The sequence below is a fragment of the Papaver somniferum genome, chromosome 1, assembly GCF_003573695.1.
Source record: "Papaver somniferum cultivar HN1 chromosome 1, ASM357369v1, whole genome shotgun sequence".
Lineage (NCBI taxonomy): Eukaryota > Viridiplantae > Streptophyta > Magnoliopsida > Ranunculales > Papaveraceae > Papaver > Papaver somniferum.
Window position 1 is genome coordinate 205,559,503 of NC_039358.1, and position 64,318 is coordinate 205,623,820.

A 64,318-nucleotide genomic window follows, 5' to 3' on the forward strand; every position below is an offset into this window, starting at 1 on the left:
TGGCATTTGAGCCAGAAACGCTGGCGTTTGTCCTATAATCGCCCGTCATTCCATCACACGCCAGCGTTTCTGGTTAAAGCGCCAACGGTTACTTTCATCCAACGACTATTGCTCCTTCTTGTTTACCTATAAATTCAGTTCATCTCCAAACTTAAAACTCACACCTTCTTCATCTCTACCTCAAAATTTCACACTTTCATACCATCTCTAATTTTTCTTTTATTTCAAACAAAACTATTCATATCAACTCAATCTACCAGAAAAAATCTCATCTCTATAAATTTCATTTCTAACAAATATGGCATCCTCATCGCATTGATCACAACAACAATCACAACAAGAAACACAAACAAAATACATAACAAAATACACCACAATCACAACCAAGAAACACAAGATTTCGTGGTGTCAAGTCAATTTGTAGAAATTATGTATTATATACATTAGATGAAATCAGGTATTTATCAAGAAGGAAAAAAACTTTTTATGACAAGATTTTACAAAATTTTTGTGAAGAAGCCGGTAACATCAATAGACGTGATGTCGATGGGTTGTCTCATCGTTTTCACACAATTTCAGCATCCATTAATGAATAGTAGCTTTGATCACTCAAATGTGGATAAACAAAAAAGTGGTGATGGCGAAGCGGATGTGGAACGAAGATGTCGGGAAGAGTGGCAAAGATCCCACAAATCGAGCTTCCAACATGAAACTTGTTTCACCATTTTGAGGGTGCTTAACAAGTTTAATCCATACTTGATGGAAGGTAATCAAGTGCCTGCAAGATCACCACATGGTCCAATCTCGCAGGATTTTCATAATGGTGGGCCTGCTTCCTCACCTGAGGGAACTAGATCTCCATATACCAGGTCACCAAGTAGTCCGGAACAACAAAACACTAATCTAGACGTTAATAGAAGAAGAGGAGGGGGTCAGAAAGCTGCAAAAGCAACGAGAGATGCAGCCCAACGAGTATTAAAAGGAGGTTCGAACGAGTTCAACTATGCTGAGCACGAGGAATTCGAGTTGAAGATAGAAGTAGATAGAGCCAGGGACCGTGGCATTGCAATAAACCAATCCTGAAAAAGTCGTCTTTCGCGAAAACAATACTACATGGATTGTAAGCTAAACAAGCTACTCGTCTTGAACACTTCAACAATAAATGAACGACAACTTGCTGTATGGAATAAGGAAATGGATGCGACCGAACAACAACAAGTCCCTCAACCAACTTGCCAGTTTGAGAATATGGAAGAAGACGAAGATGATGCCTCAGAAGAAAACAAAGATGAATACAGTCTTGATAACTGATTTTAAGTCTTGTTTAGTCAAGTTTAATTTAATTGTACTCGTTTATTTAAAATTACTTTTAATATAATTGCCTTAATTTTAATTTTAAACAAACAACCTTAAACTAAAAAAATATATTAATTAAAATAAACAACACTAAATTGAAAATAACATTTATATGCCTCTCCCTCTGCCTCTGCCTCGCATCGTCTCTTGCTCCTTTTAAATCCCAAAGGTGCTTAGTTGAATGTTGTTTTAGTTTTCCATAGATTTCACGGTTTTTGAGTCTGTCAGTGGCAAGTCTATATTCTCTTGCCGGACGCCCATGCTCCACCACAAGATTCGGCCTCGAATCTTCATCTGGAAAACTAGTCCAGATTGGGTCACCTCTGGTTTCTTTAATGACCATGTTATGTAGAATGATACAAGTCAGCATAATTTTGTTCATTTCGTGAAGATCAAAAAAGCGTGCCGGCCCAGGTATGATGACAAACTTCCTTTTTAGTATGTCAAAGGCGCGTTCAACATCCTTTCTGCATTTCATTTGTTGGATGTTAAAGTACTCCATATCCTTCAAAGTCGGCCAAAACATTTATGCTAACTGAAAGTAATTAACCTTTGGATACTCCATAAAATCACAATCTTTTATATGGAAGGAAAAGCTCACCTGATTATCTCCTTCTAGGCCTGCCTGCTTAGTAAAGCATCCCATTTCTCAGCAATATTTCGAGCTGGCCACTTGACAAGTGGAACAGCGCCTCCCCATTCGCCACAATTAGTGACTGGACAAGATCAGTTTCACTTTCTTTTGCATCTGTTGAAAAATTAAACGTCCCACTTTTCAGATTCTGTTAAAACGTATAACTTCTGAACTTAGTATTTGCGGGTCTTAGCTCAGTAGGTACAGCTTATGGCTTTTTGCCATAAGGTTTTCCGTTCGGTTCCGGAATACAAGTCATAGAAGGGCGTATCTTCCTTCGACTATATTTCTTACTGCCCAGTAGACAACATAACTCTTACTAATTTATGGCAGAAATCAGATTTCATGAAGAAAAAAAATCGCTAAGATTTGATATTTATTGATATTCTAAAGCTTATTTGCCAACATCATGCGTGCGCCTTTGGGCCTTTTTTTAGTTCTGCATAAGTTGAATACGCGATCAATGCCATATAGGAAGGAACGTGCGCACGTTGCACTCCCATTCCAAAGATATTTTGAATATTTTGTCCAGTTTGGAGTTTACAAAAAACAGTTGTCGCTATTCCAGCTGAAGCAAGGGAAATTGATATAAACAGGACACTAAGTTGAATCTGATTATCACATCAAAATCTTTTAAGCACATTTTTTCAAGAAGAAGGGTGCTATAGAAATTTTAGAATGGAGAGAAATTTCAGAATCATTTTTTCGGCAGTGTTTTTGTTTGTCATAATGATCATGGTATCAACTATTGTCGGTAAGTATTTAATCAATTACTACTCTTTTACTCATTAGATCACGCGCACGACTGTTTTTACAAGTATAATATACAGGTGTGATTTATTATTTTGTGTGTAGTCAAATTATGAACCTGTTTTTATAATTTTTGCTTGCAGATGTACGAAAACCGGTGCTGGATGAAAAGGGTAGGAATATGTTTTAGTAAGATGTTTTTTTTTTTTTTTTTTTTTTTTTTTTTTTTTTTTTTTTTGTAGTCAAATTGTAAACCTGTTTTATAATTGATGCTTGCATCTAAACGAGAAAAACTTAAACAGTGCATGGAAAAAGGTAAGAAGGGGAGATATGTATACCACCTTTGTTTTGATGATATATGTGTTTTTTGTAGTCGAATTATAAACCTATTTTAATAATTTTGGCTCGCAGGTCTGGGTGAATAAAATAAAACAGACGATTCTATACTAGCAATAGAACAATTTAGTTGTGACGGACCGGATAATTACGCCTGGCGCGCCTGGACGCGCAGGCCATAACTTCCCCGATGCGCCATGATGAAGCTACGATTCGGACCTTTAAGCTAGGCAAATGCACGTCCATTTCCCCTTGCAAGCAAGCTCGTGGAGCATGATGCAGCTAACATAGCTTCCACATTGTTCCAACTTACCCTTGTTCCGCGAAGAGTATATTAAGAAAACAAAAATTTTCCTAAAACGGCAAAAACTGTCTTTTGAGGCCTTAAACGATGGAATTTGGATAAATTCTGGTGACCATGTGGATTTGTAGATCAACATGTCTTGATCTTTGGGTCGTTTCCCATCACAATGGACTCCTTTTGTGCTAAATTACGACACTCGGGTTTTTAGCCTATGTCGAACGCCTTTATAGGAAGTATGAGCATCCAGTGAACGGAATGCAACTTGCCTCATCAAGTTTGGTCACAATCATCTCTTGCGTCGAGTTACCGAGCCAAATGATATGAGAGGCCAGAATGTCGCAATCATCTCACAATTAGATGATATGAGCGACAAAGTGCTGGACCGGCAATGCTACAACTCATTGTGGCTGCCTACGTACCCTTCTCTACTCTAAAGGGATCAAGCACAGACCATAGTTCATCGCGAAGGGACAACAACTTAAGCCAAACTCGTTTGCAAGGCCGTTGCCAAGCAATAATGGTAATGGTCTGGTCCGTATAGGTCGTTCCGTCAAGATTAGAGCTGGCAAACGGGCGGGTCGGGGCTGGCTTGTTACAGGTTACACGGGTTCGGGTTAACACGGGCTAAAACCTGCGGGTTGATATTCTTCACGGGTGGTCATTTCTTCAACCCGCGCCCGTAACGGGTAAAGCTTGCGGGTTCACGGGTTGGCTGGTTTCTGGCGAGTCAAATCGCCAGAAACCGATTTGACAGAGTTTCCTCTGAATTCTGGTCTATATCCGGCCACATTCAGGCCATCTAAAGCTCCTTCTCTACAACCTAACATCCATCTAATTCACTTGATATTTCGATTCAATACAACCAACAGATTTAACAGTCACCGTGTCACACCAAAATTTAAAAATATAATGGAAGGGTCAAGAAAATTGCAAAACTTAACAATAAATTGAAGATGATATCCAGTTATCCACCATACACATTATTATCTTGAATACATGAAACTAGCCTGAAGCATGCAGTACATCAACATTTTATGCTCCATTGTTGAATTTAATATACACAATTTAAGTCTTAACAACCGGATTCCCAGAACCCAGTCATGGATAGTACTCAACAAAGAAACATCAAGCAAGGAATTTCACTAAATAAACCCCCCACTTTGTTCTTTCAAGGTAACACTAGTCAATAGGTGTTGCCAAACAAAGCATACAATCAGTAAAGATGAATGGAAATGTAAAGAACCAACTGTAGCCAAGCGTAAATTAAAATAAAACCTAACATTTTCATGGAAGCATGGATACTGGTTTTGAGACAATTGCTTGCAATAAACACAATCACATAAATAAGCAAATCCCTAGTTAAAACCACATAGTTTGAGCCTGCTGCGTATAAATCTCAACACAATCACATAAATCAGTCAAGTTCTAATCAAAACATCCATCCAAATCAAAACCCATCCTTTAATTCCTCTATTCATAAATAATTTTATAATAATTAGTTATGAAATCAAAGAACCCTAAATTACTTTTTTCTTTGCGTCTGAACTCTGAATCACCTCGTTGATCAGCTTGTAAAGGAAACTTAGCAGCAGCAACAACAGAAACTTAATCAACAGCAGGAGTGATGGAGGTGGTGAGGACTGAGAACTGAGAAGGGAGGCGCAGCCGCGGCCGCAGGAGAAGACGGTGGGGAGAAAAAAGAAAAGAAAGAGGAAGAAGAAGAAGAATGAAACGATCTGACTAGGGTTTTAGTGTTTTTATAGGTTTAACGTAGGGATAGGATTAAGTATTAACCCATTCCTACATAATCCAACGGTGAAAATTAAATGTAATTTATTAATTATTACTGTACCTGGGTTTACGGGTTTACCTGCGGGTTTACAGGACGGGCACGGGTTAACCCGTTTACTAACAAGCTGCCATTTCTCTAACCCTAACCCGGCTTGTTTATAACCCAGCCAAGCCGGATTAGGATTTTCACGGGCCGGATACGGATTTATCCGCGAGTTTTGGCTTGTTTGCCAGCTCTAGTCAAGATGCACAATGATTATGCATCATCATGTCCGCAATATGGCATAGTGATGCCTAAGCATCAAATGCCCTTTTGCAAGGCTACGCAACTATAAATGAGCCTTAGGCATCATTTATACTCTTCTGGCTAAGCTATAAAGCTTACTTGGTACATAGTCCGCATATGCACCTTCAACCAAGTACCCCTCCCTATATATGTCTTAATGGAGTTTCTACAAGTATGGAAAGGGGACCATGTTGACATGCCTGCTTCATTGTTCATTCGCAATGATTGCGTTACTTCGCAATCATTGTGTTCATTCGCAATGATTGCGTTACTTCGCAATGATTGCGTACAATGGTTGCGCAACAATCGTTCAGCCAGCCCTCTCTGGCCTGATGCATAATGATTATGCAACACTCGTTCTGCCGTATTGCATAATTATTATGCAATATTCTCTAAGCCAGCCCTCTCTGGCCTGATGCACAATGATTACGCTGCAAGCTCAAGACCACTTACCCAACTGGCCTAATGCATCATTTGATGCGAGATTTGGCTCTTTGCCAAATGCCAAACGCAATGCGCCATTTTGGCGCAATATTGGCTTAAGCCAATATGCTTCTTACCACACAACAGAAGCTTTGGATGAAGCTTCATCTCGGGCTATGGCACATATTTTTACATGCCCCATGCTAAAAATATTTGGTGTTAAATTAGTAGTGCTCCTGGACAAATTGTAAATTCAGAAATCGACAAACACACATTGACTAAAAAAACAAAATCCGCGGCTTTTAGTCAACTGGAAGAAGTAATAAAGATGGATCCACGACTGAGAAATCTCCCTATGGGAAAAGTTGGTAAATGGATTAAGGACACGGCTGGAAAATGCGTGATGAAGATGCTCCGTGGTTAAGGAGTTTGGTTTTGCTTGTTTGTTTTTCTCTGTGTTGATTTCTGGAGTGCATTTTGTTTGGTTCTGGGTCTATTTGTTGATATTCAGTGTGCATCTTCTAATGGGATTGGAGTATCCGATTTTTGTACTCAACAATTAATAATGATCATGTATTTATTTTTCGTTAGATTAATCAAAACGACTGAAACCGCATGTGCTATGAGAGCTTGCAGCATGAACACACTATGATTTACAGAGACGATCACTGCGGAGGAGGTCTAACTAACTATACACCGCATCCAATATCTGTTGGTGGTTTCACTTCTTCAGATCTTTATTCACTACATATTTATCGAGACAATCGGTTTAGAGGGCTATAACCCCAAACCAACGGAAAGATTCATCAGAAAGCACCGGGTCTCTCGAGAACAGCGAAGCTTTCATATTGGATTTATTCGAAGTTTTTCTATGAGTTTGATTCTAAAGAAACAGAGGGAATTCATTTTGGAAACATGGAGACTAGGGTTCCAAAGGACCTCAACTCATATTAGTTTGTATTTTCCAGCAAAAGAAATCTCGAGTGCACCCCTGGATAACCGTGGTGCACATTTCTCCCCTTTTTATCGGGGCTTCTACTGATGGAATATTTTTTATTTTTGTAATATTTTGATTTTGATACCAAAATTAATTGTCTTCTTCTCATGATTCTGTCTGTTTGGTTTTTAATCTCTTTGTCCATAGATTTTAAAAGTTCTTCGTCGTCCCTTTCTTTTCCTAGTTAATTCAAGCACATCCAAGAGCATAAACAGTAATTTTACATTTTCAAAAAATTTCCTACTAGTAGAGGTGATTATCATCATCAATCTAAATTATAATCAAGGATATATATCCATCAACTAGAAATCCCCAAACAACCAAATTCGCAACCATGTATGAATATAATTGATCAACCCAGTTCCCGTTTCTATTGAATGTTGAAGATTCACGGGTTTTATAGAGACATGGAGTTAGCTTGAGTAATAGGTCGTGAGTGATTTTCTCATAACATTAAAATCAAGGTTTTGATTATTGCTCAAACCTCTGTTAAGCTGTCGTATTTTGTTTCTTAAATATCCAAAGAATCTTTGGTAATCCATTTACGGGTTCTTTGATCTGTTTTTTTATTTGAAAAAAAACAAGTGGCATGAATCCAGTAAGATCAGAAAAAAAATATCGATCAAAGATTAGGGAAAAATTAAATATCTGTTTTATCTAATTATTATATTCAATGAAAAACATCAGGATGGAGAAACAAATAAGAATGAGAGACGGAAGTAGAAGATTAAAAGAGAAAACAGATATAATACTTTCAATAATTCTTTTCCGCCCACTCCATATCCCACGGTCGATCCCACGATTAAGTCACGTGGCAATGACTTGTCCAAAATTTCCTTTTGCTCATCCTCCCGAGAGAGTAAGTGTTCACTGAGATTATCCACGCTCGAACGCATCTGCTGAAGCTCATGTCTCACTGTATTGAAAACAAAAGGTACAATCTTTAATCAGATTTCAGATTTGTTTGTGTGAATTCTTCAATTAATACTTGATAATACACATTGTTTATAAAAAGGAAAATTTCTTGTTTGGTCCTAGGCCGATATAGTTATTTATAATAGGGTCCAACCGGAATTTTTTTTTATCCGGAGGTCCAAAATTAATTAAAACATGGAAATGTCCATAATGCCCATTACTACCAAACGTGTGTGTCTACACAGCTTACAAATTTGAGTACATATCTGGTACACTGCTTAAAAATTCGAGTACATATTTGCTACACTGCTTACAAATTTGAGTACATATCTGTCTGAGTACATATCTGTCGTACTGCTTACAAATCCGATTATATATCTGAATGCTTACAAATTCGAGTACATATTTGCTGCACTGCTTCCAGGTAGAGTACAAATCTGTAAGAATCAATGATAAATAAATTAGAAAACGTATTACATCACATACATTGTAGGATCATACAATGTAGCAACCCAACCTTCTATGTTCCTCCAAATCCATTTGTAGCACACCTTCTTTCAAACACACGTCACAACCAATTTGTAACTTCATCAAGACCACCACCAATTTCACAAGCTTGCAAATCTGAACCAACAACAACTCCTGTTCCTATCATTCAAAATCTGTCATTTCTTGCAATAAGTTCTGAATTGCAGCTCCAGATCATCTCCATATCCAATTCCAGTACTGAATCAAACGTAAAAAAGAGCATCTATTTCAGTATTTCATATACGTACTGAATCAAACATAACAAGGAGAACTTCCTATCAGTATGCGATATATGTACTGAAGATTCATGAACTACAAATCAACAGTATGACAACAACAGGTGACAGATCTATGAAAAATAAGAGAATCGAAAGACATATTACAGTATTTCACATAAGTACTGAAGGGTAAGACTAAAAAAGGAGAAAAAACACAGCAAATAGCACTTCCTATCAGTATTATACATACATACTCATGGATCGAACCAAAAAAATTGGAAAAACTTCAAATAAAACAAAATTAGAAGAGTTTTGTATCAGTACGCCATATATGTACTGTCAATTCATACACGAAAAACAACTGTAACAAACCTAAAAAATGTTATAATGTTGAACCAATGATAAATCACAAATAACCGCTACAGTTTTAGTTACCTGTAACCCTGGGAAAACAGCATTGTTAATCGCAGATTCCATATCAACCCAAAGAACATGATCTTTCTTGAAGAAAATCATGCCACCTCTGGGACCTCGTAATGACTGCAAATTGAAACAGAAGACATAGTAAACAACATGACCCTTGAACCTAAACCAATAAAAACAAATGTTGCTTGTGTTGGTGTCAGTAGTTGCAGTCTTGCAGACTTCATGAATGTGACTAGGTGTACCTTGTGAGTGGTGGTTGTTACAACATCACAGTATTCAAATGGGTCGGCAAGTACAGATGCAGTAACGAGACCACTTATGTGAGCCATATCCATCATGAGAAAAACCCCAACAGAATCTGCAATATTCAAGAAACATTGCAGGAAAGGGAATTAGGTGTGCGTAATGGGTTAACTAGTCTGATTCTCTGATCACTAAGAATAACAACTGTTGACAATCAAAAGATATGTGTATACCTTTCTCATTCGAGGATAATCGAAATCACGAGGATAAGCACTAGCACCAACAATGATGAGTTTTGGTCGAAAGAGGGTGGCAGTTTTCTCAAGCATATCATAATCAATAAGGCCTGCAAGTGAATTTGGTAATGAATGCAAATTATCAACGAATTATAAATGAACAACAATAGACCACATAGTCATTACACAATATAAGAATGCAGAGCAGCACCTGTTGATTCATCAAGACAGTAGGGCATCGATTCAAAATAAATCGAAGTCCCAGATACCCGTCTTTTAGGAGTTATAAATCCATGTGACAAGTGACCTCCATGAGGAAGATCCAGACCTTGTGCCAGTTACATGAACAAAGCCCTTTGTTGACAAAGTGTCTCTAGCTCATCAATGTACTCATTGCCACCATAATACCTACATTGCAGAATGAAATGATCAAATGCATTTCAATACAAATACAGGGAAAAAATACAACATTAAGCACCATCTTTACCTTTTACCAGAAAGCCCTTATGAATACTTGTTTGTGAGACAAGAACCCACAGCTTCCATCACTGCGCGAGATGTAAAATTCTCTGAAGCAATGAGCTCCAAGCTGTTAAACTGACGATTCTTCTCACTATCAATTATTGAACGTACTTCAGGGTCTGCCTAACTTGAGAAGGTAATCTATCCGCAGTAGTAGTACCCAACTTGGGAAAAAAAGTTGAAGAACCTTTAGTAAAAAGATTGGGTTGTTGTACAGCAGCACCCATTATTGCAACTCCACTGTATGCCTGCATCTACTTCACTTCTCCTTAAACATAACAAGGAGCACTTTCTATCAGTATGCGATATATGTACTGAAGATTCATGAACTACAAATCAACAGTATGACAACAACAGGTGACAGATCTATGAAAAATAAGAGAATCGAAAGACATATTACAGTATTTCACATAAGTACTGAAGGGTAAGACTAATAAAGGAGCAAAAACACAGCAAAGTCAGCAATCACAGGAACTTTGACAGAAAAATGATGATGATTATAATAAATGCATGCATAGCAGTAGGTATTTGGATTGGAACACTCTGCATCAGACATGTTTTGAACCTGCAAATGTCACAAAGATGTAACAGTATTAAAATACCGTATTTCTCATACGTACTGATGGGTCAAACTAAAAAAAGTGAGAGATCTATGCAAGAAACAGATTCTAAGAGCAGTTTCTATGAGTATGCCATATATGTACTGCAGATTCATGAACTACAAAATCAACTGCATGACAAAGAATAATTAAGAATCTAGGAGAAACAGCAGAATCGAAGCACGTAATACGGTATTTCACATACGTACTGATGGGTCAAACTAAAAAAAGTGAAAGATCTATGCAAGAAACAGAATCCAAGAGCATAAACAATGAGTATGTCATATATGTACTGCTGGATAATACGATCTGAAAGTGAAAACAAACCTGATTTTGAAAAGAAAACAGAAATATAATCAAATCGAACTAAAATAAGCTAAAAACTTAACAATCTAACCAAATAACTGAATAAATACGAACAAGATTCATAAAAACAAAACAGAACACAACCGATCTCCATGATCTATGCAAGAAACAGATTCTAAGAGCAGTTTCTATGAGTATGCCATATATGTACTGCAGATTCATGAACTACAAAATCAACTGCATGACAAAGAATAATTAAGAATCTAGCAGAAACAGCAGATTCGAAGCACGTAATACGGTATTTCACATACGTACTGATGGGTCAAACTAAAAAAAGTGAAAGATCTATGCAAGAAACAGAATCCAAGAGCATAAACAATGAGTATGTCATATATGTACTGCTGGATAATACGATCTGAAAGTGAAAACAAACCTGATTTTGAAAAGAAAACAGAAATATAATCAAATCGAACTAAAATAAGCTAAAAACTTAACAATCTAACCAAATAACTGAATAAATACGAACAAGATTCATAAAAACAAACACAACACAACCGATCTCCATGATCCAAAATTCAAATCTTATAATGATTCAAAAACTGTAGCAGAAACAATGAGTATGTCATATATGTACTGCTGGATAATACGATCTGAAAGTGAAAACAAAACTGATTTTGAAAAGAAAACAGAAAGATAATCAAATCGAAAGATAAAATAAACTAAAAACTTAACAATCTAACCAAATAACTGAATAAAAACGAACAAGAATCATAAAAAAAAAAACAGAACACAAGCTATCTCCATTAAACTGTAGCAGAAAGAAGAAAACGAAAAGATTAAGCAACATACCTGTTAAAAATCGCAGAAGAAATCTTCAGAAACCCTAGTCCCAAATCCAGAAGAAGAAAGAGAGCAGAATTTTCCCAAGAATAATCGGCTGGAATTTTTTTTAGAAACTTTGAAATAGACTGCTTTAATATATGTAGGATTGGAAGGGTAGTTTAGGTATTTATAAATTTCGTACAATTTGTCCCGCACTTGTACAGGACCCGGGCTTAAAAAAATTGGTCCATTTTCATGTTTTCTCTTAATTATGGACCTCTGATTAGTGGGCTTTAATGGGTGGACCTGCCACTAACTAAGAACACTATAATGGTACCTATTGGTAATTCCTACTTATAAAAATTGTATTCTAGGAATATAAGCTTACATTTATGAAATTAGGGGTATTGATTTGGGGTGTTTGGTTTATAATCGACAGTTAATCCCTATGTAACTTAAATTTGTGAAATTAGGGTTGGAAACTATGGGGATTTTAGGGAATTTCAAAGATTCGACTAAACTACTGATTCTCCCAGTTGCTTAAAAGAATTATTTTATTCATCTTTTCGCTTACATGCATAAATTTTTTGTTGTTATGAATTTGGGTTTATTTCTTTTATCCAGTTCTTCATAATCCACTGGAATGGAGTTATAAATTGAGTTTGGGTCAGTGTTTTCTTAGACAGTTGTGGGTACTCCTTGCTTTGTACTCTTGGAAAGAAACTCGAAGTGGATTTTTTGTTTGGAAATGAAAATTTGGAATTTTGATTTGTAGGTAACACAGTTGGACCCTCAAATCTTAATTTCTACTGTATTTGTAAGATTCTGGGTTGATGTTATTGGCTTGCACTATCATTTGGTTGCATCAATTGGTGCTCAAGTTCAAGAAGATAATAAATTGTTGATTTGACCCGCAATATGTATTCTTCTTTCATTATAATTGGGTTAAAGATTCAACTTTATGTCAGTGAAAATCCCAATTGGAGTTTTGGTTTGTAGGCAACCTAGGTGTACCCAGATCTTTATTTCCATTTGATAAGATTCTAGATTATTTGAGTTGCATCATTTGGTAATCAAATTCAAGAAGATAGTATAAGTGTTTCCCCCACAATATTCTGTTCTTTCTCCTGTAATTAGGGTTCAAACCAACCCTCATGTTTCGTAGTCTTTTTTATTTCACACATTAGAGATATTTCCTCCCATCTTCCTCTCATTTTACATTTGGCTTTAGTTTTGGAATGTGCATAGCAATGATTTGGTTTGTTTAATTTAGTTATGAGTACAACCTGGAAATACTTGTGTTGTGCCGAGAGGTTCATATTGTTCCTCAAGGCATTCCAGGATCTGGCATCAGAAACGAAAACTAAACATTCAACGGAAGCTAATGCACATAGAACACACAAGATACAGAGATTTACGTGGTTCGGCAATGGCCTACGTCCACGGGCAGCAGAAATTCACTTTATTCATATATCAGAGAATACACAATGCACATGACACTCAGCATCCGTTCTTCTTCTTCACATTCTCAACTCACCTTCAAATCTCCCCCAACTCTCCCAGCCCCAAAGCCATGAGAGGATCTACATCTTGCTAATGGAGAGATTACTTCTCTTCTTTGTGAGGAGATTTCTACAACCTAAGGGTTTAGACAAGATTTATGTAGATGATGTAGATGCCTATAACCTAAAGGTTATGCCTTTATTTATAGACTTACAATACTTCGATTAGGAAACCAAGTTTTACTCTAATTTAAGAAACATAAACTAGCTAAGATAGGAAACCCTTGTTTAGATAATTCTAAAAATCAGTCAAAACTTATTTAAGAGATCACACTGATGTTTCCTAAAATCTAGCCAATATCCAACAATTCTCCACCTTGGCAAGATTTCTAGGACAATTTCAACTTTACTATTCTCTGATTTCTCCACCTTGGCATGAAATCTCGACATTCACCTTCCACGCCTTCATACTCTACTGCCTTCAATCACCCGAAGGTGCCAATCATCCGTAGATTCTTCAATTCCACTAAAGGACTTCAATACTTCACTCACCCGTAGGTGTCAACCATCCGAAAATGTTTCACTTCCATAAAAGGACGTCAATACTTCACTCACCCGTAGGTGCCAACCATCCGAAGATGTTTCACTTCCATAATAGGACTTCATTTCTCCAATCATCTAATGATGCTTTCATACTTCAATCATCCTAAGATGTTGCACTGGTACAACTTCCAAAATCCTTGTGTAAGGTTCAAATGTGTCAACTGACACCAACACACCATAAGGTATTTCAAATCCCTTTTAAGGATGCAATGTGCTTCAACATGTGCTTCACAAATTCAATCCCATAACAGGGCTGCAACTGTGTCTAAAGACACCAATACACCAAAACGGTGTAGCAAACTCAAAAGACATGAGTAAGTCTCGGAAGGCCTTAACCGAATTCCACCACTTCTTTTGCTACTTTGCTAATTTCTCAGAAAATCCAATTATCTATGAGTTCTTGACGCGTCTTCAACTTCATAGATTTTTACATGCACATATTTTTCAAACTTGCAAGATTCAATTCTTTGCACATTTACTTCAATTTCTAGGATATAGTCTTTGACTTCAACTCACCACTTTACTTGCCAAATTTGAGCTCTTCCTTCATCTTACTTATTCAAATTCCAACACTTCGTCTTTCAATGCGGAGTTTAGTATTTCATCACATACAAATGTATGGTGTACCCCCATATCTACGAAGTTTTCTTCATAGATGAAATAATTCATATCTTACAAAGTAAGTTCCCAAACATCTGTGTGAACACATTCCAGTATTCCATATGTGGTGATATTCATGATATTTTATTCTTTCTCCACCTTCACACAATGTTCACAAAATTCTAAACAGCGTAATTATACGTTCTTCAAATTCATGCCTTAGCTGCATGATTTAGTCTTCAAATGTATTAGCGCACTATCTAATATTTCTACTTCCATATTCAGCAATACAGATTGAAGAATTCCTTTCATCACTGCAACTGCATTGGAAAACTTCTTCAATACTCCACCTTTTAAACAACTTTAAACCCCACAGAGTTAAATGGATCTAATTATTTCATATTCCTATTCAAACTTCGGTACACATCGAACAACTGCAAACTTCTCGAGTTGCACCTAGGTACTTCAAACGAATGCTTAATATCTTCAACTTCAAACTCCAACTCCTAAAAGTCAGAAACCATTTCCTAGAGGATGCACATGATACACAAACATTCAAACACTCGAGAACTTCCACATATTCTTCATCAACATTAGATCTTCATGTTCCAACATTCACGTCTGAACTTGAAACTTCTTTCCTGTTTTCCAATGCTTTTTCTTATGACAAAAAACAATTCAATTCAATTCACATACCGCATTCTTCAAATAGTTTGGGATTTCTTCGCTTAACTATGTTCTTCACATGTAGTATTGTACCTTACAATTGTGAAGTGCTATAATGGTACCTTGTTCCTTGCGACCGAGTTTTCACCTCAAAAACGGAACATATCCATATGACCAATCTGTTTTTTCACCACGGTCTTGCACTTTTCAACTTGAGGACTTCAAAAGGTAAATACCTTAATTCTCCGCCAAATGTCATCCAAAAATAAAGTTAACAAACTACCTAGCTCCTCTTTTAAAAAAAACAGTAAATCAAATAGGTGCCTTCAAACATCCGAGTGGATGATTCAAAACGTACCATATTTGTGGTGTTCAACGGTACGAAAATCTCCGCTCCTACATTGTTGTGTAAACAACAAAAGCTTGAAGAAATTCAATGCTCATAAGCTAACCCTACAAGTAAGCTTCAAACTCAACATACTCAAACAAACCCCTTTTCAATCATATGCCCAAGGTACATATGCCAAAAAGTGTGTTGACTCCATCTTTAATTTTCTTCTCTACAAAACATAATAAGAATGTACAGCTCCACCACGCACAATATATCCATATAGGAAATCCAATTTACCGAGTCTCTCCAATCGATCATTAACAACGCAATATGCTTATAGCCACCTGCTTCAAGCACTTCTTCGTGAAAATCAAACTCTTCAACCAGAATTTACCAACCCTCCACTAGTGCTCTCACAACACTAAGACATTCAAACGATCGATAATTCTCACATGAAACCTACTAATAGATTTCTACAATCCTCGCTACACCATGCAACTGAGGAAAACTTGAGTTTTAACTTCTTCTCCAATTCCTTCGACTACGTCAAGGACAACATGATCAAACTAATGACTACCAATAACGTTCACAATTGCTCCCCTTGGTATTTCGAACAATCCTAAGGATTCTTGACGAATTCAAGTTTTGCATCTTTACCTATTCCAATGTACAAACCATTCAACTTTTACTTCAATGTAGAGCTTCAACTTCAAAAGTGTATCAATCAATAATCAACGAATGTGAAATACTTCAAATACATTCGTTTATGAGTAATTGATACATCAAATGGTGCTTGTCAAATCAGAAAATCCACCTCATCACCTTTATGCAATTCAAACGACCTTGTCTCCAAGATTCTTCATATGAGGCTATACAACGACTTTCTGAATTCCAACTTAACTCTGATCTTCGAACCGACATAACTTGATTTTGCAACAAGCCTATTGATGCATCTTCTTCTAGGATTTTACTTCAATCTATAAAACTGCTAATTCAATACACCACGTTTTCTAACGGAACTGTAACAACCTTGCACCATAGTTCTAAAACTGTCACCAATCTTCATCACAAGTTTTCAGAACTATCACGATTCTTAACCACAATTAACAGAACTGTAACGAATCTTTCACCACAAATTTCAGTCAAGAAAACCGCCATCTTGTCTTTGTGATCTTCTTCAAATTTGACATCTTCTTTGATATCTTCACATATCGTTTCCGACCCAATTCAAACGATCAAACCCTAGATTTCAAGAACCTAGACCTATTGGCTCTGATACCAGTTTTTTGTGCCGAGAGGTTCATATTGTTCCTCAAGGCATTCCAGGATCTGGTATCAGAAACGAAAACTAAACATTCAACGAAAGCTAATGCACATAGAACACACGAGATACAGAGATTTACGTGGTTCGGCAATGGCCTACGTCCACGGGAAGCAGAAATTCACTTTATTCATATATCAGAGAATACACAATGCGCATGACACTCAGTACCCATTCTTCTTCTTCACATTCTCAACTCACCTTCAAATCTCCCCCAACTATCCCAGCCCCAAAGCCATGAGAGGATCTACATCTTGCTAATAGAGAGATTACTTCTCTTCTTTGTGAGGAAATGTCTACAACCTAAGGGTTCAGACAAGATTTATGTGGATGATGTAGATGCCTATAACCTAAAGATTATGCCTTTATTTATAGACTTACAATACTTCGAATAGGAAACCAAGCTTTACTCTAATTTAGGAAACATAAACTAGCTAAGATAGGAAACCCTTGTTTAGATAATTCTAAAAATCAGTCAAAACTGATTTAAGAGATCACACTGATGTTTCCTAAAATATAGCCAATATCCAAAAACTTGGATGTATTGTCGTAACTTTTCTGTACGACATGTTTTCAAGAAAATTACTCTTTTTTAAAGAGTTCTGAAAGTCCTGACCTTGACGGTATGATAACATGAAACTTATGTTGAGTGTTATTCGTGACATCTTCTAAAGACAAGTTAGATTCTGCTTCTCATTTCCACTTAGATTCTGCTTGATTTCTTTAGTTGATTATTGTACAATAAGCTCTAGTACCAGGGACAAGTGAGTAGAATTTCAACTGGATTTCGAGAGAAGGTGTAAGATGGATTTCAAATATCCAGCAAATTTGGCATTGTTGGTATGACTCTCAGTACTGGAATGTTAGTTAAAGGTACACCTAAGTGTGTGTGTGTTCTTGTTGTCATCAACGTAAATACATTTTTTAGGAGTTTGGGATAGTTACTTAGAATTTCCATGTCTATAATAGAGTCAGGTACTTGCTTCCCAGGATGGCGAGTCTCGAAGGCAGGTGCTTAACATCGACAGCTTCTCCCTAACAGAGGTAAATCATCGTGTCCACTCTTACTTATTTGTCGCTTCAGAAACGCCCAACTCCAATATGAATATGTGGCACAATGGTAGCGCATCTGACCCTGTCAGAAGGTTATGTGTTCGATTCACGTCTGATTCTCTAAACGAACAAAATACATTTCATTCTTTTTATATGCAATTTGTTTATCCATCGTCTTCATGTTATGCTAGAGTTTTGCTTAGCGCTTAAAACGTCAATAAAATTCCTTGTAGATTCACATGCAGATTATAGACTGATTCTCACTAGAACAACAATAAGATTATTTAACAATTTTTAATAACCGAAACAGTAGTAAGTTTTAACAATTCAAAATATGATTGATTCTGGTACCACATTATAAATACCTAATGAAAAGTAAAGAGGTCTGTGATTGAATCTATTGTCATACAATTAATTTTTCTTTCGAGTAAACCAGCCACTCAAATTTTCTTGCAAAGAAATGGTAGAATCCTCATATGTAGGTGCGGCATTGGCTAAATGTGCACTTCTCCATGGTTGAGCTCCTCCAAACGCAGGAGCAACACTATCAATTGTATTGATTGGGAATCATCCACCTCTGTTAAGAAAACTTAATTGTATTGATAATAATTGGATGCCTGATAACAAGAGGGTTTATATAGAACACCCTAAAGACTCCTAATCCTATGAAAATACTGAAATAAAGCCTAACAGTGCCCCATTCTAGGCGAATACTAAACATAACTAGATTCCTGGCGAAAGTAAAACTCCTCTAGTAGTAAAACTACACGGCTAGTTAACTCAAAACTCTGATAGAGTTTTTTTTTCCCCTTCTTTTTTTCGTCTTTTTTCTTGGTTTCCCGATTTAAAATAGAAAAAAAAACCAAAAAAATAATAAACAGAAAATAGTTAAACACGTCAGAGAAGAAAGAGAAAACCCAAATTTGGGAAAAGTCATTGCCATGGCTGAAAAGAATTACAATAATCCTTTGAAGACAAAATAATCAACTCTAAACATTCAGCCAGTGAACTGACAAACTCAGCCTTAAAAAATATCTTTCACTAAGATTTCGATCCATAATGTCTAATAAGGCTCAACATGTGCAACTGCAAATATTAGTTTAAGCTCTAAACCTGGATTTACGTATCAGGGGCTAATTGCACATGTTAAGCTAACAATTGTTGTGCAAACGGCCATGTATCAGTAGTTTCTTTGTTTACCTTTACCACAGAAATCGTATTTTCTGTTAATGACCGGGTTGCATACATAGCTCTTACTAATTTACCGCAAAAATCAGATTTCATGGAATCAAATTAGGTAAGATTTGATATTTATTGATATTCTAAAGTTCATTGCCAACATCGTACCTGCTCCCTTTGTCCTTTTTCTAGTCTGCATAAGTTGAAGACGCGTTCGAACATAGCATGAAGGAAGGAACGTGCGCACGTTTCCCTCCTGATAGGTGTCGTAAACACCTTAATTTATTATCAATGTTTATGCTTTCTTTGCTATTATTCTTTTGAAATATGTATCTTATGTTTGCTTTTGAGTTATTAGGTGCAATGGAGTCGTTTGAAGCAAAAGAAGGAGAAAATGCCATTTGGAGCGTAAAGAGAAAAAAGGTTGATTTGCATGCGATATTTGGAGCATGCTAGGTTGCGCAAGAGGAGTTATGCAGGAAATTGAGTTGTCAGTCTCCTAGAACTGACAGTTGAACTGAGAATTAGGCTGTCGGTTTTCTGAAACCAACAAGCCATGTTTGAGCTGGTTGGCCCTTAACCACCACAACTAGGTTCCCATAACGCTTCTTGTTATTACTTAACCCTAAACTTCAGAGAAAATGATTTCTCAATCATTCTTCCCTAACTCAGAGGAGATAATAAAGGATATGGATGCGTTGCTGCTACTGGCGATGTTGGTGCTCGATCGAGGAATTACCAGAGAAATTGGTGATGAATAATTCAAATATTATGCTTCTGATGAGTAGAAATTGAATCAGAAGAAGGTGACGCTCAAGGTTTTGTGGGAGATCTGAAATGGAAGAATCGAAGATGGGTTGAATCTATTATGATACCAACTCCTAACCAAACTGGTTTTCGTTATTTAGTTTGTTTTAGTTCTCTTTATTTAAGCTAGCCTAGTTTCCTAGTTTGAGTAGAATTCTTAATATAGAGTTTGCTTGTTTACCAAAGCGTTGAAGCTATAAATAGCCTGTCCAAAGCTTGTTACGGATTATCAATAAAAATATCAAAGTTAAGTTTATTTTTTTACCTTCCCAGAGATGGTGGCTGACCCCCAATTCAAAGGGTTTATCCAGCTCTTTTCTTCTTCTTTGTTATAATACAATCCTGTGAAGACCATCTTCACAACGGTTTCTTCTGTGAATACTGTCTTCACAGCTTAATCCAGTGTTAAAAGGTCTAGAACCCTAACACCTGGATCAGAGCAGGTTTAGCTCAATTTCCAAATTCAACCAATTTTTTTTTAGGGTTCTTTCTTTTTGATCAACATGTCTTACACAAAAAACTTGAAAAACGTGCATGAAGCTATTGAAGTAGTTGGAGATAAGATCGACAATCTTGTTGAAACTATTACCAACCTCCATGTTCATGATGAAGAGACTCAGAGGAATAAGATGGCAGAGAAGTTGTTGCTCCGTGAACAAGACCGTACTGCTCTAGCTACACAGCTTGCTTCAACCATGGAAATCTCTTTTCGAAATGTCTTTCGAGAATTTATACCTTTACTACAACAGCGTACTGGTGCTGCACCACCTTCTCCACCACCTCCTCCACCACCCCACCACCAATTCCACCTAATCAAGGTCAACCTCAATAGTTGCGCCCTAATATCAAGTTTCCCAACTTTGCTGGTGAAGACCCTGATGGCTGGATTTTCAATGCAGACCAGTATTTCAATGTGTACCATACATCTAATGCTCTTAAAATTATTTTCGCCTCTGCTCATCTTAAAGGCGAGGCCAATCAATGGTTTAGATGGAGAAGAACCAAAACTGAAGTAACTTCATGGGAACATTTCTGTACTTTAGTTCGTGAAAGATTTGCTCCGGAGAAATTTCTTGATGTTGGGTTAGCTATTAGCACCATTAATCAGAAAGGTACAGTACGTGAACATATACCTGAATTTGAACATCTCTTAAACTTTGTTGATTTCCCTGAGGATTATTTAATCAGTTGTTGCATTTGTTCTTTGAAACCTCATATTGGTACTACGGTTAAGTTGTTAGCACCACAAACATTACTTGAAGCTTTTACTGAAGCTTTTACCAAAGCAACTCATCAGGAAGAAGTGATAGACACATTTTTGTGTCTAAATTGATCTCAATACTATATATTGTTGGCACTCGATTTCGTAGTTATTTACAGTGTTTTTTGTGTTTGTAGGTATTTTTGGGGAATAAACATTTTTGGAAGAATTGGCTTAAAAGTGTTAAAGGCATCCTCATTTCAGATAAGAACACCAATCTTGTTAAAGGCACCCAGCAAATCGATAGAGGCACCCTCTCCTTATTCATTTTGAAACAAATTCACGGAATTTATGGGATATTTTAAAGATTCGAGGCAAAGATATCTTCTTGGCTATTATACATAAAGTTTCCATATCTTGAAGGTAAAAGAGATAATATATTTATGAGTTGGTTTTTATTGAAAAGGAGAAAGAAAATCTGTGGTTTTATTTAAAAAATAAAAAAAAAATAATATCCCTAGGATTTTATTCTAGCAAATAAAGAAGATTTGTGATAATGGAGAAAGAATTATTCATGAGATATCTTTCATTAAAGAGAAGATCTGATGGAGTTATGGAAGAAGATTTTGAAAATATGTTTGAGCAATGGATTATTGTGTATAAATAGGGTGCTAGTAGGACCAAACAGATGGATCGAGAGAGGGGAGTTTTGGGAGAGAAAAATCATTGTTTTATTCTTCTCATTACATTTCATCATCTTGTAAACACTTTTCTAGCCATGAATAAATATTTTAAGTGTGTTTTCGACGTGATGAGCTAAACCCCAACACTGGGACGACGGAGGAAGACGAATTTCATACATGGGTAAAATTATTTAGTTCTTTTTAAGACTTTTGCATTAATTTTAATTGAAATATGATTTGAATTAATTGGTTTTCATTTAATTTGATGAGGTATGCTTAGCTTAAATATTTTGATACATCATGCTTATGATTTACAACTAATCTTTTGAGAATCTACCTTGGCAAAACTAGAGTCCATGTTAATTTTATTCATTGAGCTTTAATTGTTGAGAATAAATAAATTGAACCCTATGTTATAAATTCGACGAAATCCTAGTCCCAGTAACACTCTTCATCCTATGACAATATTTTGTGTATATTTTTTCTTTTCTTTTAGTTTATTAATTCTTAAAATCAATTCATCAAGTCCGAGTGAACGACAACTCTATTCACCACTGTATAAAATTCGATCAAGAAGCCTATGCAGTTGTTACAAAGACTATCACAAGACAACCTTATCGTCATCCTCCATTTAGGCCTGCTACTACTGTACAACCTACTCCATACAGTAAGTCCTTTATACCACCAGGAGATAGACGTTTATCACCAGCTGAACAAAAAGAAAGAAGAGAACAAGTCTTTTCTTTAACTGTGATCAACTCTTCACACCTACTCATGTTTGTGTGAATCCTAGATTAACTATCCTGGATACTGCTGAAGAGATTAATGAAGATTCTACGACACCGTCTGAGTATTTACCCCTTTCATCTCCTGAAGACACGCCTGTTGCTTTTGAGGTTATAAACTCAGTTGACATTGAGCCTAAAATTTCTTGCACCTCATTAGTGGGATCTACCTTTCCTAGAACTATGCGCATTACTGGTACTACTAAGAATCAATCTATTATAATTTTGATTGATTCAGGCTCCACTCATAACTTTTTGCATCCATCTGTGGCTAAGAGATGTGGTTATACGATTCTCTCTACAAAATCTCCGTTAAGTGTTACGATTGGTGATGGTGGAAAATTGGATACTAGAGGTTATTGTGTAGACGTTCCTATACAACTTCAGCAATATGAGTTCACCACTGATTTCCATTTGCTTGATATTAGTGTTTGTGACGCAGTTTTGGGTGTTCAATAGTTAAGAACACTAGGACCAATTAAATGGGATTTTGCTAAATTAACCATGCAGCTTTACATTAATGACGATGTTGTTTCATTAATGGGTAACAATCAATCATCAGTAATGATTTTAGATGCACATTCAATGCATCGTTTATTACGTAGTGAAAATTATGGGATTTTTTTCAACTATCTGCATTCAATGCTTCCATGCATACTTCTTCAGTTGTTCCTACAGCAGTACAACAATTAATCGTTGAGTTTGCTGATGTATTTCAATTACCAACAACTCTTCCACCTAAACATGCTCATAATCACCATATTTCGTTATTGCCAGATTCTTCTCCTGTTAATGTGCGTCCATATCGATATCCTCATTTTCAGAAAGACGAGATAGAGAAGATAATTATTGAGCTTCAACAAGCTGGGTTTATACGTCCAAGTTCAAGTCCTTATTCTTCTCCCATTCTTATGGTACGCAAGAAAGATGGATCGTGGCGTATGTGTGTGGACTACAGAGCTTTAAACAAGCTAACTGTGAAGGATCGTTTTCCAATTCCAACAGTCGACGAATTACTTGATGAATTATTTGGTGTTGCTATGTTTACTAAGTTGGATTTACGTTCGGGGTATTATCAGATTCGTCTTTATCAACCTGATATTCCTAAAACTGCTTTTAGGACACACGATGGTCATTTCGAATTTTTGGTTATGCCTTTTGGATTATCGAATGCACCTGCAAATTTTCAGAGTTTAATGAATCATATCTTCAGGCCGTATTTACGGAGGTTTGTCCTTGTCTTCTTGATCATATTCTAGTCTATAGCAAGAATATAGATGATCACTTAGAACATTTAGCTATTGTGTTTAATATTTTACGCACTAATAAGCTATTTGTCAAAGATAGCAAGTGTACTTTTGCAAACCATTTGTTGGATATTTGGGCCATATAATCTCTTCTGCAGGAGTTTCAGTTGAGAATGATAAGATCCAAGCTATATTGTCTTGGCCACTTCCTTCGACTGTTAAAGAGTTATGCGGATTTCTGGGGTTAGCTGGTTACCATCGTAAATTTGTGAAGAATTTTGGTGTCATAAGTGCACCTTTAATAGAATTACTCAAGAAATATGATTTTCATTGGACAGAACAAGCTACTACTGCATTTAAGTTGTTACAACGGGCGCTTACTACAACTACAACTCTTGCACTTCCAGATTTTACAAAAGAATTTTCTTTGGAAAGCGATGCATCTGGCAACGGTATTGGGGTTGTTTTAATGCAATCAAAACAACCCATTGCGTTCTTTAGTAAACCTCTTTCAGGCAAGAACTTAAACCTCTCTATTTATGACAAAGAAATGTTAGTTGTTGTTTCTGCAGTTCAAAAATGGCATCCATACTTGCTTGGAAGACACTTTAAGATATATACGGATCATCGTAGTCTTAAGTTTTGCTTGGATCAGAAATTATCTTCCATGGAACAACAAAAATGGTTGTCCAAGTTGTTAGGTTATGATTATGAGATTATTTTTCGTCGTGGAAAAGAGAACGTTGCAGCTGATGCTTTCTCAAGATGTACTCATTTTCATATATCTACACCTATTTTTTCTAGGATTGATGACATTAGTCAAGAATGTCATAATGATGCAGACTTTAGAGTCTTAATTCAATGTTTACAACAAGATGCAAATTTTAAGAAAAATTTTCTTATGTTGATGGTCTGTTACGTTATAAAAACCGTATAGTGGTACCTTCAACTTCTACATGGTGTGTCAAACTGCTTGAGGAGTTTCATTCTCAACCTATTTGTGGTCATTCTGGGTATCTGAGGACTTTCAAGAGACTCCAACAAAAATTTTATTGGAAGGTAATGAAGAAATTCATCAAAGATTTTATTTCCCAGTGTGATACTTGTCAGCAGAATAAGTCAGAATTTATATCTCCACCTGGTCTTTTGAATCCTCTTCCTATTCCTACTGATATATGGTTAGATATTTCAATGGATTTTGTGGATGGATTTCCAACTTTTAATCGAAAAAAATCGATTCTGGTGGTAGTAGATAGACTATCTAAGTATGCACATTTTATACCTCTTACACATCCATATACTGCAAGTTCAGTGGCTGAGATTTTTGTGCGAGAAATTGTACGTCTTCGTGGTATGCCCAAGAGTATTGTTAGTGATCGAGATCCAATATTTATCAGCAATTTTTGGGAAGCATTCTTTGCTTTGCAAAATACCAAGTTGTGTCGCAGTTCTGCATATCACCCACAATTTGATGGGTAAACTGAAGTTACAAATCGTACTTTGGAGTGTTATTTACGTTGTTTTGATGGAACTAAGCCGAGTGATTGGTCAAAATGGCTTTCATGGGAAGAGTGGTGGTATAATACCAGTTTTAATACTGCTATTCAGATGACTTCATATCAAGCAGTATATAATCGACTACCTCCTACAATATCATCATATTTGTCAGGATCCACATCTGTTCATGTTGTTGTTTGAAGGCAAGAGATTATACTCTCAAACTTTTACAATCACATCTACAAGATGCTCAAGAGAGAATGAAGAAATATGCGGATACAAATCGTACTGAGCGCAGTTTTATTGTTGATGATTTTGTTTCTTTGCGTCTATAACCTTACAGACAAAGCATTGTCTATACTCAGGAATATTCTAAACTTTCTCCCAAAATTTACGGCCCTTTTCGAGTTCTATAAAATATTGGATCTGTAGCCTATAGGTTGGATTTACCTGTTACAAGTCGCATTCATATAGTATTTTATGCTTCACAATTGAAGTTGAAACTGGGTTCCGACAATATTATTGATACTAACATTCCAGTCGTAGTTGATTATGCTTATTGGGAACCTGAGAGCATTTTAGAACGCAGAATGTTCAAGAAAGGAAATCATGCAGGAACCAAATGGTTGGTTAAGTGGAAAGATCATCCAACTGAGGACGCTACCTGGGAAGATGCTGACAAGATGTTGTTGCGTTTTCCAGAATTTAATGCTTGAGGACCAGCATATTTTTCCAGCAGGGAAGGATGTTGTGATACCAACTCCTAACCAAACTGGTTTTCCTTATTTAGTTTGTTTTAGTTCTCTTTATTTAAGCTATCCTAGTTTCCTAGTTTGAGTAGAATTCTTAATATAGATTTTGCTTGTTTACCAAGGCTTTGAAGCTATAAATAGCCTGGCCAAAACTTGTTACGGATTATCAATAAAAATATCAAAGTTAAGTTTATTTGTTTACCTTCCCAGAGCTGGTGGCTGACCCCCAATTCAAAGGGTTTATCCAGCTCTTTTCTTCTTCTTTGTTATAATACAATCCTGTGAAGACCATCTTCACAACGGTTTCTTCTGTGAATACTGTCTTCACATCTTAATCCAGTGTTAAAAGGTCTAGAACCCTAACAGAATCTGAGTTATCAATGGTGAAGATTATCCAGCAGATTCGAAGATACAGTATTTGTGTGATGATGTTGAGATAGGGTTTGAGCAGAATTTGGGGGTTATTGATTTATTATGAAATTTTTTTTAATTCGAAGGTTATGTTACTGTGACTGAGATGGAATTGCTCTGTTGGTTGTTTCTGAAGGTGGATTTGCTGTCAAGAACAAGATGGTGTTGTTGTTGCAGTTAAGACATGGATTTGATTCTGGTAATGGGAATGGTTAGGAAATGAGGTTGTTGTGAGTGAGACATCATGTTGATGCTGTTGTAGCAGTTGGTTTGGCTGCTGTTGGGAAGTTAGTCAAGAGTGTGGAGATGAAATTGCAGCTGCAATGTTGTGCTTGATGAGCAATTGCAGGTGCAGTGACTTGAGTGGAGGTTGGATTTACTCTGGTGCTGTGTTGCAGGGAACTGTAATGGGGAGAACGATTGAAGCTCAAGGAGATTGCAAGTGCAATACAAGAATGAAATTGAAGATGGTGTTGTATGAGAAACTGCAAACATGGAGCAGAATGGGTTTGAGCTGATATGATACAGGGGAGATGTACTGCAAATGGCTGAAGTTGAGGTTTAGCTCAAGAATGGAGGAGCTGAGAAGGAGAGCCAGTTACAGTGAAGCAGTAATTGGATAAATGGAATTGTTGTTGGCCTTGAGACATAATGCAGAGAATGGTTCAAGGGAGGATTAAGCCGCGCTGCTGCTGTTGATTAAATTGTTAGTGAACTGAGAGTGCAGGTAGGTTGCTGCAAATGGGTATTGCAGCTGAATTGCAGCTGGAGTTAAAGCAATTGCTTGAATGGGACATATTGGAAGGATGCAGTTCTAGTGGAATGAATGATATTGATGTTTGAAGCAGAAAGTGGCAAGTAATGTTGCTGGACTAGAATTGTGAATGCGGGAATATGCTGCAATGTATGAGCTGTTGATGCAATGACTAGGCAGGCAGTTGGTGGTGATAATTGAAGTGGTGCAGAGAAGCAACACGGAGCCTGAGTCTGGATGATGATATGCGTTGTTTAAAGAGGTAACTGAATGGAAACTGAGATGGAGAAAGAGATAACAAGTTGAACTGAAGTGTATGCTGTTGTGCTTGATTTGGAATTGGTGATTGAGCTGGGTATAGTTGTAACCTGTGAAGAAGAGAAGATGCTGTAACTAGCTATTTCGGAACCTGTCGAGAATTGGTTGAAGAATGGTGGTCTCTATTAAGGCCATGGGATATGAATTGAGACAGCAAAGAGATGCAGGTGGAAGTGATCTGAGGTTATGCTAGGAGTGGATTATTGCTGCTTGTTTGATGTTGTTGGTTTGAGAGTGAGCTGCAGTTGCAGCGGAACTGGAGTTATTGCCTTCATAGATGTATGTTAGGATTGATACAAATGCAGGGAGTGAAGGAATGGCCAGAAATTTGACCGGAAGTCACAGAAAAGGGGAGACTCGGCTGTTCTCGGATTCGGGCGAGTTGACTCACTGATCCAGTTAGATGGACTTGGACCTGTTGGGCTTCACCGATGGGCTGGTTCAACAACTAACTTTTGGACGTGACTTACTGAAGATGAAGGCAGAGAAAGTATGGAGAGTTCTATTCTAATTTCTAATCATGATATTCTTCTACTACTTTTATTTTAGGGTTTAGAAACATGAAACTTCTATTTATTCTTGTGATGAACTCCTTTAACATGAATACTTAATTTTATATTATCATTGGTTATGGATTAGTTGGATTTCACATAACATGAATCCTTGTTTGATATATTAGTTTTGTCTCAATATTATCGTTTATGATTCACCATTAATATTGTTACATGATTTGAATGCTTGTTTAGTCGAGTCGCGAATCGATTGAGTTTGCTTTCATCTTTATTGCTAGATTAGAGTTTATTATACGCAAAAGTGATAAATTTCTGATTGCAAGTAGCATAATTGTGGATATTGCTTGTAGTGATACATCCTAGTAGTCACAAGTGAATTATAACCTTTGTTAAATCGGATTAGTGCTTTTACACGTTCGATTGCTTTGATTTGGCCCGATTTCATAGAACTTAATATATCTAGGGAATTAAACTTGATTAGTGCTTTTACACGTTCGATTGCTTTGATTTGGCCCGATTTCATAGAACTTAATATATCTAGGGAATTAAACTTGATTAGTGCTTTTACACGTTAGGTTGTTCTCTTAGATAGAATTCATATTCACATCTTTTAATGTGTTTGTTGATGATAAGAGGAAATTTGCGGGATAAACTTGCGATCAAGGTATCCTAGGGCCTTTGATAATGAGAGATTAAATATCAATTCATTTATTAAGACAAGAACATGTTTGTGACTGAAAATGAAATCCTTAACCAATATCTTTATATTATTGATTTGCTTGTTTATTTCTTTGTTTGCTTTTATTTTAGTTTTTAGTTTATAAAAATTATAAAATCCCCCATTGTTATTATAGGAAACCGAAACAACTTGACAACCTTAGTCCTCTCTGTGGGAACGATCCTTTCTTGCCCTTGCTTCATTATATATTTTGAGTAGTAAGAAAATGTAATTATTTTTGACGCCTACGAAGCGATCACCTCCCATCTTCCAGAGATATTTTGAAGATTTTGTCCAGTTTGGAGTTTACAGAAAATAGTTGTCACTATTCCAGCTGAAGAAAGAGGCAGTTATATAAATAGGACACTAAGTTGAATCTGATTATCACTTCAAAATCTCTTAAGCATATCTTATCAAGAAGAAGAGTGCTACATAAATTTTAGAACGGGGAGAAATTTCAGAACCATTTTTTCCGCAATGTTTTTGTTTGTCATAAGGATCATGGCATCAACTACTGCCGGTAAGTATTTAATCAATTACTACTCTTTTTACTCATTAAATCATGGGCACGACTGTTTTTAATTTACGAGCATAATATACACGTGTGATTTATTATTTCGTTTGTAGTCAAAGTATAAAACTGTTTTTATAATTGTTGCTGGCAGATGCACGAGAACTGGATGAAAAGGGTACGAATACATACATATACCCTTTGGTTTTAGCAAGATGTGTGTGTGTTTTACTATTTTTTGTGTAGTTAAATCATAAACCTGTGTTTATAATTGATGCTGGCAGCTGCACGAGAAAAAATTACACATTGCATGGAAAAAGGTAAGAAGGCCGGAAATATGTATTTCACCTTTGTTTTGATGATATATATTTTTTTTGTAGTCGAATTATAAAGGACCTATTTTAATGGTTTTCGCTTGCAGGTTTGGATGAATTAAATAAAACAGACGATTTTGTACTAACAAAAGAACAGGTTAGTGCTCTTGCACAAATGGTAAATGCAGAAATAGACAAACGCCCATCGACTAAACGTAAAACACAGGACGCGTCCAACGCTGTTACAGAACTAAAAAGATTAATAAAGAAAGACTCACGACTGAGAGATCTCCCTGTAGAAAAACTTGGTAAAAGGATTCAGGACGCGGCTCTAAAATGTAGAGGTGTAAATTGGGTTGTGCCAGCACGAGCACAGCCCAGCCCAGCACGCTAAAATATGATCCCAGTCCAGCCCAGCACGTGATTTAGCCCATCACGGCCCATCACGTTAGTTTCGTGGGCTGTGCAGAGTTAGCCTAATCGGCACAGTAGCACAGCACGCGGCACGCATAAACACGTGGCCCAGCCCAGCACAACATGTTAAGAAAGCACGTCATAGCATGCACAAGTAAACCATATAACAAGGCATAATACATTACGTTTTGTGTAAATTTCACAAAAGAGTCACTATTCTAGCTAGTTTTTGACATTTTATGCTGGCTTATTTTTATAACAACACATGTAATATTTAAATATTCGGAAAATATATTTCAATATCGTTGTTATAATGTCGTTACCTATATTTGACTAGAACATTAATTTACATGACAATGATCCAATTTTATATTTGATGGGCTATTTTTTAATTGAATAAACTTGTTAATTTTACTTGAAATAATTTCAAATGATATATTTTCTATTTAGATTCTCGTAATAATGTCCGACTTAATGTATACCATTAAGTGATTTCAAACTTTTTATAACACGTGTGCTAGCACGGCACAACACGTTTATTCGTGTGCTGTGCTCGTGGGCTGTGTTGTGCCTAGATTTTGACTAGTAAAATGCAGCACGACACAACACGTTTAAATCATTGGCACAGCACAACACGACACATGGCACGTGAAACACGCGACTTCGTGTGCCGGGCTGTGCCGGGCCGGCACGTTTTACACCTCTACTAAAATGCATGAGCAAGATGCTCCGTGATTAAGCAATTAGGTTTTGCTTGTTTTTTTTTTTTTTGATGTGTTGATTTCTGGTGTGCATTTTGTTTGGTTCTTGGTCTATTTATTGATATTCAGTGTGCGTCTTCTTGGGATTGGAGTACCCGATTTTTGTACTTTAAAATAATGATCATGTATTTAGATTTATCAAAACTACTGAAACCACATGTGTTATAAGCCTGCAGCATTTTTTTTTTTATAAGGGAAAATGGGAAAAATATCGTTGGACAAATGCCGTACTGTGGACAAGATGTGAAAATGCTCAATTCCGTCATCTTTTCCATCCAACCAAAATAAGACACATGCATTGGACAACATATGGAAATACTGTAAAAGCTAAAGTTAAAATGGATCTAAAAAAACATTTGCATCGGGGAGGTTGGTGGAAGACTGTTTCTGAAGAAGAAGTCTGGATTAGATATCACTGGGATATGCAGCCAAAGAAAATCTGTGACAAATATTTTGTGATAGATCACCAGGATGATGCATGCTTGAATACATCCTAGTTGCTATATCTTGACAGCCTAAACTCAGCTGAATATGAAGAAATTTTGAAAAATGGAATTGATGGCATTGAGGACAAGGACGCTTGAAAGAGTATTGATAACTCAATGGGTGTAGACATGGAAGAAGGAATAGCTGAAGATGATCTGACAGATGAATCAAGGCAAAGAAAAAGAATGAGAAACTCAAATCTTAATGAGGAACCTTCAATGAATCCTCATAACATCCACGTTAATCCCAAAATATCTCATCTAATACTCATCTTTATATGGATAACAACAACATGCCTGAGATGATGAATGATATACCAGAAGCTGCTCCATCTGAACCCACAAATGATTATGGAGGTGCTTCTCAGGTAAAAATCACTAATACTCCGTATTTTTACAGTCGTTTTCTTATTCGTATTGTGCATTGCTCTACTATTTATATCAGAAGTGAGCTTTCCATACAAAGTAGGTTTTCTTTGCATAATACTGAGATTCCAAAAATGAAAATTATTGCATGGAATTGCAATGGGTTTGCAAAAATAGATGCCAGAACTTATATGGGTGATCTTAATAAAATGTTAAACCCTGATATTGTTTTCCTTCAAGAAAAAAAAAATGATTCTAAGAAAATCCATAACTTAGTTCGTCCCCTAAACTTTCCTAATTCTTCCTGTGTTCCTTCAATTGGAAGAAGTAGAGATATATGTCTTCCCTGGAAAGATGGTTTCAATCTTGACATTATCTATAATGACAGAAACATGATTCACTGCCTTGTCCAAAGTGATCCTGCTAAACCTAGTTGGCTTTTGTCTTGTGTGTATGGTTCCCCTTACCCACAAGAGAGACAGCAACAACGGAATCTCATTAAAGAGGTCTGCAACAATTATGATATTAATGCTCCTTGGGTTTTAGTAGGTGACTTAAATATTACTCTTCATGAGGAAGAGAGAATTAGAAATGTAGGCACTAGCTCTTTTTCACCCATAGCTAGCCAAATTATTCAATATGCAGGCCTTAGTGACTTAGGTTATCATGGTAACCCATTCACTTGGACTAGCAACAAACATGGAACAGGTAGAATTCGCTCCAGACTTGATAGAGCTTTAATGAACTCATACTGGTTGATATATTTTCCTGATTCTTGTCTTAAACATCTTCCTTTTTTGGCATCTGATCATTGTTCTGTCATGTTAGATTTATCCCCTAATGATACATGTAGTGCCAGAAATTGGAAATTTTTCGAATGTTGGTTAAGGGATGGAACTTGTAAGGAACAAATCACAAAGTCTTGGTCCACCCAATTTCGAGGCTCTGCTGGGTTTGTTCTTGATAAGAAGTTGTCAACAACAAGAAGAGATCTCTCCGACTGGAACAGAAACAAGTTTGGCAACATAAAGAATAACATCAAGTATTTGCAGCAAAGATTAGAGCATCTTCAGCAACCAACGACAAATGGTGTGGATAACACAAAGCTGGTACAAGAAGTTGAAAAGGAGATTGAAGAATGGCACAAAAGAGAGGAGGTTTTCTATAAAAAAAAATCCAGAGATACTTTCTTTAATGAAGTGGATCAAAACACTAAACATTTTCACCTTCAGGCCAACAAGAGAAGATCAAGAAACCGGATTGAGTCAATGAGGAAACAGGATGGAAGTTGGTGTAGTGGAAAGAATCAACTTGAAGAACATCTAATCAATCACTTCAAGAACATTATGACTACTTCAAACCCGCAAGAAAATGATACATTGATGAATTTATTGCCTCCATGCATTACTGAAGCAGACAACAATCTTCTCACAAAAATTCCAGATGAAGTGGAGATTCATAACACACTCAAACAAATGCAGCCATGGAAAGCTCCAGGCCCAGACGGATTTCCATCGGGCTTCTTTCAATCAAATTGGTATACTGTCAAGACTGATGTCATTCATATGGTTCAGTCTTTTTTCCGTACAGGTAGATTGCTCAAGAAGATAAACAAAACAAACCTATGCCTTATACCCAAGTGCAAGCTACCTCAGACGGCTGGAGACTACAGACCAATAGCTCTCTGCAATTCAACCTACAAACTCATTTCCAAGATACTGGAAAACAGATTGAAGACACAACTTGAGAAGATCATATCGCCAATGCAGGCTGGCTATGTGCCTGGCCGTCAGATAGGTGACAATATTACTCTAACTCAGGAGTTGATACACTGTATGAAGAGAAGCAAATCCAAGAAACATTACATGGCTTTAAAACTCGATATGTCAAATGCATTTGATCGTTTCGAATGGCCCTTCTTACTCAAGATGATGCAACAATTAGGTTTTAACAGCAAATGGTGTGAGCTTATTCAAGAGTGTGTAAGTACTCCTGAGATACATATTCTGCTCAATGGCTCTCCATGTCAAGTATTTAAACCAAGTCGCGGCATACGACAAGGCGATCCAATATCCCCATATTTGTTCTTGCTAACAATGGAAGTATTCAAAAGAGCTCTAGCCAAAGCAGAAATGGATGGGAAGATCCAAGGAATAAAAATCTCTAAAAAAGCACCACAAGTAAGTCACCTCCTTTTTGAAGACGACTGTTTGGTCTTTGCAAGAGCTGATATACAAAATGTTACTAATCTTCTGCAAGTTATCAAGTCTTTCAGTGACATCTCAGGTCAACAAATTAATTTCCAGAAATCAACTTTTTTTTTCTCAAAGAATATGCATCTGAGACACTGCCGCTTACTTCTAAGAAGCCTAAAGATGAAGAAAATGAAACTTGATGAAAAGTATCTAGGAATTCCACTTTTCCTAGATAGAAAAAAGACAATTTCATTCTATTCTTTGATCCTTAGCACCAAAGGAAGATTATCCAGATGGAGGGGTAAGTTCATTAATCAAAGTGGAAGGTCGATTCTGGTAAAGCACGTACTGAACACAATATTGTCACATCATATGGGAATATTTAAAATCCTGGATGCAACCATAAAGGAATTGGACAAAGTACGGAGGAATTTTTGGTGGGGTAAAGAAGACTCGAGTGGACTCTTTCTTATTTCATGGCCAGCTGTTGGAAAACACAAGTTCAGTGGTGGTATGGGTTTTAGAGATCTCAGAAGCTTTAATCTTGCGTTACTTGCGAAAGCTGCATGGAGATTAATTCAGAATGAGGACAAACTATGGGCCAAAGCTCTAAAAGAAAGATACTTTCCAAGTACCTCAGGCCTTCATGCAAAGAAGAAGAAACGCTCAACATGGGCATGGGAGAGCCTACAAGGCGGCATGAAATTTATCAAGGATCATAGTCTGTGGGTTGTTGGTAACGGTAACAAAATATCTACTTGGAAAGATAACTGGATTCAAGGTAAGTTCTCTCCACCAATCCCAGCTGTGGGGATAGATATTGATAAAGATTACTGCCCAGTATCTCACTTAATTGATCAAGATACAAAATCCTGGAAAGTGCAAGTCATACAACAAATTTTCGAACAAGAAGACGCTCGGAAAATACTGCAGATCAGGATACCTTTTGCCGAGGAGGATAAGTTGTTTTGGACTCTCACCAGAAATGGAACTTTTTCTGTAAAGTCGGCATACAACAAAATACTGGAGTTAATAGAAGGCAGCGTGATGTCAGGTCCAGCTTCAGCTATTTTTTGGAGGAAATTATGGAAGATACCAACACTACCAAGAGTAAAACACTTCTTATGGAAGTGTCTTATGACATTGTTCCATCCAATGAGCGAATGGCAAGGAACATGAGCTGCAAAGGAGGGAAGTGTTCAATCTGCGAACAAAGTATTGAAACAACTCGCCATCTGCTTTGGGAATGCCCTTTCGCAAAATCCATCTGGTTCACAATACCAGGTGCAATAAGAAGTATGGATACAGATGATACATCAGTCCAAAATTGGATAAGATCCTGGTTTTCCAATGAGTTCAACAACCTAGTTGAAGACTGGATGGTAAAAATGGCCAACACTCTATGGGAAATTTGGAAAGCAAGGTGCAGGAGTGTCTTCGACAACATCAAGCCAAACCCAGTGGAAGTCATATGAGCAATTCATCTCCTAAATGACACTACTGGGAAGCAAATGCTTCAGAGAACAGTCTCAAATATAACTACTATGCATACCAATTTTCCTAGATGGACACCACCTTCTAGTCCATTCCAATCTTTCTGTTGTGATGCTTCTTTTAAAACAGTTAACTCAGTTAATTACGCTGGATGGGCACTAATACAACGTGATTTTGCAGGTAACTTCACCAGTGCAAGATGTGAGCATGCCAATGATCTCCTAAATGCTGAGGCAGCGGAATGCAGGGGGCTTCTACATGCAATGAAGTATGCAGAAGAGTTAGCAGTTCAGTTTGCGTGCTTTGAAATGGATGCAGAGTTAGTTGTGAAAGCAGTTAATGTAGAGAGCCAATGCACTGCCTGGGAGAATCATGCAGTGATATCTGATATGAAGCATATGTTAGCTTTGCATCCAAATTGGAAATGCAAACATATCAACAGGAAAATTAATCAGCCAGCAGATAAGCTGGCAGAACACGCTAGATCTTTTAATGTTTCTCAAGTCTGGTTAAACTATCCTCCAAGTTTTATTGCAGGAGCAATATTGGAGGATACAAACAATGTAGTATTTTCAAGTTATTATCAATAATAATCCCCTGCGTTTTGAATAAAAAAAAATGCGAGAAAAAAAACATGTATAATCCAATTTTCAGGCCTTATGGTTCAGGTTTTATTTTTAACCCGTGAACTGACAAACTCCGCTTAAAAATATATCTTTCACTAAGATTTCGGTCCATAATGTCTCATAAAGCTCAATATGTGCAACTGCAAATGTTAGTTTAAGCTCTGAACCTGGCTTTACTTACCCCACGGGCTTATTGCACATGTTAAGCTAACAACTGCTGCGCGAACGGCCCTGTATCAGTAGTTTCTCTGTTTACCTTTTTGCCTTGATGTTTTGTGTTCATGGCACACCATAGTAGTAGTCATAGCAGTAATGGCCTTCGACCAGTCGATCACGTTACATACAACAGAGGTAAATAAATGATCAGAGCATTACATGGAGAGTGAATGAGATAAGACTCCTATCGACAACAACCGGTTTTCCAGTGCGTAGATTACAGTGTTTTTACAGTTATACACACAAAAAAAAAGGTACATCCAAATTGCACTGTGATCTGCAAGCGAAAACCATCAGCCATCTTCAGAACTTCTCCGTCTCATTTCTCCTTCTAGAATGAGGAACATAAAGAATACAAAGACCAATCTTCTGACAATTAAACTCAGTTGCAAACTATATTACTTCTTCCTTATTCATTGTCTGCTATGAAGTTTGGTAGCTCGTCGTGGCAAAGATATTCATCACAAACTGATGCAGACCCCCAATCTTTCCGAAGCCTTAATATGTCCTCGGTGAATGTCGACCCTGATGCCCCAATGAAGGCAGAAGCCATAGCACAAATTGTCTTATCCAGCATTGCTTCAACCTAATCAACAAAAAGAACAGCAATTGATGAGAAAGATTTAATTTAATATACGACTATGTTGTGTTAGGCGCTAGGCGAGGCGCCCCCGTGGAAAAATTAAAAAGAGGGGAAAAAAATGTACACATCTTGGCGCCGAGGGCGCTTAGAGCGCCTTTCACAACATAGATATAAGGCAGCCATTTGATATGGCAACTCATCAACACTAAGATTAAGAAGAAAATAGAAGCTCTTTGATAAATGACTGCAAGTCGTCTACAGACTGGAAACCAACCGTGAGCGGGCGGAGTAGCACAATTCGAGGGGTCAATGACCTACATTATAATCTAACTAACTAATGAATGTGTAGCTTTAATCTAATGGGCGTGTAATCTACAAAGGTCATGGCACAGATAATGAGTGGTCTGAGAATTTTAAGATCTACGTAAAACAAGTGATTGTAAAACTCATATGAAGACCAAATGGTGGTGAATCATAGAGATGCTATCTTCTCTAACATCTACATGAAAGGCAAAGCTCACCTGACTATCTCCTTCTATGCCATGCCTGTATAGTAAAGCATCCCATTTCTCAGCAATATTTCGAGCTGGTCGCTTGACAAGTGGAACAGCCTTCCCATTCACCACAATTAGTGACTGAAGAAGATCAGTTTCACTTGCTGCTGCATCTGTTGAAAGATAAATGACTGGTGCAGCAGCTCTCTCGGCCACTCGTGTAATACAATCCGCTGCTTGAGGAATGGGGAAGAAGCAACTCGGAGTTTTAGCATTGCTGACAAGTGACAAAAAAAACACGTTATTTAAAGTGTATGATAATTCTCATATATTCATTACTCTACGTTGTTTCAGAGCCAAAACTTGCAAGTAACAGCATGAAGAAACTTGCAATTATTACAAACTACAGATCATCCTTAGTGGTTTAATGGACAAAAGAGAAAGAAAGCAACGACTGATTCTCCCTTACACCAAATCCTCGTCCTAGAATCCAAAACAGGGTGACAACTGTTATTTGTTGTGGATAAGAGTCATAAGACTGGGTTTACTTAGAATGTACTACTTCTTCGCTCCCATACACAACTGAAACACTAGATAATATCGCAACTGGTAAAAACATATTCTGAGTGCATCTTTATGCATAGCCAAAACCCATACAGGCAAACTACCAAATATAGACTCATAAATTATGAAATACACCAGCAAGAGAGAAATGAAAAACAAATACGTACCAGAACTTCAGGAATCCATGTCGACGGAAATGAAGAGCAATGAAGTTCTTCCCCAAGAAAGTCTGGATAAAACGCTGAGCTGTAAGCATAATAAGCTTACTTGGTTCAATCAATGTCTTGCAGCTGTGAGCAAGCGGACCACCAGGCTGCATTACCCACTTTTCTTCCACATCAGCATAAAATACGTCTCCTATTGCAAGCACATCATCATTAGAAGAGAACTTGGCTGTAATATCTCCAACAACCTTTTTATTCGGTTTCTTAATATCCTCATCAACCCAAGCAGTTTCAAGCTTCCCCATAGACAACCCCAATCCTTTCAACTTCTTGATACGCTCATCATCCACATAACAAGGCTGAGGCAACGAAACGTAACAAATAAACCTATCTATATGCAAATGATTCTTCTTCGTTTCCGCAAACTCTTCAAAGGAAACCACCACTTTCCTCCCAAAGCACTTATTAATATGCTCAATATCCAACACCCGGCTATACAGATAATCGACTTTCGAACTCGGAATCACCAGTACCCTGTCTAATAAAGCAGCAAAAAACATATGTTTCTCTAAACAAATCAAATGATTCGACATTTGTCCCGACACACATATGGCAAACAAATACTTATTCGGTTTGGGTTTCCACTCAATCGCCCTTCTCTCCGACCCATAATCCACTTTCCTACACCTACCAACACGAGACCCCGCCCCTAGCACATTCCCATCAAACACCTCCTCCGACGAATTACTCCCTACTCGATGAGACGACAACAATGCTTGTTGAATCTCTTTATTTACTCTAATCTGCTTCAAAATCTCAGATGTAAATTCTTCAAGCTCATTTCTAGCCGTCGCCGCAACCGTGTTATTATCATTATGAACCAATGTAGTGTGATTCCACAAATGTAAAAGCCCTAATTGTTGTTCTCTTAACATATACAAAGCTCGTAACTCAGCTTCTCTCATTCGATTCGACAAATCACTACTAGTACTAGTAACATTACGAAACAAATTTCCAACATCAATTGAAAAATAAAGAATTAAAACAACAGGAAGAAGACAGATCGCTAACAAATACCTCTTATTGAATCGGATGCTACTGGCGGAATGAAAAACCTTGTTCTGAAGATCCCCAATTTCGAAAGTTGATGTGGTATTCATGTTTTTGGAAGTTCTTTCGTGTGAATGAATTAGGGTTTGTTTATCTTCTTCTTCGTCTGATGGGGATTCTCTATCCATTTGCTAATTGTTGGATGTTGAAATTACAGAGAAATATCAACTGGAGGAGATCTGAGGGAATTTGTTGGGGATTTTATTTTTGATTTCAGAAGAAATTGATCGAGGAGTGTGTTAGTTGAGTTGTGTGAATCAATCAATCAATCAATATCTTATTTTATGAGTTAGGTGGACGAAAGTAACCTCAGAACTTGTCCAACCAACCAACCAACCAAAGCGAGACGGTGAGTAAGAGCAGTTGTTATGGTACACACTCAGTAAAGTACGACTGAAGGTAAAAAATTGGCTCCAGGTTTTCTTGAACCAATTAACAGAATAAAAATAATTGAGCACTTGGGCCTGTGTTGGACAATCTATTTTGTTTTCAAGTGAATTTTCAGAAGCTACTCTTCCAGCAATTTTTGCCATTCTCTTTGAAATTGGACATCCCAGAGACAGAAGACTCAGTTTGTAAACAAATTCTTGAAGACAAAATCAGAAAAGAAAATTCCTAAACCTCCATGAAAGGTGATTAGTACATCCCAGAATTTCAAAACTAGTTTCTTTAAACAACTACCATGGAGCTGTTGAAGAATAGATGACATTCTTTCTGTTGAGAGATTCAGTACTGTAAGGAAGGATAGATGACATTTTTAATTTGGAGTTTTCTGGTGAGGGCTTCTCAAATCTTCTCAGAACAAAGAAGAGTATGCAGAGGGGTGGTGTTGAATTCAGAGAGAGAGAGAGAGAGGTTTTAAACTTTTAAAGAGAGGTTGAGGTCCTTGAGGAGGTGGAGGACAACACCTCATTCAACTGTTTCCGTTTTTGGATTGTGCTTCTTTTCAGTGATGAATGACTTGCAGGGAGGGAAGCATTCTAAAGCAGATGGTCTTTTGTTTGTTGTGACCAGTGTACAATCCTGGTGTGTTTCAGGAGGAAAGATCAAAAAGATGTGAGTGGGTATTTGTCATTTTGTTGTAGTACACCTGTGTGTGGACAATGAAGACTGGACGGAGAATCTCTAATTCAGAGTCAATTTGTGTGGGAGTGCACCAAGAGTGAATTCTCATTATTGAGTTTATCATTGAAGTAACATATATAAACCTGCAAAAAAAAAATTAAAAAAGATACTCATGAGGCTCTACGAAGAAAGAAATTTATGCAAAAATTTAGTGAGCATATTAAATTTGGAGTTTAGAAAGCATGCATACCTTCGGCTAATTGCTTTGGCATACACACATATGTTGACACATAAATCTTCCAGCTATCAGCACTTCACACTCACAGCGTTCCGAGACACTGTTTTTGGCAGCATCTCAACACTGACACCATTAGCTGGAGGTAGATAGATGTGTGCTGCTAGCTACGTACCTACAGAACAACAACCAAACACAAATTAGAAAAATGAAAACCTACATGTATAATATCATTAAACTGAAAACCAATTTTGACAAAACAAGACTAGTTCTGCAAAATAACAACATTTTCTCCAAGAACAAATGACTACGAAACCCAACCTCAAACCAGTAGTAAGAAGCCTTATCTGTCTAGCGTCATTATCAACAATCTGAAACACCATAAGAATAAAAATCAAGGAAATGCACAAAAAAATAGCTGAAGAATATTGAAAGAAAAGGGTGTACGTTAGTAATAGTTGTAACCTCCGAATCAAAGTTTTTTTTTTGTTTGTTTAAAGTTTTACATGAGCATACACAACACAAGTTTTGAATTTAAAATATGGAACAGAACTACATATACTCCCAATTGTAGTCTGGTTAGAGCGTCCACAGTGGTACGATCAAAACCAAAGATCAAAGACCAAAACAAACGATCAAATTTGAGTTTAGTCTGTAGTGTCACGTTAAGGCAGTGGAGTATATTCAGTCGGGCGGACGTATAATCCACGCTTGCATGTGGAGCGTTGGTATAATCTTCGTTTGAGCCGGGCGGAGATATAGTTAACGCTGGTTGTGGGGCGTTGGTAAAGAATACGCTTGTTGTGGGGCGTACATATATTTCACGCTCGGAGAAGGGGCGTTTGTATAATCTACGCCTGGTGTGGCGAACGTATAATCAACGCCTGAATGAAGCGTTAGTATAATCAACGCCTGTTTTGAGGCGGACGTATAATCAACGCCTGTTTCAGGCGAACGTATAATCAACGCCTATTTTGAGGCGTACGTATAATCAACGCCTGACGTGGGGCGAACGTACAATCAACGCCTGTTTTGAGGCGTAAGTATAATCAACGCCTGTTTGAGGCGAACGTATAATCAACGCCTGACGTGGGGCGTACGTATAATCAACGCCTCCTCTTCTCTCAGACGTACGTATAATCAACGCTTGGTTTCATTCAGGCGAATGAAGGAATCAACGCCTCATGGCAGGCGTACGTATAGTGTTGGACTTCTATTAACACACGTATCTAGCACGTGTGGCATTAAAGCCCGGCCAATCTCTAACCACCACGTATAGCCCACGTGTTCACTTTCCCTTTACCCTAATCTTCTCCGTCTTCTTCTTTTCTTTTCTACCTCCTCTTTGTTTCTTTGTTTCTACCGCCCACAAACACAGCTTCTTAACAAAAACATCACAGTGACGAGCAGTAAAAGAAAAGAAAAAACCAAGATACTTGATGAACCCGGGTTACAAAAGAGGTATGTTTTTTTTTCCTTAATCTCTTTTGTTTTATCCATATTGTTGTATAATTTATTTAGGGTTTTATTTGTTAAAATTAGTTTATCTAAAATTTGGTTTTAACGAACAAATATGAATATGAAATTGGTTAAATTTAATTGGGTATGTGTGTTTTATGTTTTTTTAGAGATTAATATGTATGTGAAAAAAACCATATTTGATGATTATGTAAATTTGGTTAAATTTTTTTTTAAAATAGTTAGATTTATTAGAGCTTCCACAGTGGTTGTAAAAATTTATTTGTGGGTATTGTAATAGTTTGATTTGTGGGTATTGTAAATTTTTATTTGATTTATAATCTATTCACTAAAATTTATTAGAGCTTCCACAGTGTTATTGTAAAAATTTGATGAGATGGGATTTTTGGGTATTGTAAAAATCCGTGGTTATGTAGATTATATGGGAAATAGTTCTCACCCTTCAACTGTTTCAATCAACCTATTTCAATTGAGAGCTTCCTTTTATTGTTTTTCTTCATGTTGTCTGTTGGTAATTAATTTTAGTGAATATGGTTATCAATAATTGTAGTTATGTAAATTATTGGATTAATTTTAAATTATTGTAAATTATTGTAGTTATGTAAATTATTGGATTAATTATTGGTTTTCTGCATGTTGTATGTGAATATGGTTACCAATAACTGAATTTGTATTGTTTTTTATTGAATTTTGAGGTGATTAATTTTAGTTATGTAAATTGTAGTTATGTAAATTTTGGGAGTTACATATGTAGAAGAGCTAATTGCGTGAGTATGGAATTGATTTTTTAGTGATTTTTATGGAATCTTGAAGTGATTAAATTGGGTTGTGGAATCTTGTAATGATTTTGGAAATGCATCGATGACGATTTAATTTGTGTTTCTGGAATTATAGAATTTGGAATTGATATGGTTTGTGTTAAGGATTTATAGTATTTGGAATATAAATGGTGATGGACTAATAAAAATATTCGTTAATGAGGGTTGGTCTTTTAATAATGTAACTGCATCTATATTGTGTGTGCACAGATGTTGAACAAATTCACAGCGCGTTTCAATGGTCGCGTGAAGACGAACAAGAAACAAAAATCTGTAGCCGAAGAGGATTATAACTTAATCGCTACTGGTAAAATTAAGGAGGTTGATATTCCCCGGTTAGGTAGGTTTCCTATACTGCAAGATGATAAACCGCACGCTACTACGGACATCACATTTACAGGGGAGCACAAATTGAAGTATCAACATCGTGGATCTTTGGCATCGGTAATTCATCACTATCAAACTATTTCACAACACTGTCCTAGAGCTAAATATATTATTGAAAAAGCGGGATGGCAAAATTTACTGGACATACAATGTAGCGAAACCAACCATTCAATGGTTGATTATATTGCTGAGCGGTTTTGGGATACAACAAACACTTTTCACTTCCCATTTGGTGAGATGGGATTCACCCCCTAGATTGGCTCATGTTGACTGGACTGAGTATCGGTGATGGGCCTGATGTTCCTTATGATTCGGGGAAGTACCAATTTGAACATGTTCGTGAGCATATCTTTCCGGATATCCAAGATGTCACGCTCTGTCCAAAAGCACCGTCGTGGGTTTCAAATTCAATTACAATTAAATATTTAAGGTCATATTTCATCGAAGACAAGTTGGTTGCGGCTGAAAATGATAGCACCCTTGCTCATAGAGTAGCAATTGCCTTTTTCATGTATGTTTTGGGACATTTTTTCTTTTCTAATGCAAAGACTTATATTGATGCTGGATGGTTAGCTGCTTTTGAAAATCTTGATGTAGTAGGTGCTGCGTTTTCGAAATTGTATGCGGCACTCCGTTTATCTGGGAGGAGACAGAAGGCACTATGTGGTCCATTCCAAGTATTAGAGGTATTCTTTCAATCTAGTTATTTTTCCTCTCATTGTTTATTTTGTTGCTAAGTTATTAAATTGGCTAATTATTTTGATGGAGTAGTTTTGGGGGTATGAATACCTGGGCATATGTCGACCAGAAATCCCAGAGGCGAGTACAGAACAAAAATGGCCCGTATCTTCTAAATGGAATGTACCGAAGAATACAAATGATATTTTCCGTTGTAGAGATTTACTAAGTAAGCTTACTGCTGAACAAGTGACATGGCGCCCATGGGAATCATACAGAGAAGTTCTTGCATCTGATATGGGATGCACGGCTACGCGGCTATCAGACTCGAGATATATATTTTCTTACATGGGCATTGTGAGTTTATTTGTAAATTTTATTATATAACATATTTTTTTTCTATATAACATACTTTTTTCCTATATAACATACTTACTAAATTCTTATTCCCTTTCTAACTGTACAGCACAACATGTATCTTGGTGAAAGGTGTTGGCGGCAAAACCATTGTACTTTCGCTGTTCCTATAAGACTACACACAGTTATAGGGGATATTGGCAATATTCAAGCCGATCGCCTAAAAAAAGAAGGTTTGGTCGATGCAACAGAGATAGTGCAAGTTGTTAAAGATTATGATATATATTTACAATACTGGACAATGGTAACCAACTCCAAAGATTACGTGACTCATCCTATTTGGGAAGCCCAAACATATGGGTATGTCGGTGACTTGTATACGGTCCCAATTGAACAACCTGTTGAACATGTACATATCCCTCCTCCACATCTATTATCCCACGTAAGTGTACTTTCGACTTTTTATTGTACGTTCGATTTTTGTTGGTATATTTGTACTTATATATTTTATTTTTTCTTCACAGCATGAAGCTTACACATTATTTCAAGAAAATGCTGATTTTAATCAATAATTTAGCGAATTTACATTAAAACAAACGAAGGAGAGGATGGACGTTATCATGTCGAAAGAAGCAGAAATACAAAGGCTAAATAATGCGAACGTTGATTTGCAGCAACAACTATCTCTTTTCCGTATGCCGCACACTGTCCAACCTCAGCTTGGATACGGTTCCTTTTCCCAAACCCTGCCATCACAAGTTTGGAGTGGTATGAATCAGGGATCAGCTTCAACAATGTCCTCAATCAATACCAATCCGAGAACGCACATGCCTTTTGTGGCACCAAGATCTTCCACTTCGGATAATGATAATATGAAGGGTTAATTTGTTATGACTATTTAGATGAACTGTCTTTGGAGTTATCTTTTCTTATCTTATATAGTATAGTCATATCATATATAGTATAGTCTAATCATATATAGTATTGTCATATCAGGTCACTGACAAACACTTTATCTTTTTTGGAAAACACATTTGCGTGAACCCAAAAAAATATCTATTTTTGGTTTTTTTAATGCTCTTGAAAATGGGTTATAAATTAAAGACTGGTTTCACTCAATATATGAATAACAATACATCTCTTCTGCTTCATATAGCAATGGAACAATATGAGAAAACCGCTCATTATTGCGTGAACCAACGGCTGGTGATATTGAACTGTTGCTCAAGCAAAACAAAGACCGGGGATTTCCTGGGATGCTGGGTAGTCTAGATTGCATGCATTAGAAATGGGATAAATGTCCGTCGGCAGAATCTGGGGCTTACACCGCGTATAAAGGGAGCGAAAGTATCGTGTTGGAGGCAGTGGTGTCGTATGACCTATGGTTTTGGCATGCTTTTTTTGGTATGCCCGGTTCTAACAACGATATTAATGTTATGAACCGTTCATATGTTTTTCGAAGTCTTGTAACAGGAAAAGCACCGCCGGTGAGCTATGAGGTGAACGGACATTCATATGATATGCCGTATTATCTAGGTGATGGAATATACCCAGAGATTCCTACTATTATTACGGCCATTAAACATCCGGTGGAAAATTGTATTATCTTACATAATATGATAGTCGAGGATGAGCGTCTACCCGGTGACTGGCCACATGTTTATGAACAACGTAGCAACGCAGCACCGGTTAATATATTAAGAGGCAATAGTGACGAGTTTTCCCAAATTAGAGCTCAACAACGCCGATGTGCAATGCGTAACAAAGATGCACATATTCGCTTGCGTGATGACTTGATCGAATATATATGGGCAGAATATGGGAATTAAAAATTGTCGTTTGTCATTTCCTTTCTATTATCTCTTTGTATGTAAACATCCTCAAGTTTTAATTAAGGTCGTATGTTTCAAAAAAGTAGAAATTTAATTCAAATCAACGGAAGTAAATTTAAAATCCAAAAATTACATAATAATAATGCTAATTGTTCAGATACTAAGAAATTTAAAACATAATAATACTAATAATACTACTAATCACTAAATAGGAGAAATAATTAAGGTTTGAACTATTCCGCCTTTGTGTTAAGATTGGTTTCTTTTATTCCGAACTATGTCCGCCCTGCGAAGTCGGAAGTACTCTTGTTGTACAGGTTCCATTTTTTCAAGATCCATCATAATGATGCGAAATTCTTCGTCTTCAGCTTGCTTGGCTATTTTTGTAGCATGTTCAGCTTGTTTTGCTGCAAACTCTGCTGCTCTTTGTTCCATCTTGAATCTTGATTGTGCTTGGTAATGAGTATTGAAATTTTGTTGTTCTTTAATAATTATTCCCATCAATTCCTCTTGGTGACTGGATTTCTCTCTCCCTGTTTTCTTCAATCTTTTTGCTGCTTTTTTCCCCATCTTACGAAGATATGTGTTCTCTATGTCTCCCCCATTTGTGTCGTTACCGGTCTCTCCTTGAGTTGTTGTTTGCGGTCCTTCATCATCTTCCTCGTTATTCTCATAAGTGTCCAAATCATGCATCGTATCGAATACAAAAGTCGATCGTCGATTATATTTTATATTTTCTAACACAACTTGGTAGCACTCTTCGTGCTTAAATTTTTTCCCATCGTTGCATTCCTTGAACCTCTTGTTAACTTCTTCAAGCTGTTAATGTTTTTAAAAACACTTAAGTACATGGGCGCTTATTAAATATTAGAAAACAATGGTTGGAAAAATCAAGAATGCTTACCTTCTTTTCAGGACCCCATCCAGTATGATATTCACCTTCAACTTCTGCCTCTTTTTCCGAAAATAACGCCACATCTTTACTTATTCCCTGATATCATTTTTGCAAAGAACTCCAAGACCGCTCTGGATTATTAGGTAAATGAAGTTCAATATCATCCTTGATACGAGTCCACAACGTCGCCTCTGATTGATCAGCTCCAACACTAGAATCTTGAGATATAGATAAATGAATTTTACACATTGTTACATCTTCGATTGTCGTAAAATTTGGACCTCGTGCTACTCTTGGTGCCATTGTAAGCGAATCCGTGAAAATTTTCCAACTGATTTGAAAGCAGAAACAATATTTCTTCTTACTGGTGTGGATAGTTTGAAGTATTGGTCGTGGGAAAATGTCACAGGATCTCATGTGTATATATAGGTGTTTCTTCCGAAAAAACCTAAATGTCTTCCAAACTTTCCAACGTTCCAAATTATCCAACGTTCCATTTTCTTCAACGTTCCATTTTCTTCAACGGTCGAATTACCAACGGTATAAAAAAATTTCAAAATCAATTTTGTCTAAGTATTTTTTTTTTAAACTCAAGCTTGGGGCGTTAACTATATAAACGCTTGGCGTGGGGCGTTAACTATATCAACGCCGGGATGGGGCGTTAATTATATCACCGCCTGGCATGGGGCGTTAATTATATCACCGCCTGTCTGGGGCGTTAACTATATAAACGCCTGGCGTGAGGCGTTAACTATATCAACGCCTGAATGGGGCGTACACTTTATCAACGCCTAGCATGGGGCGTTAAGAATATCAACGCCGGGCTGGGGCGTTTGTATAATCTTCGTCTGAATGGGGCGTTCATTTTATTAACGCCTGACGTGGGGCGTAAACTTTATCAACGTCCCAACGGGCGAACATTTTATCAACGCCTGAACCGGGCGTAACTTATATACACGCCTCTTTATGGGGCGGTGACTTTACGTACGTTTCACAACAGGCGTAGATTATATATACGCCCGATGCCAAACGGTGATTATACCTCCGCTCCACTATATATAGTTTTGGTCTTGGTCCCAGACCAAATATGGTCTGGAATTTGGTTTTGGTCCAGATTTTAGTCTTTACTCCGTCCCGTTGCGTTTCGTCCCTGGATCATAATTATAGGTTTACTCGTCCATTGCAGTTGCTCTTAGCAACAAGAAAAAAATGTAAAAAGGGTTATTTTTGATCAATCTTACCCTAGTGGCAGGCTGTTCAAATTCCAAGCAAACATATGTTCTGCACCAATATCTCGCCTTATCATTGGAATCCATAGGCAAACCTATGAAGAAAATAAAAACGATACTCTGAGGCTCTTTAAGAAAGAAATTGCTGCCAAGTTCGTGAACACTAGAGTTGGAGGTTAGTTGCGGATCACAGTCTCATGGCTCACAGCGTTCCAACTATCAGCACTTCAGACTCACAGCGTTCCGAGACACTGTTTTTGGCAGCATCTCGACACTGCAAGATGATGCTGAGTGACACTGAGCGCCATGACGAAAAATGGTCTGTGAATAACGGCTATATCCGTCCCCTGAGAATGTTTCAATGATTGAAATGAGAGTTTAGATTACATAACCATTGGTAGGATATAAGCATTGTTGTGGAAACACATATATGTATAAGTCCTTATGTCTTGAACCAAAGTTTGGGAACTTTGTTGATCAAGAGAAATGGAAGTGGCGTGAGCCAAGTCCGCGAACTAAGTTCGCAAACTGGCGGAAGTTCTCGACCAGAGAATTTCTGCTGGATTTTGTGAACTCCTTCCCTGAGCTTAAGTCCGCGAACCCAGTCCGCGAACTTGAGCAGGTTATATCTAAAACCGGTTGTTCTTGAACTCATGTTTATTTAAACTAAGGAATGCTTTTGCAAACCGTGGCTATAAAGTTCATGAACCGATTCGAGTGAATCAAACCGTTTTTGCTTCGATTGTGTCTTGTGTAGTTACATAAGATCTAAACAATTGAACAACTCTCTAACTAGTTCATTTGAGTCATTTGAACTAGTTATGGTGAAGAAGAATATGGTTGATATGAAAGTAATCATATGGCTAACCACTTGGTAACTATTGCTGAACCAACAAATGTTAATGTTTGGTAACGATTCGTAAACCCAAATTGGACATTTCATTTGTGTGTAACAAGCTAAGTTTTCGATCCAACGGTTGAGAAATATTAGCTTGAATCTAATCAGGTTTTCATCTAACGGTGAATATTGAATGTTTTGTTACCAAGCTAACATTGATTGCAAACCCTGATTTGAAAACTATATAAGGGAGAACTCTAACAACTGAGAAACCTAATCCCCACACCTTACGTATGATACTAGTTGCATAACTAGATTCAATTCTCCTTTAACCTTTGGTTTCTTCTTCTAAAACCAGGTTAACGACTTAAAGACTTCATTGGGATTGTGAAGCCAGACCGATACTACTTTTCTCGTAGTTGTGTGATCTGATCTTGTTGTTTCTATCGTACAAGTACAATTAAAATAATTGGCTTGAGATTTTATATCTCCGATAGGCAAGATAGAAAAGTAATCACAAACACTTCGTCTCATCGTTTGTGATTCCACAATATCTTTTTCGCTGCGTCGATTAAGATTATTGTGACTTATCCTTTTCCTCTTGGTTTATTCATATTCTTTATTTTTCTTTTTAAAGTTGTAGAGGAATGAGACTTATCTTTTTCCTCCATGATTGATGGCTTAACAATCATATTAACATCTTTTCTATCAAAAGACATGATGCTTGGAGTCTCCATACAAGTATGGAATTGTGAAAGGAATACACAAATAAAGCTCAACAAGCAATCTTGTGATAAAAAGAGTTTTTCAATGAAGGAAAAAGGAATGTTGGGTTACGGAACCTATATACAGAGTAGGATTCATGTACGACCAATTCATAACCCTAAAGAAGGTAGAATTGTCGATTTTAACCCCTTTTTAATGAATAAAGAAATTATTTTCAATACCAATTTATGATATGAAAAGATCAACAGAATTCCAAAAACAAAAAGCAACCAAAAAGAAGAAAAAAAATATTTTCCTAAAGCCCGAATTCTCCAAACTCTTGTCTCTTTGAAGTCAGGCACATGAGACAAGATGCACTTTCAACACAATTAAATGGTATTGGGGTGAACAATAATCTTTCCACCATACACTTCTTGTACGAAATTCTTAATACCCTTTTTCACAGAATGTTTAGACCTTGTTATTTTCTGGAGAGATCTAATTAATTCTTTAGATATTAACTTTTTCGGAAAGGAAATGATTTTTTTACTTACTTCAGATGAATTAGACTTCTGAACAAGTTTGAGCTTGTTTATTAATCGATTTTCTCTTCGTTGAAGTTTATTGACATATATTATTTTATGTTTGTACTTGTAATACTTAGAGAGTTCATGACCCGTAAAAGCACAATAAGAACATGTCAATGTGGAGAATGGTTCAGATACCATAGCTGAGCATGTTGCTAAACAAATTGAGGTCCCTGAAACATGTGAAATAGAATTTTCAGTAGACAGAGAAATATCCATTTTATCCTCCATAGTGGTTGACAAAGTTTCTCCACGAAGAATATCAAGATTGATGTACGTATTGCTACAATTATCAAAATAAATTTTTTCACCAAGGAGTGCAACACTTGACTTTTCATCTTCATCTGAATCACAGTGATCAAACATCTGATAGACGCATATATGTGTCTATTTTGTTCTCAATTCTCTGTATTGTCAGTACTTGTTTTCGTCCTTATTATGGTATTTTGCGTGTTTGTAGGTATTTTTGGGAAATAAATAATTTTGGAAAAATCGGCTCGAAAAATTATGCGGAGCATCCCCGGTGGAAATTTGTTATTCGGACTCTCATTTTGGTTAAGGGGAAACCCAATTACTAAGGGGCCCTCAGTTGGGCATTTGCTATTTTCACTCCACAGACGGTTAGGGGGACACCCTTCTTCACGATTTGAAAATTCAAAATGGCGGGAAAGTTCATGCAGTTCACGGAAGAAATTTGGGTTCGATCTTGTGTGGGATTTGAGCGAGATTCAATCACTGGATTTTGTTTTGATTGACCTGCTTGGGCTAAACAGGGATTGTATGGTTAATGGATTCGATCCAGTTGGGCTAGAACATCGAGTCTTGGTTAAACATGGAAGAGAGATTATCACGGGATATTGGATGATACGTAACTGCATGTGAGAATATTTTCTTCTTTATTCAACAAGATTCGACCAATCAAGCCAGGATAAACAAGGAAATCCAGCTCAGAACAAACGTGTGAGAAGTGAACAGGAAAGTAGCTAACAGAAGACACGTGAAAGGTGAACAGGGAAAGACAATATTCCCGTGAAAATAAAAATCATTAAGGGAGAATTATTTGCATTTAACTCGGATTATCTCGGTGCTTTTGAGTATAAATATGTCTATGGGGTTGAATAGAATGGTTGTCGAGAGTTGGGAGGAGAGAAGGAACGCTGCAGAATCGAGAACCATGATTTCTCTCTGTTGCTGCTGCTGCCATTGATGAAGATGAAGAACACGAAGAACAGACATCCAAAGACCGTCGTTCTTCAACAGTGTCTAAGACGCACGGCCGTGAGTCGTAGTTCGTCGTACAACATCAGTTATCATTTATCGTTCTTCTTGTAACAGCTGAACAGCGCCTTTGCAACAGTTATTTCTATTGCGATTTTTCTGTTCAATTGTTTTACACCTTTTCATCATTTTTAAACCACTTTTTGAGCAATAAATAATTATTTTGAGAGCATTTTTACTATGATGAGCTAAAACCCAACACTGGGACGACGGAGGAGGCCAAACTTCATACTTGGGGTAATTTCATTTAATTCTTTTTTATGACTTTTGCATTAATTTAAAATTAAAATATGATTTGAATTAATTGGTTGTTATTTAATTTGATGATGTATGCTTGGCTTAGGTGTTTTGATACATCATGCTTAGGACTTACAATCAATGTTTTGAAAATCTACTTTGGCAAAATAAGAGTCCATATAATTTATGTTTTGAACTATAATCGCCTAGAATTAAATTCTGAACCACTTGAAAATGAAAAATGACCGAATCTTTAGTCCCAGTGTTCTTGCCCATATTGTTAATATTTTTTGTATATATTTTTATTTTTAAATCTTTACAAGTCCGAGCAACGAACCTTTACTACCACTTTCAATATTATAACAAAATGGCGCCGCCGACGCGGACTTGTATATAGGTTTATTCTTATTATTTTTTTATTATTTGTTCCTTTTTACTTTGTCTTTTTTATTTGATTTACAGGTTCGAAGTGGAGCACTAAGGACTTGGAGAGGAAAAAGCTTAAAGCGAAAAGCGAAAAGAGAAGAAAAAAGGACAATTTTAGGATTTAATTTTTAATTTTTTTAAAGTGTGCGAGGAAAACTGTAATTTATTTTTTTTGGACTTTGGACTTTAAACAATTGGACATTATTTATTTTTTTAACCCTACGGAAGGGTATTATTAAAAAAAAAATATTATATAAACTGTGTGCAGGGAAGGACGACGATTACTATATCGTCTCGGCCCCTCGGGTTCGCACACGGCATAGGAGTCGTGGCCCGAGTCGACAACAACGGTTCATCCCCCGTCTGGTACGGGAGGTAAGTCCAATCGAAACACCCGCGAATCTCCTGCAAGCGGGTTACTGTCTGCCTTAAGGTGATAATTGTTTGAGGACGAACCGGACTGTCTTTATTTTCCTAGTAAAGGGCAAGGCCTGGCCTAAACAAGATAAGGGTTCGGATTTCATCACTGTTCCCTTCTTGCCCGCCTTAGGAAAACGAAACCTAACGCGAACCCAAGATTAAAATTTGGAATAGAACGAGACCGATAGGGTAACGAGCTTAATAGGAAACTCGTTCGAAAAATATTGGTTGCTCTTTAAGCACACTCCAAAGTTCATGATGGTTTCTGTGAGTTGAATGCGTGACTGCGCCGCCTTGTGATAGCGGTGAGGCCTTGGGTATCAAAGCTCCACTGAGCTTCCCTCGCCTCAATTCAACTTACTTTGACTCGGATTGATTCCAGAGGGGTTTACTCAAATTGCAACGAATTCCCTTTCAAAAGATAGAAGCTGGTCTAGAAACAATCTAAGTGGAGATATCATGCTTTTTGTTTGCTAGAAATCTTTAGGTTTTCTTTGGTGGAGTCGAGTCGGCCTTGTTTGTGATTGTATAGAATCCCTCTGTAGTTTATATTTCTTCGGTGATGAATCCTTTTGAGGAGACGCCACCTGAGATGACGTTGCGAGAATATATGTCTAGAAATTCTCGTTATCAAGAGACGTCTTCGGAAATGACTCTTGGTGAATATATGCGTGGGCAGCGATATATGGATACTCCAACTTTTATTGAGGAATCACCTCTAACGATCTATGTTAAATATTATAAACATAGACCATGTAGTTGGAAACAAAGATTGAGAATTATTAAATGTCAAAAATTATATTATGATGATGAAGATAGTGCTGATGAAGAATCGGAAATGTGTGGGAATAGTGATCAGGAATTTGTTACCCCAGTTGAGCCTTATAATGATTATATTATTTCTGGTTCAGATCCTAATAATTTTAAAAATTATTCACATATTCAAAAGGACGAGGATTTGACTAGAGATACCACCGTTTTAGACGATGTAGTTCATGATCCTTTAGCCTGCAGTATGTTGGATAATCCATTATTTGATGTGCCTATCAGTGAATCGGAGGAGGTAACTATGATTAAAACCTTAGTTTATGAGTGATGAGTGCTAAAAAGTGCATATTTCTATATATTTTTCTTGGCATTTAACTCATCTTTTGTGCATTAATTCTACATTTTATCCCATATTCTGTATTTTCTTTGTTTTCAAGAATAAATATTTTTCTTAATTAATTTTGTATTTTTAGGTAATAAATGAAGTTTGGATGAATTGCGGAGCGGAAAAGAGCAGAAAAGTAGTAGAAAGCCGGAAGAAATTACGCAAGGAAGCCGCGAAGAATGGTGCGCACAAGTCCAAAGAGCTAGGAATGGGCTCAAGAAGGAAGAATTGTTCTTAAAGAAGATATGGGCTTGGCATACCCAAGGCCTAAAACCCTTACCCAAACCCATTTTCTATATCCATAACCGCCTCCATTCTCAGCCGTTAGATGGGACTACATCGAAATCCTACGGTCGCTCCTTCGTAGAGCATCAAAATCTGAAGTCTCTGACAAACACCACAGCGCCTAAATTCCAAGCCTTCATATTAGATTGTAGTTGAATCCAACGATCTCTTCTATGCCTGTGCATCAAAACTAGATACTCCCGATCTACACTACAATACCTAACATCATCTAACACCGTTGACTTCGTTGTGTTTCAAAATCCAACGGTTGCAGCGATTCATCTCTCATCTCACCGTTAGATCTACCAACCATCTTCGCATCCCGCAGCTCAGAGTCACAGAACATCAAAATTTGATGAAGCCTCTCAACACTCTAAAAACCTAATACCCATACCTCCAAATCGACCACTTCTTCTTCTTTTCTTTCTTTCTTCTTCACCCATCCCTGTTGCAGAACCACCACCACCTACCCTGCCACTGCCATCGCCACCACCTACTCCATAGCCACCTAAACACCACCAAACACCTAACCCTTCATCATTAGCACACTCTACACCTCCCTCAACAACCAATTTCACCTCCTCTCACGCCACAGAAATCCTAGGTGTGAAATAGGTGAAATAGGATGATGAGATGGAGATAATCAGAGGCATGGAGAGGAGCAGGAGACTAAGGAGAAGAATGGGTCGAAGTCAGTAGCGTGTAATCACATCAATTTGGGTAAGAATTTACCAAACCCTAGTTCTGTCAATTTGGGGGTTTTTACATAAATCCTAATTAGGTTGAGATAGAGCATGGAGAAGATAAAGTGGGTGATAAAGGGTAGGTAATTGAACCTAACTGTGATTTTCTGTCACATTAGGTAGAACCCTAATGTCTACTGTTTTGGGAATTTTTGGGTGAAAAGGGTGTAAACCCTAATTATGTAATTGGGTATAAAAGGGGATATTGGGTGAGTGTTGGAATCATGCCTGGATTAACCAGAGCATCAGTAGAATAGTTTAGTTTTGTTATGAACTGTAGCTTTGAGGGTTTCAATCTTTTCAATTCCATGATTCTCAATTCAAATGCATTGTTAATTTTAGCTGTTCTGAACTCCACCATGTATTTAATTTGAGTGTGTGATTGTTACATTTTATATCAAGCTCCTGTTCATGTTTATCTAGATGCTGGAATAGCCAGTGTCCAGAACTTTGATGTTCTGTATATGTTCTACTCTTGGTATTCACTGTGTAATGTTCATGTGTTTAATTCCTTTCCCTGTTTTATTGTCCTGCTGATGTTGTTGTTAATGTGATGTTTTGGGAGAACTGGATTAGCCAGTCTCTCCAATTTTTGTGTTGTTCCTGTTAATCATGTGTTGTTCCATCTGTTCTCTCATGTTCTCATTAGCTGAGGCTCAGATGAAGCTTTAGTGGACTGTTAGGTAGTGGAATGTTAGGTTAGAAGCCTTAGTGCACTGAATTGATTGAGCAATGGGAGAAATCAGTGCTCACTAGTGCTTGTGATTGATTGTACTGTCAAAAGACAGTCAATACTAGGAGCACATCAGTTGAGCAAGCTGATTATCTTGCTATTCCCTTTTTGTATGCTTAGGATCTTAAGTTGGCCTTAACTGTCACTTAGTTCCATTAGGGATTCAACCTAGAACTACACTATCTGGATAGGTCACAAGGTGGATTCATAACCTAGTTGTGTTGTTTCTCTGTTTTGTATATGTAGTTTTGCTCCCCTGCCATTGCCCTTGGCTTAGGCCTTGGTTCTTTCTCTTTGCTTCATTTCCATTGCCATCTTCACTGCCATTTTCACCATTTCCTTTGCTTTTCTTCACTATCACTCTCCACTGTCACTGTCACCTATTTTGTGTTTTGTATTTGTATCTGTTTTCTTGTGTTTATTGTTTTATCATCCATTGTCTCATTATTTCACTACCATCTTCATTGCTTTGTAAATATCACAGCTTCACTGCCACTATTTGCTCTTTCTTCTCATTTGTTTCTCATGTTCTTGTTACTGCATTCATTACCTTGTTTTACAAAAGCCCAGTGTAATCTAGTTCATAGCTCAGAAGCCTAGCTAATCTAAAGGCCCAGCCAACTGAGCCCAAGGCTCAGTTCATTCCAAAAATCAAAGGTCCAGTCCACTGTGGACTTAATCAAAGCCCAAGGCCCAGTGCAATTCAAAAGACCAAAAGCCCATAAGTTCACAGTCAATCCAAAAGCCCACTGAGCCCAAAACCATTTCATTGTTACAAAAACCCACTAAGCCCAAAGCACAATTAGAAGCCCAATAGCAATTTAGAGCCCAAATAGCTAGAAACTCCAAACACCCCCAGTCTCTGTGGATCGACCCGTACTTGCACGAGCTACAACTGACGACCGTGCACTTGCGGTATTACTGTAGGCCCGCGTTTTTATTTCGCTTCAATTTTATACGCTTTTCCGGGCCCACCAAGTTTTTGGCGCCGCTGCCGGGGACTCGGGTTTGTTTCTCTAGTAGTTTTATTAGCTATTTTTGCATTTCACTGCATAGCATTTGCATCTGCATCTGTTTCACTTCATTTGTTGTTGGACCTGCTGTTCTGAACCAGTTTTTCCTCTGCTGGGACGCCACCAAGGAAAAGAACCAAAACCCAACTGGGTTTTTGCAACAATATCAGAGCAGCTGGGCTGTGCTTAAAAGGTAACCCATGTAAGAGAACCCGAATTGTGGGCTTCCAATTTTTAATTGTGGGCTTGTAATATTAAAGCCAATTTTTGGGCTTTTTATTTTCTGTTGGGTTTGTAATTAATTTTTGTGGGCTTGTTTGTTTAATTTGTGGGCTTGTATTTAATTTTTGTGAGCTTGTTTAATTTGGATTGGTATTTTGTATTCTGGGTTTTTAAACCCAGCTGAGCTTGTTACCGATCACGCTAGGTTAACTCGTTAGTGGGCCGAGTACCCAAATTCTAGGCCGAGATTTTGGACTCAGTTTCACCAAACGTTTTCAAACCAGCTGAGCCAAAGCAAACACAAAACCAACAGTGGGCTTGCTCCCATTCAAAAACCAAATTTTATTTTCTTTTAAAATAAATAAATAAATAAAAAAAAAAAATTTGCTCCTAATTTCAAAAACCAAAATTTTTTCTCCCTCTTTAAAAACCAAAATTTTATCCCAAGCAAAACCAAATTTTCTTTTCAAAACCCTTTCCCAAAAATCCAAACCCTTTAAAAACCAAATTTTGAGCTTTGTAAACTCTTTACTTAGCCTTTGAGCCCAATCATGTCTAGATCTTTTTCTACAGTTGGGGAATACAACAAATCCCTTAGAGAACTTGCATATGGACAAACTTCACGTTATGAACCTTCCACGGACCATGATGTCAATAGTCATAGGCATTATTATGGACATTTTCAAAGTCCCGAGCCGCAATGCATGAACCCTAATGACTATTCATACATGCATCATTCATCACAACGTGAAAATGAACATTTTGCTAGTGCCTCACTCACACAATCATCACTGATCGATCAATTAAAAGCTCGAATCACAGCTTTAGAAATGCAATCACATGAGGAATCTGTCACATCTAATTTTCTTAGGCAACCTGAAATCTATGCATGTCCCGCATGTGGTAGTTTAGACCACCCTGTTGAGAATTGTCATATTTTGCATAATTTTAGGCAATATAGAGAAAATCCAAGGTATGAAATGCCCATAAATTGTGAGAATGGTAGTCATTGGGACCATAATCAATCCTTTGAGGGTTGCGATCAATATTTTGTAAACCCTAATGACCATGCACACATGTACCATTCACCACAATTTGAACATGAAGAATTTTGTACTCCCATGAATTTAGACTCCACCACAGAAGCTTTAAGACTCAGTAAGCAAAACTTTGATAGATCTACATCACGAATTCATGCATATTTAGATCAGATTTTGCTTCACCTACAAAAGGAGGAAATTCATGAGGAAATGTATGTTGTCCCTAATGAAGTGTCTAGTCCCATTCATCTAAATGATGTTGAATATGAACCTAATTTAGAGGAACATGAATCGACTAATGACACCACCACTGTTAATGAGGACCAAATGCATGCTACCATGATGATGATTATGATGATTATGATGATATGTTAGAAGAACATGAAAATATTGTGGAACCTGTTGGTTCAATAACATATGGCTTCTCGCCCTTGACCTTCATGAATGTTGTTTTTTCTAATAATCATTGTAATTCGTATGATTTTGATATTGACATGGGATTCGTACAATTATTCTGTGAAGATGAGCATGACATAGGAATAGTTGAATCTTCTGTAGACACTAATGCTAATATGCATGAAAATATATTTGATGTGTCTGATTCTCTACCTAGGTCACATTGTGATATTTCTCCTGATTTTCCGATGCATGAGAATAAATTTGTTGATGATGTTGATGACTCTGATTATGATCTTGCCAATTTGTTTGATGATTGTGAGCATGTTGTGACACGTGTAGAAGACTTAGGAGATGTTGATGTGATTAGTAATGATGTGCCTATCGTCCTACATAAGTCACAATCTGATGGCCTTCCACCCAACCTAGATTTGGTTTGTACCCATATTGTCAAACCGACTTTTCTGAGAGTCCCTAATCTAGGTTTGGAACTGTGTGCTTCCCAAGTCCTGTTGGACCATTTTGCATTTAAATATAATATCTTTGAGGAACCACAGTTGGAAATTGCATGTTTGCCCGTCCATAGCAAAGTACACTTTGAGTTAGATCTTGTGCATGATGAACCCCCAAAACTGCGCGATTTTGTTATCAAAATTATATCTTCTGTAAAATCCAGGTTTGGGGGTAGCTCATTTGGTTTCACAGCTTCACGTGCTTTTCTTTCATGTGTGAAGTTGTTGAAACCGCTACACTTTGTCTTTTGGGTTGATCCTCAACTCTTTAGACTTTTGGTGTATGGTGAATTTTTTGTATATAATCCAGTAGATAAATTTTAAAACCCTTTTTGTTCCTTTTGTATATATTTTGCTAATCCAATATGATCTCGGCTGACATATGTTGGATTCTTGCCTTGAATAACGGAGTTCTAATATTGCTTTCGCCGAAATCGGGTATTCTCTTTCCTTTTTCTCTACTCAACATGATCCTCTTCATATGTTGTATTATAATTTTGTTCATATTTTGAAACATTGAGGACAATGTTTAGTTTAGGTTTGGGGGTATAGAGTAGATACCACGATAATATGCCATAATTGAAAACAAGAACTCCTTCTTTTTGAAAAAATTTAAAAAAAAAAATCATAAAAAATGGAGCTCATTTACCTTGAAATGTTGACTCTTGTGCAAATATGTAATTATTAGGAGTCTTAGTCTAGATATTTAGGCACCCTGATTCTAGCACAATTCACATAGTGATAAGAAATTTGCACGCGCACGATCTACCAATACATGTATAGCCTCGATCTTCAAGGTGTTTGATAGGAAGTCACAATTGCCAATCACTTTAGAATACTGAACGAAACTTGACTAGCTTGTTCTTTGGTTGGTTGGGATAGAAGGTGGAGGTTACATTAAGAAAGACAACCATCGAATTTAACTGGGTGCATCAAAAAGGGCTACCTCTTGCTAAGAGTCATGTAATTTTTTGTTTCCTTTTGTATTTGTATCAACTGTTTCCTTATCAAAAAAAAAAAAAAATCAAGTATTTATCAATTCCATCCTCTCTTGTTCCAAAAATAAAAGAGAGTAGTCAATGTAAATAAGAGTCATTTTGTTGTTTCATTGTAATAAGCAAGGAAGGGTTTATGCCATTGATGTACAACGTGAGTAATTGTGAAATACCTCCAACTCATTCACAATTCTCGTAAAGTCCGGACAGCTAGCTAGATTTCGACCTCGGTTCTTAGCCTGAGAAACTATCTCTTGGTGATTAGTAGTCATAACATCCGATCTTTCTTTACACATGTGAGATACACTTTACACTCTTATCACATGTCTTTTTTTGTTATCAGTGCTAGGATTGTGCCTTTGATAGCTAGATTGACATCTCCATTTTGCTGTGAGCTTAAACTGTCTTGCACATGTCACATTTGATGGAATATGAGCTTATATTTTGACCTAGAACTTTGTAGGTACGTTCTAAGCAAACCTTCACGAGACTTAACTCGTCCACTAGGGACACTTAGTGGTTTAAAAGGCTTAGTGCATACGCTAAATGCATTCGAGAGACCAGCGACAGTGGTATAGGTAGGATTTCCTTAGTTTTGTTTTACTTGAGGACAAGTAAAATTCAGGTTTGGGGGTATTTGATGAGTGCTAAAAAGTGCATATTTCTATATATTTTTCTTGGCATTTAACTCATCTTTTGTGCATTAATTCTACATTTTATCCCATATTCTGTATTTTCTTTGTTTTCAAGAATAAATAATTTTCTTAATTAATTTTGTATTTTTAGGTAATAAATGAAGTTTGGATGAATTGCGGAGCGGAAAAGAGCAGAAAAGTAGTAGAAAGCCGGAAGAAATTACGCAAGGAAGCCGCGAAGAATGGTGCGCACAAGTCCAAAGAGCTAGGAATGGACTCAAGAAGGAAGAATTGTTCTTAAAGAAGATATGGGCTTGGCATACCCAAGGCCTAAAACCCTTACCCAAACCCATTTTCTATATCCATAACCGCCTCCATTCTCAGCCGTTAGATGGGACTACATCGAAATCCTACGGTCGCTCCTTCGTAGAGCATCAAAATCTGAAGTCTCTGACAAACACCACAGCGCCTAAATTCCAAGCCTTCATATTAGATTGTAGTTGAATCCAACGATCTCTTCTATGCCTGTGCATCAAAACTAGATACTCCCGATCTACACTACAGTACCTAACATCATCTAACACCGTTGACTTCGTTGTGTTTCAAAATCCAACGGTTGCAGCGATTCATCTCTCATCTCACCGTTAGATCTACCAACCATCTTCGCATCCCGCAGCTCAGAGTCACAGAACATCAAAATTTGATGAAGCCGCTCAACACTCTAAAAACCTAATACCCATACCTCCAAATCGACCACTTCTTCTTCTTTTCTTTCTTTCTTCTTCACCCATCCCTGTTGCAGAACCACCACCACCTACCCTGCCACTGCCATCGCCACCACCTACTCCATAGCCACCTAAACACCACCAAACACCTAACCCTTAATCATTAGCACACTCTACACCTCCCTCAACAACCAATTTCACCTTCTCTCACGCCACAGAAATCCTAGGTGTGAAATAGGTGAAATAGGATGATGAGATGGAGATAATCAGAGGCATGGAGAGGAGCAGGAGACTAAGGAGAAGAATGGGTCGAAGTCAGTAGCGTGTAATCGCATCAATTTGGGTAAGAATTTACCAAACCCTAGTTCTGTCAATTTGGGGGTTTTCACATAAATCCTAATTAGGTTGAGATAGAGCATGGAGAAGATAAAGTGGGTGATATAGGGTAGGTAATTGAACCTAACTGTGATTTTCTGTCACATTAGGTAGAACCCTAATGTCTACTGTTTTGGGAATTTTTGGGTGAAAATGGTGTAAACCCTAATTATGTAATTGGGTATAAAAGGGGATATTGGGTGAGTGTTGGAATCATGCCTGGATTAACCAGAGCATCAGTAGAATAGTTTAGTTTTGTTATGAACTGTAGCTTTGAGGGTTTCAATCTTTTCAATTCCATGATTCTCAATTCAAATGCATTGTTAATTTTAGCTGTTCTGAACTCCACCATGTATTTAATTTGAGTGTGTGATTGTTACATTTTATATCAAGCTCCTGTTCATGTTTATCTAGATGCTGGAATAGCCAGTGTCCAGAACTTTGATGTTCTGTATATGTTCTACTCTTGGTATTCACTGTGTAATGTTCATGTGTTTAATTCCTTTCCCTGTTTTATTGTCCTGTTGATGTTGTTGTTAATGTGATGTTTTGGGAGAACTGGATTAGCCAGTCTCTCCAATTTTTGTGTTGTTCCTGTTAATCATGTGTTGTTCCATCTGTTCTCTCATGTTCTCATTAGCTGAGGCTCAGATGAAGCTTTAGTGGACTGTTAGGTAGTGGAATGTTAGGTTAGAAGCCTTAGTGCACTGAATTGATTGAGCAATGGGAGAAATCAGTGCTTACTAGTGCTTGTGATTGATTGTACTGTCAAAAGACAGTCAATACTAGGAGCACATCAGTTGAGCAAGCTGATTATCTTGCTATTCCCTTTTTGTATGCTTAGGATCTTAAGTTGGCCTTAACTGTCACTTAGTTCCATTAGGGATTCAACCTAGAACTACACTATCTGGCTAGGTCACAAGGTGGATTCATAACCTAGTTGTGTTGTTTCTCTGTTTTGTATATGTAGTTTTGCTCCCCTGCCATTGCCCTTGGCTTAGGCCTTGGTTCTTTCTCTTTGCTTCATTTCCATTGCCATCTTCACTGCCATTTTCACCATTTCCTTTGCTTTTCTTCACTATCACTCTCCACTGTCACTGTCACCTGTTTTGTGTTTTGTATTTGTATCTGTTTTCTTGTGTTTATTGTTTTATCATCCATTGTCTCATTATTTCACTACCATCTTCATTGATTTGTAAATATCACAGCTTCACTGCCACTATTTGCTCTTTCTTCTCATTTGTTTCTCCTGTTCTTGTTACTGCATTCATTACCTTGTTTTACAAAAGCCCAGTGTAATCTAGTTCATAGCTCAGAAGCCTAGCTAATCTAAAGGCCCAGCCAACTAAGCCCAAGGCTCAGTTCATTCCAAAAATCAAAGGTCCAGTCCACGTGGACTTAATCAAAGCCCAAGGCCCAGTGCAATTCAAAAGACCAAAAGCCCATAAGTTCACAGTCAATCCAAAAGCCCACTGAGCCCAAAACCATTTCATTGTTACAAAAACCCACTAAGCCCAAAGCACAATTAGAAGCCCAATAGCAATTTAGAGCCCAAATAGCTAGAAACTCCAAACACCCCCAGTCTCTGTGGATCGACCCGTACTTGCACGAGATACAACTGACGACCGTGCACTTGCGGTATTACTGTAGGCCCGCGTTTTTATTTCGCTTCAATTTTATACGCTTTTCCAGGCCCACCAATGAGCCTTTCTCTGATAATCCTTTATATGATTGTGATGATGGTTTAGAGGAACCGGTTTATCCTGAGAATACTGTTTTAGAGTCATACGATTTAGAAACTATAGTCTTAGATGAACTCGTAGAGATGAGTGAGGATGCATCGCAAGATTACAACTTAGAAGAATCAATTTCCCATTTTCAAGAATCTGATGACCTACAAATTAGGGAAGTTGTGACTAGTCTATCTAGAGACACTGAAAACTCTAAGTTTGGGGGTGAGTATCATCCTCCATGTGCTTTAACTCTTAGTAAGGTCCCTCACTTGGGACTTGACATCAATGCCTCAACCATCTTACAAGATTATCTTCATACTCGTTTTCCAGAACCTAATGATATCCAACAAGAGTCTCAACTGTTAGAAACCCATCCTCTGGTTGATGTGTTTAACCCAGGCAATAATACCAAGATTGATTTTGTTTTCCCACCAAATAGTTTTCTTCCAAATGTGGGAACATATAGATTTCAAATATGTCGAATATTAAGTTGTGAGACTAAACCTAAATGCCTTAGGAAATTAGAATCGACACATTTGCTTAAGAATGACCACTACTCTCACTATGGTCAATTATGTAAGTCAAACCTGATTGACTTAGAGGATCCTCAGTTATTTAGGTTATTATTATTTTGTGATTCTAAGTTATTATTTGACTTTTTCCAGACTCTAGGACCTAATAATTTGGATCCAACCTATGAGGAAATGCATCCGAGGAAAATATTTTATTTAGACCCTTTCATAGAACCTGAACCTGAACCACAATTAGATATAAATATCTTAATAAGGAAACTAGATAAGGGCATGCTATACTTGTTCACTTTCTTGGGTTATTGTAGTTTCCTTTGGTCAGCTCTATTTCTTTTTGAAGACCCACAGTTATTTCGACTGTTACTTTATGGTTCGAGTTGACTAATCCTTTCCTAAGTCTTGCTGAAGACTTTAAACTTAGCACTTCTTGGGAGGTAACCCAATATTCTTGCGACACGGTAATATCTTTCCTTATCTCTTTTGCTTCAAATGGTAACAATTTCTCCTTGTTCATGCTTTTAATTTCATCTTTAGAACATTGAGGACAATGTTAGATTTAAGTTTGGGGGTATGGGAGAAACTTTTTAGTTGCAGTATGAATAAATAAACTCCAGAGCCTAGAAATTTATGCGTATTAAGGATAGCACTAACCAATCTAAGTGGATGGAAACATTTTTGTTTTAGGAGTTGAGGAACCAATCTGACTAGATGGAAACATCTATAGAGTCTATTCATAAAAGCACAGAGCTCAGGTGTTAGAATTAACATGATAGTTTCGCCATATCTCGTCGAGTCCTTTTCACTTTCTATTTTTAGTTTTCTTTTATTTCAAG

The 64,318-nt window shown here is 37.2% G+C and overlaps 1 protein-coding gene across 1 annotated transcript; it reads right to left on the reverse strand.

Annotated features, from left to right (window-relative positions):
- Positions 1-36,102: 36,102 nt before the first annotated feature.
- On the reverse strand, positions 36,103-39,230 carry LOC113313572 (O-fucosyltransferase 36-like). The gene is made up of 3 exons (XM_026562367.1): positions 37,823-39,230; positions 37,119-37,368; positions 36,103-36,600 (listed from the first exon to the last, which is right to left on the reverse strand). Exons 1-3 carry the CDS (start codon positions 39,055-39,057, stop codon positions 36,424-36,426), a joined length of 1,662 nt encoding a protein of 553 aa, XP_026418152.1. The 5' UTR covers positions 39,058-39,230; the 3' UTR covers positions 36,103-36,423.
- Between the last annotated feature and the right edge of the window lie 25,088 nt (positions 39,231-64,318).

Bases quoted from the DNA above. Each gene is read 5' to 3' on its own strand.
- LOC113313572 (XM_026562367.1), bottom strand. From the start codon at position 39,057: ATGGATAGAGAATCCCCATCAGACGAAGAAGAAGATAAACAAACCCTA. The intron at 37,369-37,822 runs GTACGTATTTGT...GTCACTTGTCAG, and splicing joins CATGGATTCCTGAAGTTCTG to CAATGCTAAAACTCCGAGTT. The intron at 36,601-37,118 runs GTGAGCTTTGCC...TTTGTTGATTAG, and splicing joins GCATAGAAGGAGATAGTCAG to GTTGAAGCAATGCTGGATAA.